The sequence below is a fragment of the Ambystoma mexicanum genome, chromosome 4q, assembly GCF_040938575.1.
Source record: "Ambystoma mexicanum isolate Mex_15411 chromosome 4q, UKY_AmexF1_1, whole genome shotgun sequence".
NCBI lineage: Eukaryota > Metazoa > Chordata > Amphibia > Caudata > Ambystomatidae > Ambystoma > Ambystoma mexicanum.
Genome location: NC_090928.1, coordinates 420357822 through 420429910, shown reverse-complemented (window position 1 = coordinate 420429910; position 72089 = coordinate 420357822).

Genomic DNA, 72089 nt, shown 5'->3' with positions numbered 1-72089 from the left:
CCATTTTCAAAATTAAATTGGTAAAGGCCTTCCCCTGCATTACGTCAAGTATTGCCTGCCAGTACTCCACAGTCATACCCAAAAGCTCTGGCCTATGTACTCTCTGCAGCCGCTCTGCCACCCTGACCTCCCCATCTGCTGTTTCCTCCCATGGCAGTGGCAATCCTGAGTTCTTGTCAGTTGTGATTCCAATTTCAAAACATCCTCCCCTTGTGGAAGTGGAAACCTTCTATCAGCCCTTCCTAATCTCATCTAATCTCATCTTCCTTGTCCATCCTACACAGACTCATCCACCTCCAAAACACCTGCTCTGGCTGTGGGCCTCTGGTACCAACATGGCCACAGCTACAAGAGGCACACCATTCTCCCGTGTGACTTCTACCTGGCAATCAATACATATCCTTGTGCCATATGAAGTCAAAATCTTCTTCCTCCCCAAATTCCTGCCTTGCTTCATCATTCAATTCCCTTCCTCTTAGGAAGGACTATCACAATAGATACAAATTACAAAGAGATGTAGCAGAATTGGGCAAACAAATTGTTACAAACGGTTCTGCTGCTAAATCTCTGTCTGGCCCTGCAGGTGGATGGTGGGGTCTCAGAGGGGCAGGGTTCTGCCAAAGGCCTCTCTGGATGCCACCACCATGCCACTATAAGACGGCAGATACTTGCCACATGAGAACCTCAGGGGACAAATCCCTTTAAGGCACTATGGAAGTGCATCCAGCGGTCACAATGATGAGGCACCAAAAAGGCAGCTTGGCACTTTAAGGGGTATGATTGCCAAGAAAACATGCCTGGTAATTTACTCATTGCCCTTAAGTACACTTAAGCAAGGTTTCCCCACTGCATCTCTGTAAAGGCTTTGCTCCCCTGGAGAGGGGTGTACCACGGGCAGGAAGCCCAGACATCTGTTCATGTGCTTACCCTATCTAGAATCAAGGCTTGTGGACAAGCGTCTTGTAGACTCATACTACACGTCAATCTGGGGTCAAGGTCCTGCACATTCAATTAAACGCACAGTCCTCTTCCAGCGTCCACCAATCACCTGTCAGGAACCCAGCTGAACACTATGCCGCAAGCTCAGACCAGGGAGTGGGATCAGAGCCCCTTATAAGCCAGGGGGTCCCAAATGTTATTGAGTTTTTGCAGACATCAAGAATTTGGTGGAGGATGGCGGAAGGAGATTGAAGATACTGAAAGTAGGCAGGAGGCTGGCATTTGGAAGAAGCGTAGGTAGGAGACAGAGAGAGTCCTAAGGAGGAGGTCATGGAGAGAAGGCTTGAGGCAAAGGTGATAGAGAAAGGAGATAAGGAGGCAATGAAGAGATCTAAGGAGCAGGGGGTGGAAAGAAGGTCTAAAAAGGAGGTGGAGAAGATAACTAAGGGGGAAAATGTGGAGGCAAGATTTGGGGAGGAGCTGGTGAGGGGAAATATGAAGTAGGTAGCAGAGAGCAGGCAGCAAAGAGAAGAGCCAAGGAGGATAAAGAAGAGTAAAGAACTGAGAAGTGGAGAGACATTCTGGAGGAGAGAGAGAGGGGCATGCACAATCTAAACCTACAAGGTGTATGAGCAGGCAGGAAGGCAATGCCCTAAGGTGGTTTAATAGGAGGTTAAGAATAGAACAGTGAACAGGTGACAAGTTGAGCAAGGCACCTTAGGAATGAGCAAGCAATGTGGTGGCGAGGAGAAGAGTTAGCTGGCACTGATTGAAGACAGTATTAGGAGCTGAGGTCATGGTGGCAGACTAGAATCAGTCTTTAAAAGCCCATGCAGTAACCTGTTACCTGGTGGCTACTTTGGGCTTTCTTGGTCAGACAACATCTCCCATCTTGAGAAGAGCTGAGTTGCCAGACTAATTGATATGCCAGAAATAGGGAACAGGACCTGCCTAGAACTGGTCAAGACATACAATTCTAAAAGCCTCTAAAAAGGGAACAAGGATATTTGAAAAGATTTTGAGACTGAACGACTCAAGGTAAAGATCAGGAAAATCCAACAAACATTGCGTTTGAAATCCCACCCTCACACCTACTTATGTGTCGTGTGCAGCCTCGGAAATGGCAGGCACGGTGCAGGAACACGCAGAGAGCCAGAATGTACACCAGTAGATGACCTTTATTCCTGTTTCAGGGAAATAGGTTAGACGGATGAGGAGAGCATAGGTGATAACATCCTTCCAGGAACATCTCCCACCCTGAGTGCCCTAACTGCCATCCATGGAACCCTCAGGGAACCCAGAGTAGCACACTTGCCAACATTCCATGGCTTGCATTGCCACATGGCAATGCAAGCCCCACACTACACCACCCCTTCCTTATAAGACTGTAGGAAGAGGTCAACATACATACACACCATACCAGACAGGATTCCATACACACATAACACCTCACTGTAACAAAACCACATCCACAACCCTCCTTTCAACAAAGCCACATTCACAACCACCAGAGCATATTCCACAATTGCGTAACTTACATTCCAAATCATCACAGAAATATACCACTATCTACCCGGTGCTACCACCCCCTGATCTCGTAGCTGCCAAATTCGAGCACAAAGCACACTATACAACATCCAGAACCATCTCAGCGGATTCGACTCTTTACCCCACCTGCCACACAGCGTCTCAGGCCTGCCACACCCGAGCGCATTCGCAAACACGCTCGCAACCCACACATAAGAACGTACCATTACTCGAGAACCGAGACATTTGCAACCACCTCTGAAAAGCCAAACATACCACCAACCTCACCTCAGACAGAGGGTATCACTAACACACTACTCCCCAAAGAGCACATAGAAAAGATGAGAAAAGACACAAAAGCGACAAACAATACAAAGACCACATAGAAACGGATGATACTGCTAAAGAAACAGAACATCATTAAAGACACACAGGACAGGTTAATTACTCCTGTGTTACAGTGTAGGCAAGACGGAATATTTTGCATGCATGCATAACACTGGTTCTGACCCTGCTGGGCGCATCAGCCCTGGTAGGCAGAGGCATCACGGAAGCACCATCACTGTGAGCAATGGTGCTGGTGGTTCTGTCTCCCCACTCCCATGGAGTACCATGGGACTCCACGGGAATGGCGAGTTACCGAATCTGCTGCCTGACTTCCCTCTCCGCCGGGGCTTGTAATGTCCCGGAGGCACTGGGAAGTCAGGCGGCGAATTCAGTGTTTTGGGATCTGGCGGGTTACAGCCCACCTCGTAATGAGGCCCATTGTACTGGTAGCATTTTGAAACAATTCATTTCATTAATGCACTGACTCGCTGCAATGTTTGGCAACCGTATGCCTGCCCAGTCAGGCGCAAGAGGGATGAGAGTCATGCTGAGGACACATACACAAACAGATCATCAAAGCACAGTAAATAAATAAAGTCTGGCATCCACTTCTTCGATGCAGTTAACCATCCAGTAAAACAAACGCAAAAACTGTCAACAGAGGAATAGGAAGTTCCCAAACCGTGTATTCCAGAAGGCATGCAATAAACAGTGGCACCCTAGTGCTTCCTTTCTTTTCAATATCATCCTGCGTAGTCAAAGTTAAAAGAGAGCTCTCCCGTTCCTCCTGTCCCTTATATGAAATGCCCATCTGGCAATGCTCGGCCCAACACTGGAATGCACACGCATTTGCTTAATGAACAGTACCCATGTGAACTTAAAAAAAACGTGTTGATACCGTGTCCCGTTGTCTGTAACTTTATTCTTCACAATCATCTTTCTCAGCAGCCAGGCTCCTTTTTGCAGATATTCCTAACGTGCCCCTGTGCTGGAGATCCCTTCTCTTGACGTGCGCATGCACGCACAGCACGTCCAAGAGGCCTTTCCTCTACACTCAGACTGTGCGTCCATCACACGTCACAGTAGTCCTCAACGGCCTCCATGGAGTGGTTGGAGCGCGATGCCACAGCTCCATCAATGAGGCAGGGGAAGTCATGTTGATAGCTCTCTCAGATAAGGTACCACACGTCCCACGAGAAACTGCTGCAGCCCGCACAGCGACATTTCGGCCGTGCACGTGCACCAAGGCCAAGGCATGCTGGGGCTTACATCTTTATCATTGCTGTGCCCCACACAGAACAGCACAATTAGGGGCAACAGCACAGCATCCCATCTCATTCAGTCCTCCCAGACCTGGACTCCAGAGGAGCTGCACCTTCCTTCTGCCACAATGGCCAGACTCTGAACAGCAGCCCGTTTGTGTTAAGAATCCCCACAGACGCAGCAGTAGTAGGATTGATGGGTTTATTTAAGGGACCGCAGCGGTCACAGGGATGGTGTTTACCCAGTTGATCACCAACGTCTCCTTCATATCACGCGACTTCTAGAGCTGCCATGCTGGGGGCTCTAAAACCCATACACATAACAGTTCGCTTTTCCTCTCTCTGGCTCACCTCCAGGGCTTTTTTCAGCAGCCTTTTAACTTTTCAGCTCCACCTACATCCAGCTCCAATTCCTCATGGGCTCTTTAAGCCTCGTCGCCAATTTGTAGCGTGCAGCCTCAGGAATGGAAGACAGGGTGCAGGAACACACAGGGAGCCAGGAGGTACAAAAGTAGACGAACGTTATTCCTGTTTCAGGGTAATAGGTTAGAGGGACAGGGAGAGCATAGGTGATAACATCCTTCCAGTAACATCTCCCATCCTGAGTCCCCTAACTGCCATCCATGGAACACTGAGGGAACTCAGGGTTCCTCACTTGCCAACATTACATGGCTTGCATTGTAAGTAAATATTAAGAAAGAACCATGTTTGTTTCAGGCTTAATTATTGATCCATCTTCACTTTGTGACAGTTCTCAGACACACACTGGAAGGTGACTAAATAGGATGTATGCTGTGGACAACTTGGAAGGTGTTTAAAGTTTCATGAAGAACCATGAAACAAATGTCAACAGTTTTTTAATGTGTTTTTCTGTGGGGTGCTAAAGGCAAGGTAAGGGAAACAAATGGAACAGGTCATATAAGGTTTGAGACAAACAGACATCCAAATGGGATTAAGAAGACAAATATGAAAGGAGCATGTGTTATTTGTTTAAGCTTTTTTTGGGGTGACACAGAAGGGAAAGGTAACAATGAAAGGATTGGGAACATTTATGGGGGTGCATTTCTATGATGGAAAGTGATGATACAAAGGAAAGACAACAACACGGCCTAATAAGAAGACAAACAGACAAAAAAGGAGGAAGTAAAGTCCAAAAAGCACTAACATCGAATATACTGTCAATGTAGTCCATCAAAATGAATCGAAAACACAACATGTAGGCTTGCCCAGTAAACCCTTGCTCCTACAGCCTAAATATACACACAAGGAGAGATTCAAAGTGATTTAGTCCTGTTACCTGTCTCTCAAACCTCTCAGGATGTACCAAATCAGAATCCCGCTGGGTGATTCTAGGACTATGATAGGCCCACTGAAGAGAACCCCATTGGATCAAAGAGGTTAGGGCACCACTACTGGCTGCCACTGAGTCCCTGACGATTCCACTGGAAATCCAAAATGCTGAGGTGTGTATTCAGTTTGAACCACTAGCAAGGCCGGGCAAATTTTCACCCAACATTACTACTAACCACAGCCCATCCGACTATGGTCCAGAATACATCACACGCATTTTGCTTCATAAATGGCAAACATATATATATTTTATTGAAGGTTTCCAGTGTTATTACAGACATCAGTAGCCCGTAACATGAGAGACCCTATTAAGACAATTATATCCAAATTTCTGCAACAAATAAAACAACAGCTTAACATTTGGAGTCCTTCTGAATGTCCACTCTATGTATGAGGGGGGAAGCATAATGTATGTTTCACGGCACAGAAAACCCCATCTCTGAAACCTCTTCACTACCCTGCTGTTTCACTGCTGCGACCGTCTGAGCACATTGACTTTCTATTTCAGAGGTCTTTTGCACCAGGGTTGATGTTCTGGTTTCCTATTGTGCAACCTTCTCATTCAAGCGGTCAAACTTGCCCTCCAGACGTGACATAGTTTTATCAAGGCAGCCCAGTACTGACATTTGGCTTTACTGGCCTAGGACATCCATGGACCAGTGCTGGTCTAAACACAACAAGTACAAGTACTAGTGTGGCCTCAGGTAGCTACCGGAAAAAATAACAGGACAGCCACAGTAGTCTGATATTCCAGGGCCTCCTTCTGGGTGAAATCAGAGTAGCTTTCTCCAGGATTGCCCAACTGCCAGAGGACAGAGATTATAATGTTGCGAGGGACCAAAGTACCTGAAGCCAGGTTCTCAGTTCCATTTAAAACCACAGATGTCACCATGCCGTCCAATTCAGGACTGGCCTGATAAGGTTCACCAACTTCACCCCATTTGGAAGCCAGGGTAGGAGTCCCATCAGCCAGTAGAACATGCCCATCAGAATTACACTCAGCATTGTGGGGTGTCACCTCCACTCAAGATCTCTATCCACCGACTGAGGTGTTCTTCATGACACTAGAGCTAGCCACCATCTGTGCCCCAATTTTCCAGACCCACAAATGGCTCTGGCACACTCTGGCAGGTTTAGGCTGGTGGACAACACCCCCTTGAGGTTACAGAAATTAGCTAAGTGTACCACACTCGGAAACTTGCCCCAAGACAGCATTTCAGGACACTGAGAGATGCTGGAAATGTGTGCTCTAGTCCTGGCTACTCATATCCTGGGCTATTACTCCCCTGCCCACATAATGTACAGGTAAGTAAGATCGGGAGCAAACCTATACCATCTTGAGGAAGGCAGGACTCCTGCACTGACTTGAAACCTGTTGAGTTTTGAACTTCATTAGTGCACACGGACCCCTACACTGAAACCTCTCCTAGTTTGTTTAGCCACATTCTGCACAATAAATGCAGCATCAACGGGACCCCTTTCACAGAATAAGTTGTCTTTCAGTGTGTCCATCTACATCGGAAGGAGGTGCAGGACTTAGGTGTTCGGGTCATCTCAACTTCCAGTGAATTCTGCTCCACCATCTTCTTCCTCCTCCAGCTCCTCGATCATTCCCCTCCCTCTACTCTCTATGAATTGTGGGTGTTTTATCACCTGGATTGAGGGCAATTGTTTAGTTCTGTTTGTATGTGTGAGGGGATGATTTGAAGGAAGTGGGCGAGGCAGTTGTCAAAATCCCTCCAAAAAATGTGGGTAGCGCAATACATAAAGCGGCGGCATGCAAGAGTTGATGTGCATTGGCCAAGAGGATTGTGCTCCCTACATTACAATATGATGGTGCTTGAGGTTTGGATTGTGGTGTATTGTCTTAATTGTGTGTCTGTGATAGGGGAAGTATGTGCTGTCTCCATACTAGAAGAGGAGGAACAGCTGTAGGTCAGAATTGGCATCTGTTTACTGGAGTGGGTTTAGGTCATAGTCCTACAATAGTTGGAAGTACTGCAGGTGTAATTGTGTTGCACAAGAAGAGCTCTGTCTTTGTCCCACCTTTGGAATTTCAGAGGATGCTCTAGATCAAGAAGGAGCTTCATTTTTAAGGCTGTGTGCAGATGCCAGTGCTGGAACACCAGAGGGTTTTGTAAGTCAACTTTGAGGTACATTGTAGAGCTGAGTTGGTCCTAGTACTGCGATAGCAGGGGGCGCTGTAACTCCTGATATGTGGGCATGCTAATGGGTGGGCAGGGGTTCCTGCATTTCATGACTGAGGTGCATGGGCAGTGTTTTCCTTTGACCCAACTACTGAAACGGCATGGGCGCTGCAATGCCGGATTGATGTGCATTGGGAGAGCCGTATTTAGGCAAGAATGGAATAACAAGGAAAGCATCAGGTGCTTTGGTTGAGCTGGGTCCACCTCTCGGGAATGGAATTACGTGAGGTACTGCAGTTCAGGGTATAGGCACCTTGACAGGTTTGGTGTGTGTGTGTGTGCCTGTGTGTCTGTGTGTGCTTGAGAGAATAACTTACAATGTAGGGAGGAAGCACATAGGGGGTAAAACAGGCTTGCTTACACAGAAATATTCAGCAGCTGCTCCTGGGAGCTACAGTAACAAATGATAAAGAAAAACTGCAGCGGCATGCTAATTGCAAGCACAGCAAGACACGGCAGGTGAAGAAGTCCAAATACTGCACATTCATCTTCTTTTCTGGTGATTGTATAACCAGACTCAGCTCAACATCTGCTAAAGACAGATGTAAATGTTAGGCCATGGGCACAAAGTAGAAAGTGTAGAATCTCAGAATCTGGGATTGGTATTCCACACCACAGCAGGCATGGAAAATGAGTATCTTGCAGTGCTAATCAAGCAGCAATAGAAATGTGCCGCCTCTTCCTCCCACACACTCTGGCAGCAGCTGCAACATGTTTTGCAAAGTGATCCCACTGTGCAGTCTGCTGTTTATAGCTGGTTCAGTCCCAGGAGCCTGTTAGGAAGTAATATGAATTTAAATACAGGTTGTGCCCTCAGGGATTTTGGTGGGTGGCGGCAAGCCGGGGTGGCGTCCCAGGAGTCTCCAATGGCTGCCTGAGAGCCAGGGTACTGTGGGCCTCCCCCAGTTGTGTTAAAATTGCATTTGGCTGACCAGGAGTAAATACATTTTAACCAACGGTCTACCTCTTCCTCGTTCATGATAATTAGATGCACCTCATTGATGGTAAAATTACCAAGCACAATGTTAAAGTTATTTTAGGATGGGAAGAAGCCCTTCCCATATTAATTGTATGAAACTTTTTTTATAGATGTATTAGGCGCTCAATCCCATGTTGTGATCTAAGACCCACTGCAGAGGCACATTGCACTTTTCCACCACGTTCAGGACAACCTACTGGCATAAGGAGTTAGGTGACCCCAAAGTAGTTGATCAGCTGCTGTCCATACCATTGCACATGAAGCATTAGCACTTTACAGTAACAATTGGCTAGCGCATGGTGTCTTATTTAAGCTCAGTTACAGTATATTCTAGTGAAGTTATATTTTTGCAAATCAGGGGTGACCACTCTCATAAGAGAATGTCCCTGTAGCTATGTCTGCTATGTATCGATCACAATGGCCTTTCATTTCATTGTACATATGATTTTATCTTTGGTATTGTAATGAACTTGTACTTTTATGGCCAATGGCCGAACAAAGTTACTGATTGACTGTATTTGCATGGCGTCCAAATGAGATATCTGCCTTTGTATTTATTTGAAGAACGGGTGTCAATTTCGATTAGAAATTACATACAATAAAACATTCAAAAATGGCCGAACCCTCCCCACGAAGGTTTCCTGTGCAATGGCATAAGGATGAGGACAAGTAGTGAGCCAGTTTATGAGGGTGCAAACCATGGGGACATAGATACCAGGGAAACACAAAACAAACAGAAACAAAATGTATATAAGAAAACAGGAGTAATAATGAAACATACTACATTACAGGAGGCAGTGGTGGGGCCAGGTAGGGTGGTTGGGGGAGAGGGGAGAGAGTGCTCACTCTTCAGCAGGTAAGTGAAGTTTCAGCTGCTCACTTGACTCGCATTTCTAGAGCCCCCCACCCCAGTCGATTGTGTATCCCACTTAAAACCCTCGGTATTCTAACTGCTTCCTGTTTTACTGACTACCTGATTAAGAAAATGCACCCTGCACACTAATTCCCACAGTATGGTACACAGAAAATACTGAATGCAATAATCTGAAATACTGCATGCAGTAAATGTGGCGGCACCCAGCCCAGATCCACATTGCCATTGCCCTGCCCGGAGACAAGACAGACATTAATCGGAAGCTGCAGCACATCACACACATGCATATGTGATGCCATGTGTGTTAGGGAAACTTCTTTTGTGGTCATTTGTATTTGAAAAAATTGGCAGTGTTGGAGGCTGAAGATGCTGGGCTGTCCATCCATGTGTATAGCAATCATGATGTGGGGGCAAAGGGGAGGTGGAACTGTTGTCCTACTTTTAACCTGAAGTGAGGGAGGCAGAGCTGTATAGCGTCTTTGTTGTGATGAGTCACACAGACAATTACCCTCCTCCTCAAAGAGGTGCTGCTGCGGGGGTTGGTGGCTTGGACTGGTGGTGGCACTGTGGTAACGGATGGTTCTCAGAGTGATAGTGGGAATGATGAGAGAGGGGGCGGCGAGGAATAAGGAGAGGAGAGAGGGGAATTCAGGTGAGAGAGTGATTGATGACATGAGGGCAGTGAGGAGGGCCTTGAAGGAGTGGAGAAGAATGAAAGAGAGGAGGAGCAGCATGCATACCAGAGGGTATGGAGGAAAGGGTCTCGCAGCCAGTCAGGGGGACAAGGTGGAGGTGCACTAAGCCATATTAGGGTGCAAGGCAGACCCAGGAGTCCCTGCACTGGAATATGAAGGTGAGTAGGCACGCCCTACTTTGCCATCAGAGCCTAGGGTCCTGTGATTGTTGGTGTCTTAAGGGGTCTTACCTGCAGAGGGTGAAATCATCAAGTGCACTTTGAGCCAGTCACTCACTGGGTACAATAACCTACCTGAACCATTTGTGGTTTTAGAAGGCCACTAGTATGACCCTGGCCACTCTGCCAACCACAAACAATTAGGGCGGAGAAGGCTGGCCACTCACAGGACACTGGGAAATGCAAACGAGTGCTAAATAATCTATTAGAAATTCCCCTGGTCATATCAGCTATTGAGATAACCAAAGTCCTGTCTAAGCCCACCTCCAATCAAGCTGCCCCACTGCAGAATTCCTCCTCCGTCCAGGCAAGTGGTGTTTTGTCTCAGATACCCAATCACCAGGCCACTAATGCCAACAGCTGAGTGATCAGCAAGACCTTGCAAACCATTTTTTTCTCTGAGCGCCCCAAACACTTTTCCTCTTCCATCAACGTGTGCTAATACATTTAAAAGAAATTAACTAGCTTTTGTCAGCTGCTGTACTAAACCAGGCCATGTGAGAGCACACTTTCAATCAAGACTGCCCAGTGCAAATTCCTCCTCCGTGCAGGGAGGAGGGATGCTGCGTCACACACCCACTCGCACCTACCAACAAATGCCACTCCGTGAGTGATCAACAAGCCCCTGAAAACATGTTTCCCAGCATGCCCCAAAACGCTTTTCTACTTCCTGCAAAGCGTACTAATACATGTAAATGAAATTCAACTGTGCTTGTCAGTGATTGTGCTAAACCGTGTTTGAGCACACTTTTAAGCAAATTACTTCATGCAGAACTCCTGCTCCATGCACACAGGTGGCGTGCTTCATCACACACCCATTCAACCTCCCACTAATGCCCAATCATAGGTCACCAGAAAGGCCCTGCAAAAAAAGTTTCCTAGCCCACTCCAAACATGTTTCCCCTTCCCTCAATGTGTGCTAATAAATGTAAAAGGAATTCCGGTGCTTAGTAGTAGTAAACCGATCAACAAAAGTCACCAAAGCGCAAATGACGTCTCTTTCGAGGTGGGTGGTGTGTTGTGCTTCACACCTAATCACGGTCACCCTACCACTCATTTCATAGCCTGGGTGATCAGCAAGTCCCAGCAAACATGTTTTCCTAGCATGACCCAAACACTTTTCGCCCTCCCTCAAAGTACCATAATACATTTAAATGAAGTTCAAGTGCTCATGTCAGTCATTGCACTCAACCAAGTTGTGTGTGTGCATAAGTTCAATCAAGCCACCCGAGTGCAAATTCCTCCTTTGGCCAAGTCGGTGGTATGTTGCTTCACACACCAAATCACACTGACACAAATGCCACTACCTGAGTGATCAGCAAGAACGTGCAAACTGTTTTTTCACATGAAGTCTCAAACACGTTTCCACTTCACACAAATTGTACTAATACATTTAAAAGCAATTCAAGTGCTTGTGTCAGCTATTGCGCTCTTCAAAGTCGTTTGTGATTGTGTGCGCAATCAAGCTTCCTCAGCACACATTTCTCCTGCGTCTAATAAGGTGGTGTGTTGCTTCCCATATCTCATCACGCTGATAGTAATTCTACTGCCTGAGTGATCAGCAACACCCTGACAAACATGTTTACCCAGCAAGCCCCAAGCACTTGCATCCTTCCCTTAAAGTGAACTAATAAAGTTAAAGAAATGCAAGTGTTCTCTGATCAAGATGGTTCCACCGCACAGACACTCTAACACAGTGCCTGGGCTCCGCAGCGGTGAGGTTTGGCAATATTACGCACCTTGCCTACATTCCACAACTACAGCTCTGGTTCTCTTAGTGGGGATTAAGGGCTGCTGTCAATCACCTCATGTAGATCTGGGGACTGGACTGAGGGACAGGTGGACAAAATCCCTTATTGTGGAAAGTACACATAAGATCAATACCCAGTTGATAATGGGGATGGTCATCACTCGGTGATCCCCCATCCTGTCCGCCTCTAAGTAGCTCACAAAACTGGCTTGTGGGCATTAGTAAAGCAGCTGTTCTGGTCCACTGAGTACTTCTCTGAATATAGCTCTTGGACAGGGTCAGGGCACTCACGATATGTATATATATTTATGTATATATTAGACCTGGAGTCCATGCATCTTAACTTCCAACTACATGTGGGAGGTCAATTTGAAATTGAAGCCTCAGGCTCAGTGCCAGCAGTTTGGCTAAAAGGCTTACATCTGATATGATATGTTATTTATAACGCACTTAATACCCAGAGCTTTCTAAGGGCGGACCCGGGGATCGAGTCGTCTTGTTTCCAAAGCAAGCATGTTGCCCCTGAGCTATCCTTCCGGGGTGCCCCGAGCTATCCTCCCCTTTATACAGTATGCCGCATACACCATAAACACCTAACATATATTGGGGGGTTGGTCTACATCTAAAATGGTATATCACAACACAATGGGGATACACATATGAGATCGATCAAGATGAATATCCAGAAGCCACCAACAAGAGACCTCTTACAACAACAGATATCTTACTTGGAAGAACAAGACTGCCATTCCAACAACCAGCTGGGGGACTCTCGGAAAGAATACTCTTTTGATGTTACAGAACTCAATTGGATGGCAAAGGTCGGGGCTATTGATAAGGTAAGGTGCAGTAATTGTAGCCGATATGAAGATTGTGAGTACGGAATAAGCTTTCATGCGAATGTACGCATGTTGTTGTCTTTCTATAGGATGTATAGCAGACCAACTCCTACCTCAACTTTGGATAGGTGGTTATAGCAGTTAGTTGAAGACCCACATCCTAAGCTGTTTTCTGGTCCTCTTCCATGCAAAGTTTCTTTGGAAGTGAGTTTGTTGCCAGGAGCAAGAATGAGGTTCCTCTCTGCCTTTATCTGCTGAAGCTAGGAAATAAAACTAAAACAGTGTTTCTGTACCTTAGATGCCTCAAGGTTGTGTGGTGCAGGAACTTCCTCATGAAGGAGACTGATCCATTTCCATGGTAAGCGCAGTGGGTAATGCAGAGGCTTTTGAAGTGTATTGTTTTATTAAGTAGGAGTGAAGGGAGAGTGTGCAACACCGGGGTAAAGTGTTCAAACCTTTTCATTCTTAGGAGTATTCTGGCTGCACAATTCTCATGAGGTGTTCTGTGAGGCTGAGCTAGAGACTTATGTATAGTCCATTGGAAAGAGCAACTACTGACAATACTGTCATCTGTGATTCAAGTGTGTGGACGCTTGTCCATTGTGGTTTCGTGGATCATTACTGAGGATGATGGTACAGGGTGTGTGTCGATCTGATCTGGCCAACGGATTGAAGTAGTGTTTGTAGCAGCTACATTGGTGATCATGGGCCTTATTCATGGAATTATCTGCCCGAAAATTGAGGATTTTGCGTGCAAAACTGTGTGCAAAATCCCATTTGTCGATTCATTAAATCGACTGCACAGCACTTTTACGTACTTTCTGGGGATTTCGCACAGGCTTGGCACATCACTGCGAGAGGCCGAGTGCCTTGTGCAAGGAAAACCACGCAGAGAATTATATAATATGATATAAATCATTTATAACGCACCTGTACACAAGTGTTTCTAGGCGCGACAAAACAAGGGAGGGAAGACAGAGGGAGGGCAAGACAAACAATCTTTCTAGGCCTTGTACCATTCAGAACGTACAAGTGGGAGAACAAGAAGTGCAAGGGGAAAGGGAGGGTGGAGAGTGCAAGAGAGAGGGGAGGGGAAAACAGGCCAGTAATTCTCTGAGTAAGTGTAGCCATGCAGCTCGGCTCTGGGTAGTGCAAGGAGAACAAGGGACTGTAGGTATACAATTATAGCCCCTAAGTGCGTCGTAGGCCCAGAGGCAGTGAGAGGGTGACTGATCAAGAAAGAGGCTGGTACTCAGTGAGACTCTGAGGGTAGCCAAGCAACCAGTCGGTACAGCAGACAGGCAGGTCAGGTAGGTCAGCAGGGGAGGGAGAGAGAGAAAGCAGAGGAGAAGGGAACATTTTGAGCTGCTTCCATAACATCAGGTGGTCCAGCTCAAGTTTGAGAGGGGCGGGGAGGCCATTCTAGATGGAGGCACCTCCTGACGAGAGAGATCTACCCCCCCACTCTCTACCTGAAGAAGCGTCTAACCATTAGAGAGTTGGAGGTAGCTGAGTGAAGGGATCGAGAAGGAAGATAGTTTTGAAGAGAACGTTGGATGCAGTGCAGGTCACGGCCCCAGAAAGCCTTGTGGACAATGCATAGGGTCTTGAACTTGATCCTGGCAGCCACCAGGAGCCACTGGAGAGATTTCAGGACTGGAGAGATACAATCCCTGGGCTTGGCCTGCGCCGAGGGTAGGGGGCGGAACATGGAAAATGAGAAAGAACAAGGCAAAACTTGGGCGTTAAAAAGGACGGCCCGCAGGCAGTCCATCGTACGCCCACTATTGCGTGGAACAATATGTATTCATGGATAGAAGCGCGGAACCTATCGGCAGAAAAATGGCCACGCAAAGCCCTCATACTATCTTCCACCCGAATCTAGGTGTACAGACACTTGCGCATTGGATTCACCGCGCAGGAGTAAGATCGTGTGTCGGATTTAGGGGTGCGCATACGCAGTGTGGCCGGGTGCAGGAATGGTTTACGGGGGTTCACATGCAGATTTTCTGAGATTTGCCTGAGTTACGATAAATTGTATGCATGTTGTTGTGGTGCCGGTAACAGTTATGAGGGACCCCGCGCAGGGTCCCCAAGATGCTTGCGGGGGACCCCACACACTGTTTGAAGGGTGTGTGTATTCACGCCCGGTAGAGCACACAAAGGTAGCTGTTCTGTCTGTTTTTGCTTTGCGTGGGGTCGTTTCAGGGGCCTTCCAGCCACGACTTGCATATACGGTTACTTTGCGCCGACAATTCCATGAATGTGCAGAGCGTACATTTTCTATTCTGCGCGCAGGCTCGCACAGTGTCATTTTTGGTGCGCAGCCTTTGCAGGATAAATGTGCACTTTTCAGTGAATCGTGCCCCATGAGTTCTGTTTTGGTGGGTTCAGCTTTGGTTGCAGCCACAATGGAAATCATGAGTTCTCTTTTGGTGGGATTAAGCTTTGGTCCGTTTGTTTTCATACAGGCATCTGCCTGTGTGAGGCATGTTATTAGGTCCAGTGACAGATGACACCAGAAAGTCTGATGAGGTCTAGTGGAGGATACATGTAAATGTTGAACTGAAGAGAAGAAAGGATGGATCCTTCGGGTACTCCACATGTGGGTAGACTTGGTTGGGATCTGTATGGAGCCATGATGGTGGTCTCATGTGTCCATGTGAGAAAGAAGGCAATACAGCATAGCACAGTTCTTCTAGTCTCCTTAGAAGAATTTCGTGGTGATGAAGTCACATGCTTTCGAGCTGGTGAGTAGGATAAGTGTGCTCTAAGAGTTGTAATCTGTATTTTTAGTTAGGGTTTTCTAGATCGAGCAGAGGGACAACTCTGTACCCCTCTTTAGGTTGATTGCTTCTACGTTGCCCTAGAGCTGACAGAATATACATTTTTCGAGATATTTTCCAAACAAAGTAGAGTTTAAGATGGGTGGTAGCTTACTGGGTTATTCAGATCAGCCGTGAGCTTTTTTGAGAAATGGCCTGGCAAAAGCTGTCTTCAAAGCCATTGGGACACATGCAGTAGCAAGCAAGCCAATGAGGAAGAAGAAGAAAACCTGTGTCAGCTCTTGCTGTTTCACTATCATTTTGTATAGGTGAGGTAGAATGGGTCTCCTTGGGGTCCTGCTGAGGTGGATAAGTCAGTAGTAAAAAGTGGGTTCTGTATGGAGATGAGGTGGAACGATGTAGTGGGTGTTTATGGCCAGATGAAGTGTTGGTGTTCCTACACTGTCCAGGTGCTATTGGATTTTTATGATATGTATTCTGAAATGCCCAGCAAGTTCGTTGCAGAGTTCTTGAGCTGGCATTTGTGTTGAAAAATGATGTGTCTTTGAATTCTTGGATGACTTTAAACCTTTCCCATGCCTACATACAGAGTAGTGTCCTTTCATGGCTTCGATGATTTCCGCTCTTCTGAAACATTCCTGCTGATAATAGGCAAGCCTATATGCATGTCGGTTGTTATTCATCCAGATTATTTCCAATGTTTTACTTTCTTTTTTCATGTGGCTTAATTTTGGAAGGCCACTCATGTGGTTTAAGGAAAGATACACTGGTGGGACTGTAAACTCCATCACGACAAAGTGTCACATTTGAGTTGCATGTTTTGAATTTCCTGTGCCTATTCCCAATTTCAATCCCTCTGGTCGAAAAATTCGGTCATAAATGAACTTCTGATTAAGAATGCATTTGTGATCTGGGTTTTGATTATGTTGGTGGGCTTCATGACTCTAATCAAGCATGACTTGGTTGAGCACAATAACTGACATGAGCACTTACATTGCTATTAAAGGTTTTAATGTACTTTGAGGGAGGCGGAAAAGTGTTTGTGGCACCCTAGCAGGTTTCTTTTGTTGATCACTCTAGGCATGCATTAGTGGCAGTATGATTGAGTGTGTGGCTCAACATACCACAAGTCTGGATGGACGCAGTGTTTGTGCTGAGATGACTTGATTGAATGCACACTCCTACACAACTTGGTCAAGTGCAATATCGGATACTAGCACTTGATTTTGTAAAAGGTATTACTGCACTTTGAAAGAAGGGGTGAAGGGTTTTGGTCTTGCTGGGTTGGGTATTTGTGTTTTCAGGGTCTTTCTCATCACTCATGTAATGGCTTAAGTATCAAGGTGATTGAGTGTGTGATGTAACACACCACCTGCCTGAGCGGAGGAGGCATTTCTTTATTTTATTTTATTTATTGTGCATTTGTTAGGCTCGTATACAGTAAGTCAATTCTGTTTCAAAGCACCCACAGGGCAACAGGGAGGGAACAATGGTATTGAAAACACTGAATACAGTGGAAGATAAAGACAAACCTACTATGCCTTGTGAGTATTCACAACGTGCAAGTGCAGCGAGATGAGGGGAAGTGGTGGTGGGGGTAAGTGCTCGAATGTCCGTGCTCATGGGTGAGCAGCAGATGAAGTACATAGTATGGTAAGTGCTATGCGGCCTGGAGCCGCATTGGGTTGAAGGTGCGACCCTACAGGATTGAGGCCGGTGGGCACCGAGGCAAGTGCTGCGAGGTAGGCAGAGGCTGGGTTGATTGGATATGGGAGGACAAGTCCCCTAAGGATACATAAGGGCCCTGGCCACCAATCACACTGACTGTGAGATTAGCAGAGGAGGGAGGAAGGGAAGGAGGAGGTGAAGAGGAAAGTCTTGAGGAGCTCCCGGAATTTGAGGAATTCCTGCTCAAGACAAAGATGAAGGGGGAGGCTGTTCCATAAGAAGGAGCCAGCTGAAGAAAGTATTAGGCCTCCGGCCCTCTGTTTAGTGAAACACTTTACAGAAAGTTGTTGCATGAGGACCGCAGAGGTCTAGAGGGAGAGGATTTAGTAAGGGAAAGTTGCAGATAGCGTGATCCGAGGCCCCAGATAGCCTTATGGATGATGCAGAGGGATTTGAATTTAATCCGTGCCGCAACCAGGAGCCAGTGAAGAGTTTTTGCGGACGGGAGAGATGCAGTCCCTGGGGTTAAGGCCAAGGATAAGTCTTGCTGCCCTATTCTGGATTAGCTGGAGGGGTCATAAAGTGGAATAAGGTAGATTCAGGAGAAGGCTATTGCAGTAGTCAAGCCTAGAGAGAACCAGGGCTCGGGTAACATTGAGCTTCTGGGGGAAAGTAAGAAAACAGAGAGATCCTTTGAGAAGTTGGACTTCTTGGCAATGTCCTGAATGTGAGAGAGGAGTCGAAGATGACTCCAAGGTTTCTGGCTTTAGCTGAAGGAGAAGGGGAGAGCCCATTGAAGAAGGCCAAAGTGAGGGGAAGAAAGAGGGAGCAGGGGTCACAATAGGAAGGATCTCAGTCTTGCTGGCATTGAGGCAGAGATCATTGGAAGTGCACCAAGATAGAATGGCAGAAAGGCGGTCCGGGATGATGGAAGAAGCAAGAGGGTAGGCAGGGAGATTGAAGAAAGGTTGAGTGTCGTCTCCGTAACACTGGAAGTTGGGGAGAAGGAGGAAATGATGCATGCCAGCAGAGCAAGGTAAGTGTTAATGAGCCAGGGGGAGAGGTTGGAGCCCTGGGGGATACCACAGATGGAGAAGGAGGCAGGTGAGAATGTGCCCCAAGTAAGAGTTTCCCAAGGAAGGGGGTGATAGAAATATGGCAATAGTTAGCTGGACAAGTAGGGTCTGCTGAAGGTTTCTGCAGGAGGGGGGGCACAATGGAAGAGGGGAAAGATCCAGTAGCAAAAGAGTGGTTGCAAAAATCAGCAAGAGAGGGGGCAAGAGAGCAAATGTTGTCCTTGATGGTTCTGGAGGAGCAAGGGGAAATCTGTTTGGAGGAGACCTTCATAGAGCGGACAACTCTGTTGACCTCATCGGGTGTGACAGGAGAGAAGGAGGAGAGAGAGGAAGAAGGAGGGTGGGAGGCCATGGGAGGAAAGGGGGTGGGGAGGGGTTGGGCGAGAGGAATCAAGGGTGCTCAGGATGTCCAGAGTTGTAGTGGTCAAATGTATGGCCAATGCATTACAGAGGGCCTGGGACGTAAGAGGGGAGGAGGAGATGGCGGAAGGGTTGGCTAGCTCCCTGCAGATTTTAAAGAGTTCAGCCATGTTTTTGGATGCACCAGATACCTGTGCCTGGATGTGGGACCTTTTTTTGGCACGGATGGAGAGTCTGCATCACCTTTAGAGCAGGCAGCAGGCCAGTTTGTCAGAGGGTGAGCCTGAGGTTTGCCACTTCCGTTCTGCAGCTCTGCATTTGCGTTTTAGGGCTGAAAGTTCGGAGTCGTACCAGTTGTTACGCTTTGAGGCAGGTTTCAGGTGGATCCTCATGACTGGGGCAAGAATGTCCAGAGTGTTAGTGATGGCCAGACAGATGGAGGTTGCTGAGAGCAAGGTCAGAGGTAGAGTCCCGGGTGGGGGGATTGGGGGATGAAGGTGAATGCGAAGGCAGCAGCTGACACTCGTTTCATCAGAGGAATGTTCGTGAATGAGGTTGGCAGGGCTTTTGGGGGGCTAAAGGGCCGAATGGAGCCAGGTGCAAGGAGAGGAGAGAATGGTCTGACCTACACAGTGGAGTGACCAAAGGGAGGGAGAGAGAGAGGTCAGAATGGATGAAGGCATACAGAGTGTGTCCAGCCGAGTAGGTTGGGCCAGAAGGGAGAATGGAGAGAGATAGTGATGAGCATAGGTCAAGGAAGTTAGTGGGCGCTGTGACCAGGGAGTGCAATTGGATGTTGAAATCACCTATTAGGAGGTGATTAGAGGTGGTTGAGAGTAGGAAGGAACAAAAATCAGCCCATTCAGAGAGGAACAGGTTGGTAGTGCCAGGAGGCCTGTGGATGGTAGCAATAGACAGAGAGGAGGTTTAGAAATGACCAGCGTGCAGAACAGGCTCTCAAAGGAAGAGTAGAGCTGGGTGGGTATGCCAGAGGAAAGTACCCACTCAGGGAGGATTAAGACAACCCCACCGCCAGCACAGTAAGGTTGTGGCTTGGAGATGATCTTGTAGCCATCGGGAGAAGGAAGTCAAAAGCAGTGACTGAGCTGTGTGAGACACCAGAAGGTGTCGCACCCACTAGTCCCCGGGGATCTGTGATCCAGGTGGCCTGGACACGGCCATCGCTTCTGGAACCACTGTAAGTATTGTTCAAGTGTGGCATTTAGTCTTTCGGTCTGCACATCAGTTTGCGGGTGATGGGCAGTTGAATATCTGTCATCAATCGAGAAAGACGAACTCAGGGACGATGATCGAAGGCAATCCAAAGAAGTCAGTAGATATGTCTGAGAAAAAGATTAGCCAGGACCGGGGCTGACGGGAGACCAGCATAGGGGACAAACAGCACCATCTTGGTGAAGTAGCCCACTACTGCCCAAATTGTATCAAACCCCTGCACCCGTGGTAACTCCACAATAAAGTCCATGGAGATCATATGCCAGGGTTTGTGTGGCACAGGACGGGGTTGCAATAGCCCCATGGGTTTGCTATGGGTAGACTTTCACTAGGCGCAAACAGCACTTAAGGAGACATGATCAATGATGTCCCTGGACATGGACGGCCACCAGGACCAGCGGCACAGGAGTTCTAAGGACTTCTGCCTGCCCGGATGCGCTGCAATCAAGGAGTCATGTGACCATTACAGAGCACAGGAACGTGCTTCCCCTGGAGGGATAAATATCCTCCCTTGAATGTAGGGCAGGCCTTGAATGATATTCATATTTAACCCTGACACTTCATCAGGGATAGCAGAAACCCAATCTTGAATCAGCCTTTTGAGCAAGGGCTGAGGAGTACAACCACAAGCCAACCTACTGGGCAGAAGCAAGGGAACTTCCCCACCGAAAGACGAGGCAACATTGGATAAAAATCATTGGAATGAATATTGTAAGTTACTCGAAGTGGTCCTGCAACGTTTTAAGCTAAATTTAGTGCACATTCGAAAGTCTTCGATTTTGATATCAAGAGTGTAAGATCCGAGCCCGAACGAGGGGTATCCATATCAAGAGGATCCGAACCTGGAAAGAGGGAGATCCATATCAAGACGATCCGAGCCCGAACTAGGGAGATCCATATCAAAAGAATCGAGCCTGAACAGGGGTGATACATATCAAGAGGATCCAAGCCTGAATGTCAAAGATCCACGGTCCAAGCCCGAACGAGAGAGACCAAGTGTGAACATTGTGATAAAAAGGGTGTCTCAGCCTGAAGAGGGAGTCCCCAGATGAACAATGAAAGCGAGAACCTGTGCATGTGAAAATCCTGATAAGAATGGAACTTTGACACTTTGTTTGTTACTGACCACAAAAGTGATGGGTGGAAGGTTTCGAATGAATCTAAACCACTGGCAATTGCTCTGGGCAACCTTCCACACCACCGTTTTTTAGCCCGTCTGCGCCATTGCAAAAGGGGACCAGCCATGTGCAAATCAGTCAGCAGCTGCCGCCACCGAAGGTAGCAGCCCAGCCCGAACTGCTAGGCCAGGTCCCCTCTGCACAGAAAACCAAGCAACCCCAGACATGTTTCGGCCTTGTTGGACCTCCTCAGTGAGGTGCAGCCTGGTTCCCTGTGGCGCAGCGAGCAAGGGACCCACGTCTGGGCATACCCTCTCTCACAAGGAGAAACAAACTGACCACAAAAGTGATGGGTGGAAGGTTTCGAATGAATCTAAACCACTGGCAATTGCTCTGGGCAACCTTCCACACCACCGTTTTTTAGCCCGTCTGCGCCATTGCAAAAGGGGACCAGCCATGTGCAAATCAGTCAGCAGCTGCCGCCACCGAAGGTAGCAGCCCAGCCCGAACTGCTAGGCCAGGTCCCCTCTGCACAGAAAACCAAGCAACCCCAGACATGTTTCGGCCTTGTTGGACCTCCTCAGTGAGGTGCAGCCTGGTTCCCTGTGGCGCAGCGAGCAAGGGACCCACGTCTGGGCATACCCTCTCTCACAAGGAGAAACAAACTGACCACAAAAGTGATGGGTGGAAGGTTTCGAATGAATCTAAACCACTGGCAATTGCTCTGGGCAACCTTCCACACCACCGTTTTTTAGCCCGTCTGCGCCATTGCAAAAGGGGACCAGCCATGTGCAAATCAGTCAGCAGCTGCCGCCACCGAAGGTAGCAGCCCAGCCCGAACTGCTAGGCCAGGTCCCCTCTGCACAGAAAACCAAGCAACCCCAGACATGTTTCGGCCTTGTTGGACCTCCTCAGTGAGGTGCAGCCTGGTTCCCTGTGGCGCAGCGAGCAAGGGACCCACGTCTGGGCATACCCTCTCTCACAAGGAGAAACAAACTGACCACAAAAGTGATGGGTGGAAGGTTTCAAATGAATCTAAACCACTGGCAATTGCTCTGGGCAACCTTCCACACCACCGTTTTTTAGCCCGTCTGCGCCATTGCAAAAGGGGACCAGCCATGTGCAAATCAGTCAGCAGCTGCCGCCACCGAAGGTAGCAGCCCAGCCCGAACTGCTAGGCCAGGTCCCCTCTGCACAGAAAACCAAGCAACCCCAGACATGTTTCGGCCTTGTTGGACCTCCTCAGTGAGGTGCAGCCTGGTTCCCTGTGGCGCAGCGAGCAAGGGACCCACGTCTGGGCATACCCTCTCTCACAAGGAGAAACAAACTGACCACAAAAGTGATGGGTGGAAGGTTTCGAATGAATCTAAACCACTGGCAATTGCTCTGGGCAACCTTCCACACCACCGTTTTTTAGCCCGTCTGCGCCATTGCAAAAGGGGACCAGCCATGTGCAAATCAGTCAGCAGCTGCCGCCACCGAAGGTAGCAGCCCAGCCCGAACTGCTAGGCCAGGTCCCCTCTGCACAGAAAACCAAGCAACCCCAGACATGTTTCGGCCTTGTTGGACCTCCTCAGTGAGGTGCAGCCTGGTTCCCTGTGGCGCAGCGAGCAAGGGACCCACGTCTGGGCATACCCTCTCTCACAAGGAGAAACAAACTGACCACAAAAGTGATGGGTGGAAGGTTTCGAATGAATCTAAACCACTGGCAATTGCTCTGGGCAACCTTCCACACCACCGTTTTTTAGCCCGTCTGCGCCATTGCAAAAGGGGACCAGCCATGTGCAAATCAGTCAGCAGCTGCCGCCACCGAAGGTAGCAGCCCAGCCCGAACTGCTAGGCCAGGTCCCCTCTGCACAGAAAACCAAGCAACCCCAGACATGTTTCGGCCTTGTTGGACCTCCTCAGTGAGGTGCAGCCTGGTTCCCTGTGGCGCAGCGAGCAAGGGACCCACGTCTGGGCATACCCTCTCTCACAAGGAGAAACAAACTGACCACAAAAGTGATGGGTGGAAGGTTTCGAATGAATCTAAACCACTGGCAATTGCTCTGGGCAACCTTCCACACCACCGTTTTTTAGCCCGTCTGCGCCATTGCAAAAGGGGACCAGCCATGTGCAAATCAGTCAGCAGCTGCCGCCACCGTAACTGTTTGTTACGACAGGCCCTCTGCAGTAAAATACTGTTATTGGAAAAGAGGCTTTGGCAGAAGGCCCTGATGTCTGTGCTTTGAACTATATCCTCGTGACCAAGAAGCCAGTTCAAACGTGTGAATCTCAAACGTGCCGAATTGCCCTGTGATGAAAACGTGGGGAAGGGAAGCCAACTGCTCAACCGTCCTGACATATTGCTTCTTGAACACTTTTCTTTTTGCATACACCATTGTCCCACACACGTTTGTATTTAAAAGTAAGGATTGGCAATAGGTTTATTAGTATCGGCCTGTTTTATTTGACAGAGACTTGACTATAACTGCATTATTATTATTTGATGGTTGTAGCTTGCTGCCATCCTCAGCTTTAGGTTTAGATAGGTATTCAACCAACCTATTTGAAGTTCAATAACCACCCTTGAACTGTGATCACTGGTGTCTGTCTTCACTGTTTGATACCATGCCCTCCTTACACTACCCTCTGATATTCAACCACATTGCGACTCAGACTTACGTAGAAGCTCAAGACAATGCAGTCAGGTGCTAGCAACTGACATAGCCATCCACACACCTAAAGCAACATAAGTACTAGCATGCAGACGGATACCAATAATGGATAGCCAGATAGGCCCTAATGACAGGCAATAGTACCGTGAGTGCAATGTTACCGTCTTCACAATATAAAAACTTCAAAAGTGTATTATTATGCCATTCCTTAATGAGTGATATTTATTGTGCAAAGGCACAATAGTAATCCAGAACTGTGCAAACTGACATGCAGAGACTGGTCAAAGTGCCTTGAGTCCATACCAATGGCAGATAAGCACTCTATAGAGGACATGCCAGTACATGAATTAATATTTTTGAAAAGGGTGACAAGGTGACTCCAGGTCCCCCCTGACATGAAATTTCTAGTAGTTGGCTTTACATTTGGCACACTAATACTTCCTGAGAGTTTTAGCTTTGGTTCAACTGAACAAATTTCACAAAAGGACATAATACGGGTGGTTTGTAGTATAAAGCCTATGTCTGGCAAAGTGGTGTCAGATGTTCATATGGCTCATTCAATTCAGGAGTTGATAATCCAGTCCTGTTTTTACTTTGCATTCTGGGACTTGTAGACCTGAATCTACAAAGGGAAAATCCACGACTACAAGAGCCACATCATGGCAAGTAAAAAACAGATCAGGATATTTATTTCCCAAATAGACTGGGAAATGCTTATATATATATATATATATATATATATATATATACCGATACTATAGATGTGCTTGAGTTTTTCCTGGTGGACAATCCGGGGAAAATGTATCAGGTAGGATCTGTCTTTGGTCACAAGTGAACTCTCACCCCCAAGCATTTTATCGGGTCATAAGTGAACTCTATCACACCCCCTGTGCTGCGGGGGATGCAAAACAGCAGGAGCTAATTTCACCCAGCCAGTTGGGTCTGGACCCAGACACCATCGCAGTTGCCACATGGAATATGGGAACTCAGCTTACATACTCTGAAGAACACATGATAACAAAGTAACCCGAATTGTTGTGAGTTCTTTGCGAATATGATTTGGTGCTTTCAGTCGGTCCGTGCTTTGCAGGAGTGAATAGCAGTCAATTTATAGTTCCCTGAAATTGAGTGCCGTCCATTCTCTTCTGATAGTCTGGCCAAATCCAGGACATGTTTTTCTCTGCCCAATAGGCGACTGTGCGGCACTGTAGTAAATGAAAAAGTTATATAAGGGAAGAATTGTTGCCGCTGATGGCTGATACAACTAAAATAAATGGTCATTTTTCTCAGCACAATCTGTAGTAGTTTTTGCAGCAAAAAAGTGAATGCCAAATGGGGGTTTGCCACACACAAAACATAGGAGGTCTAGGGTGGGTTTTCTCTGTACCATGATGTTTCCTCAAATAGGCAGAGCCCCCAAATGAACAAGAGAGACCTACTGAAAATTGCTGGTGTGTAAAATCTCACAATCCTACATGCCCCATTCCATTTTGGATTTGGGAGAGGCAAGTCCAAACTTTTTTTTACTTTGCATTCTGAGACGGGTAGTCCCAGATTTCCCCATATTCAGTAGTTCAACTCTCAGAATTAAAGAAAAACAAACCAGGGCTGGTTTACCATCCCCCGAATGGAAGGGGGAATGTTACCATGGATGCTCACAAATTACAGTAACACTGAAAGTATAAAAGTATAACACATTTTTTTTAAATACAATAAAATAAAAGGCCTGCAGGCAGGAGCTGATACTGGAGCACAGACTATCCTCCACTGACCTGAATGTCCAAAACTCGAGCGCCTGCAGAAACTAATTAGAGCATGCAGGAACAGGATGTTGTAGATGTCAACAAAGCGCAAACAAGAAATAAACTTTGTTAGGGTTTCCCTCTCCGCTCCTTGACCCTGCATTAAACCCCACAACAAGTCTTCAAGGGCATCCTGGGAAGCCTTGTATACAGCCGTCATCTCTGGAACACCCAAGCTTCGGGAGTTTGCTGCACACAAGGACAATACTCCAAGACAGTCCCTATGGCTGCAATTACGGAAGGAGAGGCAAGATGAAAACAAGTGATCATCGCCAGGGTTACGGTGGCTCCTCCAGCAGAAAACGACATGCTGTAAATGGGAACTCTACTTTCAATCACAGTAGATTAAGAAGGGTCAAACACTGCTGTCTTTTATCCGGCCACTCCAGTGGTTTACTAAAGCTTTTTGACACTAGCCTCAAAGCGCAAACTGCCTAAATTTAAATGCGGGTCCTGTGTTAAACATACATATCAACATTCTCCAATCCATTCCTGAGACTTTAATGTAGTCCTGGTTTAAACTTTGCATTCTGGGGCTTGCAGTCCTGGCTTTCCCTTTTATAAACTGCAAGTCCCAGAATAAAATGTTAAAACGAGAAATTGGATTATTGGCTGAAGCAGTAACAATATGGAAGATGGGCACCAAGCTGAAAAAAGGATTTCCACTGTGCATTCCTCCTCCACCTGGTCAGCATACATTATCCATTGCATGCAGCCAATGCTTGTCCAGTCCTGGTTAGTTTGTGCTTTTTAACAGGACTTCAGTGAAGGACATGCAGAGTGCTTATTAATCCAGTGGCTGAAGGCAGGCTTGGTAAGATGTTTGCATTACACCAGCAGAGTGTTTACAACTCCAATTGAGTCAAAAACCATGCAGGCACTTGAGTGCATAGTGTGATGGTAAGGCTTGATTAAAGCAAGCTCAAAGAGTTCCGATGAAGAGGTGTTTAGGGCAGGGAGAGGCAGGAATGGGTGGGAATGGCCATAGGGATTAGCATGGCCAAGGGCAGTCAATGGGTGGTCTCATAACCAAAACACACCATATGTGTGTCCCCCCTCCTTTGTCATTCCTCTGTGTCCCTCCTCATATGCCATTCCTCCCTTTTCTGTACTCCATTGCAACAGTTTAGGTTTTAACACCTAATAGCCCAAACGGAAAATGCCCATTATTTGTTCGAACATGTTCTTCCCTCTTCCTTGATGCACTTGCACATTCTGAATACTTACATGGCATAGTAGGTTTGTCACTTCTACCTTTTCCCCCCACTGCTCTTAAATATTGTGTTTTTAATGTATGTCCCACCCTTGCTCCCTCCCTGCCCAGTGGGCCCTTTGAAACAGTATTTTCTTATTGTAAAAGCGCCTAACAAGTAAACAATAAATAAATAAACAATAAATAGATGTGATGTTCATGGGCAACGCACAATCAGGCCTTGCGAAATACTACATTATAGTTGTTTTAAAAATGAAACAAACTCCGGGGAGTTGAGGGATGCTAAGGATGGGGTGGAATACAGCAGTAAAGAACAGAAAAGTGGTGTTTTTTCTGGAGTCAAATAAGCAATGTGATTGCGGACAGATGTGTGTGTCCATGGACATTTATGGACGACACCTGGCATGTGGGTGGATCTATCCTTACTTTCTAAAGAGCAGCCATCAGGTCATATTTTAGTCAAGAGCATTTATGTCAGCGTGTTGCAGGGAAGCTGTCTGCTAAAGCAGGACAGCAAATATAAGACATTTTAAAAGAAATGTCTAAATGTGGCTTGTAGATTGCTATCAATTCACTGGTCTGCAGCGATGGTAATGCACACCGGCTTTTGTATTGCTTATTTCATGTATGCTCACAGAAGCGTTGTAGGCCCGAGAATACAACAGAACACGTGTCTTGCATATAAACGTACCTGATCTTTAGGTGGCCTGGAAACCTGAGATGTGAGGTTGCTGCTGCTATCTCAGACCACCATGAGAAGCACATAGCACTATATTAGTGGGGACATTCATTTGAAGGTGGTACAATGAAGGTGTCTGTCTGCTTGAGCAGTACAGTCAGTGCCTGACTTCCAAAGGAACTTTGTATATGTGGCCCCTAGTTCAGCGGTGTCGCCGTGGGGAATTTGTGGACTCTACTAACCGTTTCTTTCTGGTGGTTAAAGTGTACCGGCTATCACTGGAGAAGCAGACAACCTGAGAGCTAAAAGTCTAAAGTAGCATTTAGTAGCTATAAATAACACTTGACCTATTTCATGTGGCTCTGTTTATGCTGTAGGTTTTGTCATAATCAGGGCCAGGGAAAGCCTTGCCTGGGTCATGGTTGCAGGGCAGGCGCTGGGCCCTTTTTTCCCCTGTCTCTGTTGTTTCTCTGGGTTTTGTTCATATCATGTGTGCTGTGAACGAACATTTGAAAAGTAGGAATGATGATGCATTGTTTAGTGCCTTTGTACATTTTGAATCTCTAGCTGTAGTAGTATTTGCTGTGCATGAATATTTGAAAAGCAAATCTGGAATCTATAGGCTAGGAATAGGTCCACTGTTATTTAGGAATGATCATGAACTGATTGGTGTGTTTTCTACATCTACAAGGTGTAGGCTGTGATACCTGGCACTGATTAAGAGCCTATGCATGACGTTCTTGGGTGGAGGACTTACTTTTTTTGTTTGAAGATATGCTATAGTATAGTCACAGAGAAATGCAGGGGTAGCTTTTTTTACATTTTGCCTGTATTTTTTAGCTTTGGAACAACATTTTCCACATGTACCTTTGAACAATTCTGGAAAAGATTAATATGGTTTGTAGAAAAAGAACAATCAGAGTCAGACATGTACTTTTCCTGGCAAATTGCACAGATATTTAGCAACCTATGAAAAACTGTTCATTACACAATGAATTATCATCATCTCTGTGTGTTTGCAATTCACCATGCACTGATACACTGGTAACACTTAATTTCACTTCACACCACAAAATACCAACCACAGCAGCACCTAATTAATAAAACCAAAGCCATGTAAGGTAGCAAGGTAACAAGTTGCTTTACATATATGTCCAACCAATGTAGCCCACGACTGTCAGATCACACACAACGTCTTCTGTGTATGCTCCACACGTTTAGCAATGAACCGGCTGAAGTTTACCACTTGTATATTTTTATTTCAAGTTCAACCCCCCCTCTCAGAAACAGAATACATTGTATTGTGTATTGTATTGTATAGCGCCAATATTACCATATTATAGTTTCATTACACTGTTAGTGGGAATGCCCTCCGAGGACCAAAGTCCAGAGTGTTGGAGGTCCTGGAGCACGATTATGATGCTTGCGTGCATTTGGTCGAGAAAGGCTTAGCAGGGTTGCCCAGGCTCCGGTAGAGAAGCAACCCATGAGATCCGGCATGGGGATGGGTGCTGAGAAGAGTAGGGTGGTGTCAGTGCAAGAGAAATGCTATGTGTTCAGCATGCACAAAATGATCATAGGGTTGCGCTGCAGTCTGCTGTCAGGGGTGTTTGAGGCATAGTCAGGTGTAAGTAGATGGAGAATGTATGTGAACAGCACAACAACATGTTTGTCGTTGTCCCTGCTGTATACTGCTTGGTGTGGTTGGCCATGCCTGCGGCCAGTGGATTGGTGTATTATACGTGCCTTGCTGCCTTGGTGGCCCTTTAATTTTGGTACTCACGCAGGTATTTTGGCTTTTTCTGGTGCTTCTTGTAGATGTAATAAAAACGGTCAGCAGAAAAAACAGTCTGTGCTAAAACGAATCACCAAAGGGGCACAGGTTTGCACCTGCTATTGTCCATGGTCAAACGCGAATGTCCACAAGTGCGGCAGCCTTCTTTCACTGCAGGGCCTGAAAAAGGAATGGCAGAGTGACCGGATGACAAGTGCGATCCAACCACGAACAACCACATGCGTCTGCAGACATTGGGTGAGGGGACACATGATCCCTTCTACTCTTTATGCTCATTTATCTCCAACTCACTCTGATATAAAGTCTCAATATAACTGTGTCACCTCAGCTCAATAGTTAGTTTAGATGGATCCTTCAAGTCTGAGAGTGTGTTTGTGCTGAGTCTGTTGTATCACAAGCTGCCTTACCAAACATTTACAGGTTTTCTCTTCCAGGATGTACAGTCATCATATCTAAGAATATGTTGTGTGGGTATGATATAAAAAACAATTTTGAAAAATTATCAAGTATGTTAAAACAATACAATAGAAAGTGGATTAATGTAAACATGTACACTACACTAGTACTGTACATTTGTATTGTATGCAACAGTAATGTCTTCCAAATCATAAACTTGCAATACAGCAATAAAAGTAATTTAATAAATAAGTAATATCTACTAGTGAATTTAGAACTGATATCATTATGTGCATGCAATACAGGGCAACCTGTAAATACTGTATACAATCCTGTAGATAATTATTTGTACAGGGTAGTTGGAATGTCACGACTGACTTGTTACAAGACAGTGACCTCACTACTGCTGTGTAATTATGATTATGCTTCAGTTGTAACGTTACAATGACTGTTGTTTGAACGAACACAGAGCAGAATTATAACTGTAACTGCGGCAATTAACTAAAGCTGTGACAACATTTTTAAATTCCTTTCTTGTAGAATAGCTTTCTGCAACACTTCACGGGCATTAACTAATAAGGAACTGTTTATGGTTGAATTGTATGTTTATTTTGTACATGGGGTGTAACACATGAGAATACGAATGTAAATATTATCACATGTTTTAAAGCACAAAAATAAAACATGGTTAGGCCCCTTTTAGTAAACTGCTTAAACTATTGTCAAAAATGACATGTATATATCTATAACTTGACCAGCTCTCACTACAAGCTAATAGGCCTCCAGCCACAGATTAAATATTGCTATTAATTTTGAAGGGATGCATTTCACAATTTGAACATTGGTATTGACTTTGACAGAAGATGCATTTCACAAATGTCCATTAAAAACGATTGGCTTTGGCACTTTCTCTTTTCAAGCACAAGTGACTAAGATACAGAACATTATTGGATCTTTAAGAATTCCAGCCTACAATTAACCTGTTTTTACTGCAGCCACAAAAAGCTTGGTGCATTTAAAAAAATACATTTTTCCCAAGCAAAGTACAAAATAAGAGGATTGAGTGAAAGGCCTCACTTCTTGCTCACACTATTTATAAATTGCTTTTCAATGCAAATGCTCTTACTCCATTGCTATAATGAGTGGGTGGTCTCATTATCAGCTTGGTTATTAAAATGTAGCAGCATTGCGCGCAGCAATTCAAAACAAAATGATTGGTATTTGTTGAACACAGGTAGTGTGTTTTGAAAAGATTCAATTGAACACTGGAAAACATGAATAGCAAGTGCATTGCATGTCATGATAGGATTTGTGTTGTACATATAGGTATCTTAACATGCTTATTTAAAAAAAATGACATATGTTCAAAGTGATAGAAATAAAACTCCAACCAAGTGGTTACACTTAATTGCAACAAGCAGATAGCTGAACGTATTTTGGCTAACATCTGACATCTTGTAGCATCTGGCAAAGGTCCAGTTAACAGGAAGACAGAGGGGGAACAAATACATTATAAATAAGCAGGCTAAAAGATATTCCTGAAATTTGGAAAAATGCTACAACACTGTGGACCATGAAGGAGCAGAGCCTGGGGGGCAACTGCTGGCCCACAAGACATTACCCTGCCAGAGTAGGAAAGCAAGCAGAAGCTTTAATGACTAGGCCAAAACTGCCATTCAACTCTATGAGCCTAAAAATTAGCACTTTGACCATTGTTCAAATTCTTTTTTTAAAATGTATTGTGATATGATTATAAAAGGAAAACCTTTCACAAAATAAACAAACAAAAGATATAAAAAAGAGAAAAAGAACCTTTAGCCTTTGACTTACATAAATATAATGTCCTCAATAGTGCAAAAATGTATGCAAACATTTCTAAAAGTTGAAGCTATTTATACATTCAGTTTTAAAACGAACTTGATTTTGCTTCTACTACATACAGGTCACCTTGGAAACATACATACAAAAGGCCATAAAAAGGGACTACTGTCATCCAATAAACTTCTTTTCCAAATTCAATCTAGGAATATTGAAATAAACTGCAAGGCAGCAATGGTAAAGGAGGTAGAATTACCTGTTAAAATTATATTCTAAAGACATGAGGTAGTTAATATAGAGCTACTGTAAATGAGATATATAAAGTGCTATTCTTTGTCAAGGGTTTTGACCCATGTTGAATCAATAGACTGGGTAGATGTGGGGATGAGCTGTCGCCGCCCATTATTCTATCCCTGAACAAACTAAATCAATAGACTGGGTGGATGTGAGGATGAGCTATCGCCGCCCACATTCACACCAGAATAGGAGAACCGCGCAGTTTGTGCGCACACCAAAATGGTCGCCTAACCTTCCACCCACCAGTGCGAGCGTGATGGGCCAGGGGTGCCATGAGTAGAATGTGTGCCAAAGGAAAAACAGCAGTGCCAGTTAGCTTAAAAAGCCCTTTGAAATCACCTTGGTTTCTCTGAATGCAAGCTAAAAATGCCTATGTCAAACATTGCAGGATATTCAAAAATGTCACTGAACACCACAGACATTTGGCAGAATGAAGTTTTGTGTGCATACAAAATCTGGAAATAAAAAGAGCCCAAAACAATGTTCATAACAAAACTGGCTGAGCTGTGGAGGTCAGCAGCTTAAGTTAAACTGAACTGAAAACCACAAAAATCGAAATGTTTAAATTAAATGAGGGACCTACTTTTGAGTGTCACATAGTTTGTAACTGTTGAAATGTCATAGTTTTGAACTTAGAATCAGCACTCTAGCTGCATGTGTAAAAATTGTCAGTTTGATTTGAATGTAGAAAACTGGGAACAAAAAGTGACATTTAGCTGAAACCTGGCTTAATGAAACTGGATTCTGCCTGACAACTACTCCCGACAGGAGTTGAAGCTGGATCAACAGCTGTGTTACCAGGCCAGGCTGCATCCTGCTTCCCCACCAAAAGGAATTAAACACCTTTCTGATTGAATTACCTGGGGACTGCAGGAAACTGAACAATGGACTCAGGCAAATGTTATATTGGGGGGGCCGTAAAGTGGCTTCCTCGTAGGAGAAGTGCCTGTGAGAGCCAGCTGAGCTTGGGGGAAGTGGATAAACCAGTTCTTCCACCATGTGATGTGGGAAGCCACACCCTTTTTTTTGACCAGGGCATTAGTTAAAAAGATAGATAACTCATAGTGCGAACTGGTCAAAATTATATAAGTAATATAATTATTCTTGTGATTTTTCTGTGCACGTTTTAAGAGGCGTTAGGACCCTGTGGTGTATTCTGGGGGGTTGCTAGCGGAAAATAGGGTCTCACTCCAAATGTATGCATGTTAAAAATCTGACACTTTATCATCTGAAACCCATCTCCCTGGTGCACATTTGTGTAAAATCTGGAAAGGTTTAGAGGTCGTTATCTGGATGAAAAGGGGAGAATTCTGTCATCAGTGGACACGACATCATACAAAGACAGGGATCGGATGGTTTGGTGCTACAGAAAATATGTAAACTGGACCTATAATATGAGAAAAATGGTACATAGATAAATATGTATTTGGATCAGAAATAGATTTGTGTGCAATTTGACAAGGGGAGGTTCCTCTGACCATAAAACCTACAGCATCACTCTGACACTCCATTTCTTCCCCCCAATCAAGGGAGAGAGGAAAGCTTGGCCAATGATAAGTGAGAGGGGCAGGCTTAGCTAGTCCCAGGCACACACCCATTTTCAAAACACATAAAAAGGGCCACAGAAACCCAGGTAGAGGACATTCAATTCCATTTTCTGCAGGACGCTCTGCCGGGAGACTCCAGACTTCACATCCATCAATCTTCAGAGACCAGAAATTTACTTCAGAACTTAAAGCAAGGGCCTAAACCCACAAACTGAGAACTCTTCTCAGCAGGCCTCAGCATCCTTAAAATCATCTGCAAACTATTCCACAGCCGAGCGAGCTGTCTGAATTCTGTGCCAAGAACTTTTGCCAGTACCCAGAAAGCAGTGTTACATCCAGAATCCACTTGATCCGGACCAGAAACAGACCAGAGATCCAGAGAACCACAGGCCGCTGTATCCAGAGAGCTGACCCACATCGCTGTGAAGTGCCGAGACCAGAACCGGAGTCCAGTCCAAAACCTGACCAGATCCGTGGCGAGGCCCATTCCTGCCCAAAATATATTGTGAGTACCGCCAGAACTGTGCAGAAACCAATCTCTTAGTTAAAATAATCTAATTCAAGCTATTTTAACCTAATTAGAACAGCTTCCTAGAAATCGTGTCATCTGTCATTTTTAAAGCTGCACAACTGTCACCTGTCAATTCTGCAGCTGCAAGCTGTCACCTGTCATTTTGAGTTTTACTTTAAATCCGAAAATCTACCTTTATTAAATCATCCGTATCTCCGGAACCGTTTAACTTTCATCTGAAAGCTTAGAATCTAGGCTTTCCAACGAACCTAGAACCGACTTCCTACTCCCTATACTTTTTCCGTAATCGCGAGACACGCACTCGCGAAATTTACTGCGATTTGCGATTTGGCCCGATTTCTTCATCTGTAGAAATCAGCAGCTTTTTGTTTCTCTTTGCTAAAATTCGTTTGCAATCTGCTAATCATTCATAGAGTATTGTTAAAGTGAGCCTGAACTAATATAAAGTAGCCATCACCTACCCTGAACCTCTAGAGGGAATTAAAAGCAATTTTAGCACCTTTTCACTTCCTTGCAAACCACATTAAAGTAATTCGCCTGTGTTTAAAACTCATCCCTGTTTTCCCTAAGCTTGCTGGGAGAACTGGAACTGTGTATTGCATTATAAAGTGTGATTTGTTGGGATTCTTGAAGACTGTGTGGTCTCCTTCCATTTCTTGCATTGCATGGGGGGGAGTGAATTGTCAAAAGAAAAAGTGATCATATTACCTTTTGCTAAAATCATAACAAGTTATTTCTGTACTGCATTTTATTCCACCTTGCGTTTCCTTGAACCATATAAAGCATTCTTTCCTGCCTTATTCTTCTGTTCCTATTCATAAGTTACCTCTTGCTGACTACTGCTCATATTCACAAGTGTAATATCCATTATCAATTTATTTATAGAAGTGTGATATATATATATCGTTTACATTTTCAAATAAACCTTTTAATTTGCAAAACAAACCTACTTCTTGGCTCAGTGGGGTCAGGGGGATTCTAAGAGGGGGGTGTTATACAAGGGTTGTCATCCAGAGTACTGAACTGGATATAAAAATACATCAATAAGGGTTTTCCTCAGCATCCCAGACTAGGCATTGACTTAGCTGTAGTGTTGATTGAATATCGCTTACAAAAGTGGGGGCTCGGAGCCGGGATATTCTGGGTTAGACTTACCACTTGTGCAGATTAATACAGTGTGCCAACTGACCAGATACACATATCCGGTTAAATCACCACACTGTTTTACACTGTGAAAGCATCCCTCAAAGGAACGCTCTAAGGAAACGTTCTGTTTTGCAAAATAAAATACAAACTTCTGTAAGTCAGGAAGGAACTCAAATTCCAGAATGACGACCTTGGTAGATATGAAAATGGCCAGAGAGCACTTCTTACATAAGCTATTTGTGAGAGATGAGTGGACTCATCAGGACCAAACTGTCTGGTTGCAGGCAATCGCGCAACAGGTCACTGAAACAGGGTCAAATACATGGGGCGATCAGGGTCCCCTACATGTGGCCCTGAGTGAACTATATATGGCCCCTAAAGCCAAAGATGAACATAATAAGATTGCCAGGATAGCGGCATATTTGTATCTATATATGGGAGCCATGCAGGACAAATGTGCTGAAGGCCAAGATCTGGCAAATAGGCAACAGATGGCGTTAGAAAAGGACCAATCTGACCTGGTCTCTTCTGAGCAGAGGCTGCAGAGGAGCCAGGAGTCAGAAAATGATAGAAGGCAGTATATCATTAAAATAAAAGAGGACATGGATATACTGCAACAGGAAAAGACAGACCAGGATACCAGAATTCTGGCTTTGCAGAAGGAGCACCAAGACAGTTTGGACTCCTTACTGCAGAGCCAGAAAAAGCTGGAGCAACAGATCAATTTCAACAGGGCATGCACAGAGCAGGTAGCCACCCTGCAAAACCAACTAGACAGAGATAAAGAGGAAAGCGATAAATTGATTTTGAAAGACCTGGATACCCAGGCAGAGTTTGATGAAGAACGCCAGAAAGCTGGTGCCTTTCAAAGGCAGAGGGACGACCTGGCGTCACAAATGCAGGCTCTTGGTCAGGAAAGGGATACCTTAGGCCAGGAAGTCTGCCATTTAAAAAGAAAAATTGAAGAAAATCTCTTGGCCCTCCAGGGGCTGGGTGACCTCCAAAAAGAGCATCAGGGCTTGCTAGATCACACCAGGAGGGTGGAGGAGGCTCTGGCAAGAAAGGAGCAGGCCAGTAGGGATGGGACTGAGGAAGTAACCCTCCTGCAGCAGAGACTGGCCCAGTACTCCAGGACCAATCAGGAGGCACAGAGAGAGAATGACGCTCTCTGCCAGCACAATGATAGGCTCCAGCAACAGGTAGCCATGCAGGAGAGACTGATAGAGTCTAGTAAGGCCTTAACTGAGGAACTGAAAGTGCAGGCTCTTGCTTTGCAACAGGAAGCAGGGGCGGATAGAGATGAGGTTCGCTGGGAAAGAGAAACTCCTGAGCATAACCTCAGGGGCCCTAGTACCAGAGGCCTTCATCTCTCCCAGTCCCTGGACTCTGCCACCCCCATGTCCCCTCGCGCACATGAGCCCAGGACCACAGGGATGGCAGATTACTATCCAGCTAGAAGTATGGGGCTCATAGGCGAGTACCTCCCAGGAATGGATGAGCGGGCATCCGGGTATGGGCACCCAAGCACAGTGCAAATTAGTGGGGAACCCCAGGAGAGTAGGCCCACTGAGGGCATCCTGAAAACCTCTGCCCAGTTAGGTCAGTGGGGGGATACCCAGCAAATCCTGGTAGCAAGGAGGGATCTGAAGACTCCTCTGAGCGTCACAGGACACAGGAGACCAGGTCCCCACATTCTGCCAGCCATTCCCAGGCTTGCAGAATCCGGGAAAACCTGGAAGATCAGACGGGCACCTCTGGGAGCAGCGCTTCTGAGTCGGAGGATGAATGGACCAGGGTTACCCGAACCAAAAAGGCCAATAAGGCAAAAAGGGCCTTGCTTAAGGACCCATTGAAACAAATAAAGGCAATAAGGAGTGTCAGCACGCCTTATCATAAGAACGCCAAGTATTCTGTTTGGGAACACTAGGAGCTCTATGAGCAAATGATGGAGACTTTTCATTTGAAGGACAGCCAAAGCTGTATTCAATATGTAAAGTGGACCTTCTCACCAGAATACTCCAGTTTCTTTGCGGGGCTGCAGGATCAAAACCATTCAAGGTGGTCCACATACAGGGCGGCCATCTTGAAACATTTTTCTGTGCACAGAAATCCTCAAGAGGCTTGCAAGGCAGCCTACAATTTACAATGTGGGGAGGATCAGGCCCCACAAGAGATTGTGTAAGAATTAAAGCGTGCTTTTGCACAGACCACCAGAAGGGTGCGCACGGATAGCAGAGAATTTATCAATACGTTTTTCCATGCCTTACCCAAATACATAATGACCCACCTCGTGAGAGATTTTCATGAGAAAACATCTTTAGACTGGGTCATTGAACAGGCTACCCGGATCTATGAGGTGCAGAAGCCCATCGAAAATACAAATAACGCGCCGAAAAACCCCAAAACCAACAGCACCCCTGCTGCTGCCAAGGTGGCAGAGGTAAAGGTTGCCCCCGTTTTAGATTTGGAGATGGGGGGCCTAAAAACCTGCCTGCACCAAATAATTCACAGCCCAGAAGGCCCTCGGGCCAGTCACAGACAGGGAGTCGAGGAGGTAGTCCCACAAATGGGGTCCCCCGCTCCCCTGACTATGTAAGTCCCCACTACAAGGGAAACCGACCAATCCTGGGTTATGTGTGGACTACTCCAGTCCAAGGGGGGGGATCCAGCCAAGCACCTGACCCGGGGAACTTCCCTCCTAACTTCCCCCAGGAGGGCAGAAATTCACCAAATCCTGGGCAGAACTTTTTCCCCAGGAATCCACCCAATTTCCAGGCCCAAAATCATCCATCCTTCTTTCCCCAATTCCCTGAGCCCAGACAACCCAATCCGGGAGAGGGGAGGCCAAGGGTGGAGGGGTACCAAAATCTTCCCAACCAGGGGTACTACCAGAGAAAGGATAGCTACCCTTCCCGGGACCAGCCCAGGGGAGAAAATAGAGCCCCGTATCAGCCTGAGCGGGTTTCACAACTTGAGCGCCAGGTCCAAAATATGGCACGGGATCTGGGTCACATACTGAGGGCTCAACAGAACCCTCAGATGAGCATGCCACCGCAGAATGCCCCAAACTCTGGACCTGGTGCTCCAGAATAATGACGGGGGCAGCAGCCCGATAACCCACCGGTTCCCAGGGAGGAGGCACAAGGGGAAGGGGAGTCTAAAGCCTTGGAGGAAGCTTCCTTCCCAACTTGTAAACAGCCCCTGGAAAACCAGGAACCGGAAACAAAATCTCCTGCCCCTGAAACCCTGCCTCCCAAGGAGCAGAGGGGGGGTAGGAGAAACAAAGGACCCAAACAGGCCCAGTTTGTGGAGGAGGTACAGATCTTCCAATTTGAGGGAGAGGGATCCTCAGAGGATCCTGGGGAAAGGATCTTCTCCTTTAGAGATGGGGGAACTCCTCCCAAGGAAAAATGGGTCCCAAGGGATGCCAATTCAGACTGGGGAGATATGGAGACTGAGCTACCGCCGCCCATCATCTCATCCCCGAACCGACAATACCAAAGTCCCGTGGGTCAAACCCATCCTGATGACTGCCTCCAAAAAGGGGGGGACGGCCCAGAACCCGAAACCATTTCCAGTTGCCAACTTTTTCTTTCAGATTCCCCAGGCTCTCCACAGAATTCTGCCCAAATCTCTTCGCTAGCAATGTCCAAAACCAGAAAGTTAGCCCACCGGTTGTCCAAAAATGTGCATTATCTGTGCCCCCTTGAGGAGAAGGAGGGAAGATATTATGCCCCGGTACAAGTACAGGGGAAGGGTACAATTTCGGCACTGACGGACACTGGATCCCAAGCTACCCTTCTGTCCAAAAGGGCCTTTAATGAACTAAATGCAGGAAGGGGAGAGAATTACTGTATTCCTCTCACCTCTCTTCCTGGACAACTGCAGAACTTTGACGGGAAGGAAATTCCTGTTGAGGGGACTGCAGATTTGGACATCAAAATTGGGCGACACAAGGTGAAACACCCGGTCATAGTAGTGACTCCAGAGGGCACCCCTTGTTTACTAGGGAACGACTTCCTGAGAAGGTTGTCACCCCTAATACATTGTGTAAACAAGGTCCTCTGGACCCAGACTAGCCGACCAATAAAATTAAAACAGAGTGTCAACCATGTTAGTTTAAACAGCACCTGCCACATGGTTGAACAAAAATCTGACCAAGTAGAATTTCACTTCCAGAACAACCAAATTCCAGATGTGAAGTAATAGCAGTAGGACAACAGACTGGTGATGGGGGGTCCTCTCTATTTCTGAAAATCAACCTTCCTTCCAGTTTAAGGTGGTATTCCACACTGGAAGGAAACACTCTGAAATTCTTTACCAATCCACAATCAGAAACTCCCACTCCTATAGTCCAGAAAGATGTGAAATCAGCTCACAGCCTGGCTGATATTCAGAAAATTGGAGAGCAGTTGTTCATCCCTGTTCAGTTAAATGATGGGAAGGACTCTGTTCTCGCTCAAGTGTGTGTGAACAACGGTAAGAGCTTCATCAGCAAAGCCATGTTCCGCCAACTCCCAAAAGGTCCAGCCATTCCCACATTCAAACTGCTAGACAAATGGGAAATGGACCTGGAAGCACCTAATTCCAAACATCTCCTGCCAAGCAGGTGTATGCTCAAAATCTCCATTGGCAACAAGAGCATAGTCCATAATTGTTGGGTCGTGCGAGACGTCACTGCCGCCTTTTACTTAGGCAGTGACATTCTCAATCGCTTTGCCATTAGTTTGGACCTAATAAACTTCAAAGCTTGGTCCCGATTAGCGGATAATCCCATGGGCTTTGATGATCAAGAAAAAGCATTTAGGTCAGCTCAATTGCTACCTTATGCAGTTGAAATTCAGTTTAAAGAGGAAGTCACCATCCCAGAAAAGACCCGACAATTCTCCCTGGAAGTGAAAGTTAAAAGAGGACAAAAATTGAAAAGCCCTGATGCTTATATTCATCTAAAGGGTAAACCCAACACCATTAGTCAACATAGAACATGACACCATTCCAATAGAGGTGGATAACAGCGATTTAAAGAGTATTACTCTAGCCGCAGGCACCATTATTGGAATGGCGGTTGATGACCAACATTTCTCCATTGATTTAGGAAATTAACTGTTAGGACCAATCCCCAAGGACTGTTTTGTCAGTGACAGTGAGGACAATACACACCAGACAGGATTTTCACCCGGCATGGGGAGAACTTCCTGGTGTACACTTCTTGCCCTTATGGTAAGGAAGATGTGACTTGTGACTTCAGGAGGGATGAGGTGATTTTCCAGGTCCATGAGGGCTGCCTTTCCCACCTGAAGCCTCCAGTCCAAATCAGCACTCTGACCAGGGACTTCTCCACCCAGCTGGAGGAGGCCGCGGAGATAGCCAAACCAGAAGTCTTTCCAGGCTTCAGGCAGATGGTGGAAGAGAGAGTCAACCTAGCTGATGCATGTGTGACTCTGGAACAAAAGCAAAAGTTGAAACAAGTTTTCTTGGATTTCCAAGATCTCTTTGCGGTAGACTCATATGACTGTGGACGCAACGACATCCACACGACAACAATTCCCACGGACCCTGGCATGACTCCAGTGTTTGTGAAACAATATCGCTTGCCTCTCGCATCCATGGAGTCCCTTACTGAAATAATTAAGAACCTTGAGTCCCGGGGAATAATCCGTCCATTACACAGCACCGGTGCTGGGAATATTGAAGCCAAACCGCCAGTGGAGACTCTGCGCCGACCTTAGGGAGCTCAACAAACGGGTCCATACTTCCCGATGGCCTCTTCCCTACATTGACCAAGGGCTGGCCCAGATCCAGGGGTCACAAGTATTCACTGCAATAGACCTGACCAATGGATACTGGACCGTGCCTGTCAGTAGGGAAGACCAATACAAACTGGCTTTTACCTTTGGGGGCCAGCAGTACACATGGACCCGGACTCCCTTCGGATACCTCAACTCCGGCAATGAATTCAACATTTTTCTACACAAGGCCATGCCCGACCTGGGTGCGAGGGGTAACCTGGCTTATGTAGATGATGTCCTCATCAAATGTTCATCTGTGGAGGAACACATAGTGGAGATCCGTTATGTTCTGACACAGTTGAGGGCCGCCGGAGCAAAACTTTCCTTTCAGAAAGCACAGTGGTGTAGAACCCGTGTTAATTTCTTAGGGCATGAGATTACTCCTCAGGGTCTCTGTGCCCAAGAAAAGAAAGTGGAAGCACTCCAGAAACTGAAAGACCCCACAACTCTGCGGGAACTAAGAAGCCTCCTTGGACTGACTAATTACAGCAGAAAGTTCATTGAAGGCTACGCAGAGATCACTAGACCACTGATTCATCTCTTGAAGGGGGGGTCAAGTGGGAATGGGGTCCAGAACAATCCGAGGCAGTAAGACAACTCAAAAGAAGCCTCTGACAAGCGCCTTGCCTAGCTTACCCTGTCAGAAACAAGGAGTTCTTCCTGGAGACAGGGTTCTCTAATACGTGCTTGACGGCAGTATTATACCAAAAGCATGACAAGGTCAATAAAGTAATCTCCTATGCGAGCAAAACCTTATCCTCTGTGGAGGAAAAATTCAACGATTGTGAGAAGGCACTCCTGGCAACGGTGTGGGCATTGAAGAATTACTGCCCGTTTATCCAGGGGGAACACATCATAGTGGAGACTCCACACCAGCCTCTGCAATATCTCCAGAGTGACAGAATCTGGGCCGGAAATGTGAGTAATTCCCGAATTACTTCCTGGATTCTATCAATGCAAGGCTTTCCTGTGGAGATCAGATATGGCCAAAACAAGAAGAGTCCCCTCGCGCAAGGTCTGGCTGACTTGCATGATTGTGCCAGAGAAAACTGTCTCGAGGACGAAAGTCTAAAAATCAAGGAAAACATGGAGGCATACCTTAATTCCCCACACAAAGTCTTTGAAGAAGACAAGTGTGAGGGAATGCCCACTGTCTATGTGGATGGATGCTCTTAACATGTTGATAACAACGGGGAGAAAGAACTGGTGGCCGGCGTAGGGAATTAATGGGTGAGGGAGTTTCTAGAACCCTCCGCTGGATACAAAATTGGTCCCCGAAGTAGTCAGGTGGCAGAATTGATGGCTGTGCATCAGGCCACCCTCACTGCTGTCCAACATCAACACCACGAACTGGTCATAATCACAGATTCGGATTATGTACGGAACGGGTTCGTGGAGCACCTGGTTAATTGGAAAACCAGAGGCATGTTATGTGCTAATAACAAACCCCTGAAACATGGGAAGTTAATCCAAAACATAGATGATCTGGTCACATCGAATGGGATGACCATCTACTGGAAAAAGATCAAGGGTCATTCCAAAGTAGAGGGACCAGACAAAACTGGAAATGACTTAGCTGATCAGCTGGCCAAAACCGGGGCCATCCAAGGGGATCTAATAGAAATAGAGTCCCTGTTGGGGGAAATCCAGGTCACTGCCATCACTAGGTCCCAGACCAATGCTCACAATGATCTTTCAACTGCACAATGGAGTAAGGAGACCCCTGATGCTGATTTGATTACAGCTCAGAAGGGGGATCCAATTATTGGTAAGTTTTACCAACACATTGAGAACCCTGAGAACTTTCCCCTGACGGATACCGATTACATTGGGAAAGAGGACCTAAGAGTGTTGATGAAATGTCCAAAAATGTTCCGAATCCAAGACGGTTTGTTGGTAACGATATCCCAAGCTGGCAATGATCAGTGGGTGGTCCCTACCGCATTCCGGAGCCTGATGTTAAGTCACGCCCATGATGCGGCCACCGCCGGTCATAGGGGGTTTCACACAACACTGGAAATCTTAAGAGAGGTTGCATACTGGCCACACATGGGGCAGGACCCCGACCAATACTTGAAGGGGTGTCTTGTGTGTGCACAATTTCAGCCATCATCCCTCACACACCGTGCGCCTCTCCAAAAGAGGGGGATGACACTGCCATGGTCAGATTTGCAAATCGACTTTGTAGGCCCTGTAATCCGCTCGTCTAGAGGAAACAAGTAAATGTTGACCGTTACATGCTTGTTTACCAAGTGGGTGGAATGTCTCCCAGCACCAAACTGCAAGGCAGAAACAGCAGCTGCCCTGATGATTAACCACATCTTTTCCCGTTTTGGTCTACCTCAAAGGATTGAGTCAGACAGAGGTAGCCACTTCACCAGTGAAGAAATGACAAAGATGTGGGAGATACTGGGGGTTAAAAGGAAGCTACACATTGCTTACAGGCCAGCTTCTTCTGGAGCAGAGGAGAGATACAACCGAACCATTGTGAACATATTAAAAAAGTTTGTGGCAGATTCTGGGCCAAGTTGGGATATCCGATTACCTCTGGTCCTAATGGCCATCAGATCTACCCCTTCATCTGCAACCAAAATGTCACCATTTGAGTTGATGACGGGGCGCAAGATGGTGCTTCCCCAGCATTTGCTCTACAGGACCCAAGAGCAGACACTGATAAATGCCTCCACAACTCATGAGTATGTGGAGAATTTAAGGAAACACCTTCAACATGCTTTTTCCTATGCTCAGCGGAATCTAGAAAGATCAGCCGAGAGCATGAAGACCCACTATGATTTGAAAACTACTCGAAAGGAATATAAGGTGGGTGATCGGGTCTATCGATACAATTTCCAAAGGAACCAGGCCAAATAGCGAAAATTCTTGCCTACATGGAAGGGACCGTTTGAAATTATAGACAAGATCTCCCCTGTTGCCTATAAGATCTGCATCCCCAAAGGCAGTTTGGCAGAGGGGGAAGATAAGTGGGTCCATATAAATCAGCTAAAGTGTTGCCATGCCAGGCACACTCTGCAACAACTGGAGGAGTCCTCTGCAATACCAGAGGGGACCGCCCCAGAGTAATTCAATTCCAACCCTAAAATATCCCACATATAGTCTCTAAAATATTATGATTTGGAAAAAAAAAATGTCTTATAATTGCATCTTGTTTTTTGTTAAAATAAGAACGCAAATGTTTTGACTATAAAATGTATCAATGGTGGGGAAGAAATGTCTACGAATAGGTATTGCCGCTTTCCTTTGTCGTCCTAGGAGAAAGAAAACCTGGAGACTGGCCAAGGAGGACGATCCGGGTACCGGGAGCAGAGACCCGAGGGGCCCGGGGTACCGCCCAATATTCCCATCAGGACCGGCGAGGAGAACCGATCGATCCAACTGGGTGGAGGAAAAGATGCTGAACTGTGCCATCTACAGAATTGGAAGAAGATACTGCGGACATACCAGCGCAAGGGCTCAAAACCTCCTTTGCACCCGACTTCCCCTCGACTTGAATCAAAGCGCAGTCGAGCGGGGGGATTTGTCAAGGGTTTTGACCCATGTTGAATCAATAGACTGGGTAGATGTGGGGATGAGCTGTCGCCGCCCATTATTCTATCCCAGAACAAACTAAATCAATAGACTGTGTGGATGTGGGGATGAGCTATCGCCGCCCACATTCACGCCAGAATAGGAGAACCGCGCAGTTTGTGCGCACACCAAAATGGTCGCCTAACCTTCCACCCACCAGTGCGAGCGAATGGGCCAGGGGTGCCATGAGTGGAATGTGTGCCAAAGGAAAAACAGCAGTGCCTGTTAGCTTAAAAAGCCCTTTGAAATCACCTTGGTTTCTCTGAATGCAAGCTAAAAATGCCTATGTCAAACATTGCAGGATATTCAAAAATGTCACTGAACACCAGCAGACATTTGGCAGAATGAAGTTTTGTGTGCATACAAAATCTGGAAATAAAAAGAACCCAAAACAATGTTCATAACAAAACTGGCTGAGCTGTGGAGGTCAGCAGCTTAAGTTAAACTGAACTGAAAACCACAAAAATCGAAATGTTTAAATTAAATGAGGGACCTACTTTTGAGTGTCACATAGTTTGTAACTGTTGAAATGTCATAGTTTTGAACTTAGAATCAGCACTCTAGCTGCATGTGTAAAAATTGTCAATTTGATTTGAATGTAAAAAACTGGGAACAAAAAGTGACATTTAGCTGAAACCTGGCTTAATGAAACTGGATTCTGCCTGACAACTACCCCCGACAGGAGTTGAAGCTGGATCAACAGCTGTGTTGCCAGGCCTGGCTGCATCCTGCTTCCCCACCAAAAGGAATTAAACACCTCTCTGATTGAATTACCTGGGGACTGCAGGAAACTGAACAATGGACTCAGGCAAATGTTATATTGGGGGGGCCGTAAAGTGACTTCCTCTTAGGAGAAGTGCCTGTGAGAGCCAGCTGAGCTTGGGGGAAGTGGATAAACCAGTTCTTCCACCATGTGATGTGGGAAGCCACACCCTTTTTTTTACCAGGGCATAAGTTAAAAAGATAGATAACTCATAGTGCGGACTGGTCAAAATTATATAAGTAATATCATTATTCTTGTGATTTTTCTGTGCACGTTTTAAGAGGCGTTAGGACCCTGTGGTGTATTCTGGGGGGTTGCTAGCTGAAAATAGGGTCTCACTCCAAATGTATTCATGTTAAAAATCTGACACTTTATCATCTGAAACCCATCTCCCTGGTGCACATTTGTGTAAAATCTGGAAAGGTTTAGTGGTCGTTATCTGGATGAAAAGGGGAGAATTCTGTCATCAGTGGACACAACATCGTACAAAGACAGGGATCGGATGGTTTGGTGCTACAGAAAATATGCAAACTGGACCTATAATATGAGAAAAATGGTACATAGATAAATATGTGTTTGGATCAGAAATAGATTTGTGTGCAATTTGACAAGGGGAGGCTCCTCTGACCATAAAACCTACAGCATCACTCTGGCACTCCATTTCTTCCCCCCAATCAAGGGAGAGAAGAAAGCTTGGCCAATGATAAGTGAGAGGGGCAGGCTTAGCTAGGCCCAGCCACACACCCATTTTCAAAACACATAAAAAGGGCCACAGAAACCCAGGTAGAGAACATTCAATTCCATTTTCTGCAGGACGCTCTGCCGGGAGACTCCAGACTTCACATACATCAATCTTCAGAGACCAGAAATTTACTTCAGAACTTAAAGCAAGGGCCTAAACCCACAAACTGAGAACTCTTCTCAGCAGGCCTCAGCATCCTTAAAATCATCTGCAAACTATTCCACAGCCGGGCGAGCTGTCTGAATTCTGTGCCAAGAACTTTTGCCAGTACCCAGAAAGCAGTGTTACATCCAGAACCCACTTGATCCGGACCGGAAGCAGACCAGAGATCCAGAAAACCACAGGCCGCTGTATCCAGAGAGCTGAACCAGATCGCTGTGAAGTGCCGAGACCAGAACCGGAGTCCAGTCCAAAACCTGACCAGATCCGTGGTGAGGCCCATTCCTGCCCAAAATATATTGTGAGTACCACCAGAACTGTGCAGAACCCAATCTCCTAGTTAAAATAATCTAATTCAAGCTATTTTAACCTAATTAGAACAGCTTCCTAGAAATCGTGTCATCTGTCATTGTTAAAGCTGCACAACTGTCACCTGTAAATTCTGCAGGTGCAAGCTGTCACCTGTCATTTTGAGTTTTACTTTAAATCCGAAAATCTACCTTTATTAAATCATCCGTATCTCCGGAACCGTTTAACTTTCATCTGAAAGCTTAGAATCTAGGCTTTCCAACGAACCTAGAACCCACTTGATACTCCCTATACTTTTTCCGTAATCGCGAGACACGCACTCGCGAAATTTACCGCGATTTGCGATTTGGCCCGATTTCTTCATCTGTAGAAATCAGCAGCTTTTTCCTTCTCTTTGCTAAAATTCGTTTTCAATCTGCTAATCATTCATAGAGTATTGTTAAAGTGAGCCTGAACTAATATAAAGTAGCCATCACCTACCCTGAACCTCTAGAGGGAATTAAAAGCAATTTTAGCACCTTTTCACTTCCTTGCAAACCACATTAAAGTAATTCGCCTGTGTTTAAAACTCATCTCTGTTTTCCCTAAGCTTGCTGGGAGAACTGGAACTGTGTATTGCATTATAATGTGTGATTTGTTGGGATTCTTGAAGACTGTGTGCTCTCCTTCCATTTCTTGTATTGCATAGGGGGGGAGTGAATTGTCAAAAGAAAAAGTGATCATATTACCTTTTGCTAAAATCATAACAAGTTATTTCTGTACTGCATTTTATTCCACCTTGCGTTTCCTTGAACCATATAAAGCATTCTTTCCCACCTTATTCTTCTGTTCCTATTCATAAGTTACCTCTTGCTGACTACTGCTCATATTCACAAGTGTAATATCCATTTTCAATTTATTTATAGAAGTGTGATATATATATATATATTGTTTAAATTTTCAAATAAACCTTTTAATTTGCAAAACAAACCTACTTCTTGGCTCAGTGGGGTCGGGGGGATTCTAAGAGGGGGGTGTTATACAAGGGTTGTCATCCAGAGTACTGAACTGAATATAAAAATACATCAATAAGGGTTTTCCTCAGCATCCCAGACTACGCATTGATTTAGCTGTAGTGTTGATTGAATATCGCTTACATCTTACTAAGACTGTAATCTGGCGAGGGCATAGAAATAAATCTAAAGTAATAAAAAGGAGTATTATCGCCCTAATAGGCTTCTCTTCCAGAACCATTCAAGAACATTTGTAATAAAGATTATATTCCTGAAATATGGGGTACTTAGTATGAAATTATCATGAACAAAACATGTAAAGTACAATTCTCAGTGAGGACAGTAAATAAAAGAAATCTGATTTGTAATGCTTACTTCAATAATTTAGAGGCAAGGGTAAATTACAAAGCTGAAATGTCTTGGAAACAAGCACCAAACAGATTGCAAATGCCTTCACCATGATAGAGTACACTGCTCTGGAGGGTAACACCATGCACTTTGCCATTTCTTTCAAATTCAATTGTTTTGATTATTTAATAATTTGGAGGCTGAAATAAGACATTCTTACCACTTTGTTTCAACACATATTTTTCTTTTCCATGGGAGAACCATTAAGAGACACCATGTATTTCTGCCCGGTTAACCTTTCAACCTTCCCTGTGCTGGTGATACACTGAGTTTAGGGTGGTACAAATGTTGGCACAGTGTTGTCTCTCGTACTTCATTTGCCAGGATAAGAGGATAAACGGAACCATCAAAGCACAGAGGAAAGACAGGAAGAATCCATTGCAGGTGGGGTTAACATTTTTTACCTGTAATACTTTTTTGATCCATGGCTGTAGATTTCTTTCTGGTTTCTTTCAGGTTGTTCTTAGTTAAACATCCATAGGAGCTATGGACATTCTGACAGAGTTTTTAACTCTATCCACCTAAAGGGTTGTCCAGCAGTTGGCCTCTGAAACCTCGCCTGTCCCCTGGTTTACCAATCCACAGCATCACAATTGTGAGTATGATTTTAGATTTTCCTAGGACACAATGGCTACAAACTCATAGTTGATTGGTTGTAGGTAGTATTAACACTTTAGATGGGAATAAACGAGTAAGATGCTGAATATCTCCTCAATTACTTTATTGCTGATATAAGGAACCGTACATTGTTTGACTATTCTATTTCTAATTATCACATTATTTATGAAGGAGAATAAATGTACATAAGTGCTAGCCAAAAGAGTGAGAGCATTATAAAAGACACTATATTGCTAGTGCAAACACTTGTTGGGTTAGTGATATATCTGTGTTGGGAATATATTGACCTAAACAATATGAGAGGCACCAGGGTTATTTTATAAAGCAGAGGGTAGGTTACCCCTGGCTAATCATCACACACTATAGCTACAAACCAACGTACTTCACTCGCTACCCTTTTACTTTCAAAAGTTACAATTGAAATCATATTTATTTATTTTACCAACACTTTTCTCTAGCAACAATGCTGTATCAAGGGATAGTAATTACAGTTGCAGTTCATCCATCACCACATGCATCAATATACCAACAGAACATATTAAAACAATGTTTTCAAAGTAAAAATCAAACATAAAGTGCAACATTTAATATCATCAATGTGCATTGTACCAACAAAGTGTTCAAGTGCTTATAACCATCTACTATCAACATGCCTTACCTAAAGTTTTGTAGTGCCAATATGACATAAAACCTCTTATGTCCACCTTATGCAAAATTATGATGAGTATAGTACTCCTACATTATACTCTACCAGGAGAATCATATATCCATCTCCAGTATTTAGCCCAACATGTTTTGTTCCTTACAACCTGAATGAATCAACGACATTGTTCAGGGGCAAGTAGTGCATATACATTCTTCCATGAAGACCCCCCACTACACTTCCTAGTGCTTGGTACTTCATGTGAGATACCCTTTCTCGCGACAACATTGCACTGCACCAACAAGGGCATCTCATTCTTCACCCCTTTCACCTGTATCCTTCTAATTGAACTGTGTGCCAAATAATATGGCTGGGATTGCTCCAGAATTGTGGATATTTCTGCTAGAAGGACAAAGCTAAAAACAGTGTAGAAAGGCATTCAGTTACTATATAGTTGATGTAATTTCCACAACATGAATAACATATGTCCACAGATAGTTGCATTACAAACTAATCTTTGTTCAAAAAGACGATTTTAAGGATTTTGGGGGCTCAGATTTTGACACGTGTCTTATGGTGGTGAAAAACTGTCACAGTTATGACTTATTGCAGCCGGTAGTAATTTAGAGCTTTATAACATCATAATCTTTCTCGTTCTCTTTCTCCTGTGTTTTATTTTTGCTGGTGTGCCCTTGTTATCTCCTACTCTGCACTGTGCAGTTGGTGGAGTTGGTGGTGGCCTTGGAGGGTGTGGGGTGGAGATGTGGGAGGGTGCTGCTGGTAGTATAGGTGCCATCCTGTGCTAAAGGCTCTCAGAAAGGAATACAAGCTTGCAGATGGAGAGGTTAATTGGAAATTAATCGAATAAATGGTATGGTATGGTAATATTTATTTGTGAAGTGCCTATACACAAGGCAAGTGTTTCAAAGCGCTCAAGGAGGGCGGGAACAAGGGGAAAAACAGTCATTCAGAGCCCTTGAATCTCTTCACGATACAAGTCTGCACAGGCAGAGAAGAGCATATAGTACAGTTAGCAGTGTAGATAACAGCAAATAGGTCTGACGACGATTCTGCAGTTTTTCCAAATGCCTTTATGCGCCACCATCCAAGGAGGGGAGACAGGGAAAATAGACAGACGATCTTCAAAGGCATGGTACATTCAGATCGTGCAAGTGCACAGGTGGTACAGGAGTGGGAGGGGAGGGGTGGGGGAGAACAAGTGCAGGGGGGAGTCCAAGTGCGCCCAGTCAGTCAGAAACTGGGGTAAGTGCTCAGAGATGCTGCTCCCATGGGTCATTCAACAAGTGCAGTAGTGATGAAGCAAGTGCAGGACCGGAGACAAGTGCAAGAGGACTGGTGAGAGTGCCGGGAACCTGTGAGAGTCTGAGGTACACCCGGCCGCCAGTCAGCAAGCTGTGTGGGAAAGGAGGGGGTGAGGGATAGAGCGGGGAGAGAGGTTAGCAGGATAAAGGGAGAGAGAAAGAAGAGGAGAAAAGGAATGTCTTAACGAGTTTACAGAACTTAAGGAGGGCGGCAGGGAGGCTATTCCAGAGGGAGGGTCCTGCTGATAATAAAGATCTCCCTCCAAATCTCTGCTTGGAGAACCGGCTCACTCGCAGAAGGTTGGAGGTAGATGAGCGGAGGGCTCGGTAAGGACAGTATTTAGTTAGGCATTGTTGTAGAGAGGTAGGTCCCAGGCCCTAGAAGGCCTTGTGGATAATGCAGAGGGTCTTAAACGTGATCCTTGCAGCAACAGGGAGCCAGTGGAGGGATTTCAGAGCCCGAGCGATGCAGTCCTTGAGCTTGAGGCCAAGGATAAGTCTTGTGGTTCGGTTCTGGATGACTTGCAGGGGGCGCAGAGCAGAGGCAGGGAGGTTGAGAAAGAGGCTGCTGCAGTAGTCCATACTTGAGAAAACCAAGCCTCTGGAGACTGTGAGCCACTAGGGGAAGGTGAGAAAAGGATGAGTACCTCTGAGGTGGTGCTGCTGGTAGTTGGACTTTTTATAAATGACCGAAATGTGAGTGGAAAAGGAGAGAGTCGAGTCGAAGATGACCCCAAGGTTTTTTTCCTCACAGGTGGATGCGGGCGCAGGCCCAGGGGAGTCCAGCCAGAGTGAGAGTGGCAAAGCGGGAGCAGGAGTCCCAATGCGAACAATCTCAGTTTTACTGGCGTTGAGTCAGAGGTCGTTTGCAGCACACCATGGATGAATTGCGGACAGACAGTCAGATATGAGTGAGGTAGAGGAGGTGGTTGAGGGTAGCCTGAAGGAGAGTTGCGTGTCATGCGCATAACACTGGAAGTTAGAAGAGAAGGTGGCAATCACATGTGCCAGGGCAGCCATGTAGACATTGAACCAGGGGGATAGGTTAGAACCCTGGGGAATGCCACAGGTCGAACAAGTGATAGTAGAGATAAAGGACACAAGTTCCACCTGGGATGGGTGGTCGGAAAGGAAGGACTTTAACTATGCCAGAGGAAGACCTGTGATTCCAAGGGTGTCACAGAGACATGTGATCAGGTTGTTGTCGGTAGGTCACCTTGGTGTGTGTTGTCTGAAGAGCTGAAGGCTAAAAAAAAGCAGGGAAAGTTGAAAAAAGATGAGGGAACAGTTAGAAATGGTTGTACCATTTGCACTCAGTGGCAGCCAGCCACTAAGGGCGGAGGTGTGGGGCCCACCCGCCTGAGCGGCAGGCCTCCACCTCGCCTAAGTGACACAGACATAATCTCGGGTTTCCTTTATTTTCATAGGGGTCTGTGCTTACTGCCTTGCTACATGGGCATGTCCCCAGATGGTCAGATAGCACAGTGAGCTAAGTGCTCGCCCCTGATATCTGTGTGTATCCTGCTGTGGCAGGTTTGAATCCCGACAGGATCAAATCGATATTTCATCCTTCTGAGGTCGATAAATTGAGTACCAGTCTATGGTATAATAATGTCTTCTGTTATTTGAATGCTCTAAGACCTATGGGTGTGTAGCGCTATATAAGAAATGCATTATTATTTATTATGCTATTTATTAGCCTTTGGGCTCTGCAGCAAACATAGTAGCAAATAAAGGAAGTCGGCAAGGTGTCAGGAGACTAGCCCTGCTGGCTCCAATTATTACACCATCAGCATAGACACGCTGCCAAACATGAGAGGAGTCTCTCCAGTCGGTCAGCATGTTCACGTTGTGGAGACACACAACGTGAACACAATGACTGACAGGAGACGCAGCCTCTCCTGTCATGCAGTGTGTCTATGTCCCCAGAGGAGGGGTGGGTCATCCGGTCCTCCGAGTGGATAAACGGGTGCATGTGGATGCATGCAGGCAAGGTAAATGTATTTTCTAAAATGTAATGCGTGTGTATGCATGCATGGATGGATTTTATGCATGTATGTATTTTGGTGTTTGTTGTGTGTGAATGGTGTGTGCATTTAGGGGTGGGGGCTGCTTTGGGCATGGCATTCCTTTTGCTTTACCCTTGATGCACAGAGCGCTGTTCATCCACGGTCAAGCAAAAATGGTAAGTGAAGTATTATCACGTGGATAGGCTGGCCTACACTGAATGCAGGCCAGTTCCGTCCATCGACGTAATAACACTTATCTTTGCTTTCCCCATGATGCACAGTTACTGTCCATCACAGGTAAAGCAAATATGGTTTGGCTAGACTGGTCTATATTTAGGGCCGATGTTAGGCGTGGGCGCCCTATGGCACCATAGCTTTCACCACGTTAGCATGGATGAGAATTTAAAAAGCTCCTTTGTACTGGGGTGGCATTGGCCATGGTACCCTATGTAAAATAAAAGGCAACCATATGCTGCTGCTCCAGTGGCGCCCTACTAGATGAAAAGCTCCCCCCATGTGAAAGGTTCCACTGATCTGGCAAGGTGGTGGTGCCCTGTTTAAGTGAAAAGCCCTACGCTCCAATGCTAGAGCAGAAGCTTTTCACTTGAATTGGGGTCTGCTGCCAGACCAGCATGGGGTAGCCTTTGAAAGGTTAGCCCGAGCTGGCATGGTGGTGACACCCTATTTAAGAGAAAAACTCTCCTCTCCAGTGGTGGAGCAGATGTTTTTCACTTTTTTTCTATTCTTTTTTTATTGTGTATTTCAGTTTAAAAAATCTTTTTACACAAACTCAATAAAAAAACAATTACTCTATACTTTCATCTTGCACACGATAAAACAGCACACAGATCCATAAAACAAATACTTGTTAAAACATAAAAGGAGGGGGTAGGCAAAAGCCCTATGTATGTGCTCTGCACGTCCCGAAAATGGTTTCTAAGAGCTGAGCTGCGCTGCAAAAGTCAAAGGCCAGGCATGCCTACTCATACCCGGTAAAATGATATATTTTTATGGGTAATGACCCGCAAATCGCTCTCTTCTTTGAATGAATAAAAGTTTTTAGTAATTAATGAGAAGAGTGTATACATATATGTAGACTATCAGAGTCAGTTAGCACAAAATATTTACTGTCACGCAGTGTCAGCCAACATGTGTTTTGACAAAAAAGTCATTCTCAAGGCTGACAAAACCAATAAAGAGATTGTTACAATCCAAAGTGATCAAGTAAAATCACATTGAATAAGCATAGCATCACACATAGTTCAACCGAGTATCAAATAATCAAAGAAAAGCATAAGGGTTCACATACCCAGTTTGTGAAGACACGTACATGTGTTGTGGGGAGGGAACAGGAGAAGACAGAAGGACAGTTTGTTACATTTTTGTTGGTATTAGATTGGTTTGTGAGATATGTTGGTATTGCTATTTTGCATGTATGTCAGGCATTGCTCATGCGCGGACAGCACCTCAAAGTGACACCAAACTGATGTACCCCAAAATTAGGTGTGTTGACTTAATTATAAGTCAAAGAATAACATTTTAAAGTAGCTGTTAAAGATCTAAAAAAAAGACAGAAATAGCCGGGTGCCCTTGATGCATGTGGTGCAATTAGAGTGAAAGGTCACATTGCTGTGCTCAGTGCAAAATTATGGAGTGATTACAAGATAGATTGTATCTCACCTATCTTCTTGGAAATCTTTGTATGGTTGATCCAGACACGATATTTGCTCAGAATTAATTCCTAGTAATGTTAATCTTGTGGCAATGGTTTCTCATTATGATCATCTATTAATACATGAAGTAATACAATAAAAAAACAACATTCATATATGAGTAATTGTTAAACTCATAATACAAAATAGCCGAATGCGTGCATGCTCACCATCTGGAAATGCAATTTGCCAGTGTTCACGACTTGAATGGTCATTCAAGATCCATTTGTCTTGTCTCGTCGTTGGGCAAGTGATATTTAAAGGTTACCTGTCATGAAAAACACCCAGTCAACAAAAGCCTAATTCGTTTCAGAGATCCTAATGGGGTATGTGTAAAAAGTGTAGGCTTACCCGTGTATCAGGGTTCAATCCCATACTCCGTGTTGGCAGCTAAGTAAACCTATGTATGGGCAAGTGCAGGCTAATCAGGGCACTGATATCTCTGTTATTTTGCCGCTTTAACTTAGCAATTTGCCCTGCGTATTTATGTGAATGCTGCACTGGGTGAAGTGGCTTATCTCGTATAACACTCACTAATTCCTCTCGGATAATGTAGTTAGAAGTTTCTATCCAAGCAATGTCCTGAATGGAATAACATATTTTTGCGTCAAACTTTAAAGTGGATCAAAGTTTGAAGACCAAAAGATTACATAACATTTTATTTGACTGAACTGAGTGAGATGGCTGCTCTACTTCCACCAAACCAAGTTCAGGGACATTCTCACAGCGGCTATGAGTGGTCACCAAATTGATCGAGATGGAACTAACGCAATGATCGCTATACCCCACGTCTGCAATTTCACCTAATTGACATATGTTCAGTAAGCTCGCTGAGATAAAGAAATAGTCAATGTTTGAGCATGCTAGTCCTCTATGCCATGTATAATCCGGACCATCCTGCTGAAATTCCACTATGGCCATGTTCCAAGTGTCAAAGTAGTGATTCCAGCGCCAACCAATTTTAACAGAAGCAAGCTCAACATCTGGATTGCGATAATCAACTTTGACACTCGTTACCTGTGCACAATTCGAATTGAAATCACCTCCCACAGTGATTTTATATTTCGGGTTGTGCACTAACACATTTTCTAGAATATCATCCAAAATATCCAATAGACCATCTATCATCATGGTGGAATGGTTAAAATATATGCATATTGCCAAAAACACTTCTGATTTATCATCTGCCTGAATAATTTCAATAGCCAGAATAACATCAGACGCGTGGATTAGGGAGGCCTTCATATTCAGATTATTATTAATTAAAATAGCAAGTCCCCCACTAGGACGACCCAGCCCTGTTTCTTTGGCCACAGAGAAGAACGTGCTAAAGCCATACACACACAATTGGTTTGTCTGCATGGTTTCCTGCAAAAATATGATAGATGGTGTGTCAAATATGGCCTGTGATTTTAAACTTTCAAAGAAATTATTGAATCCACATACATTCCAACTTTAGTTAATTACCCACCCAAGACCAATCCTTTATGTGGGCAGCAATAGCCGACAGTTGAGAAATAAACTCAGGTTGCAAACTAGTAGACAATAAATTGGCAGCTGACATCCCCGCCACATTAATTTCATGCAGCAATTGGTGTTCTATGAACGAAAATGCCTGTTCGTCTTTGGCAAAGAGGACCATGTGAATACCCAATAGTTCAAGGTCCTCACGATATTCCCAAATTTTTTTAAGATGATTAAAGAATGTAATTGACAAATCAATCTTAAATTATTATCACACGCCAGTTTCACCCACTCCACATCATTTGAATTGAGTAACCTTAACATCGGAAAGCAATTGAATTTTTTAAATATGAATGATCGATTGAAACAGGTTTGACCGTTGATCACCAGGTCGCTGATCCAGCCCTTGATGGTCGAGGTGTTATCAACAGTAATCAATGCATCAGGGAAATCAACCCGCTGCTCTTCCATTATAGAATTTGAGTCAGTAGTTACTTTTGGAAAGGGAAGACTTTGATCTATTGTGTTAGCATCCTTCCCATATGTCAGTACAGAGTCACAACCGCCTTCTCCCTGAAAGGGCTTGGGTTGTGGGGAAATCAATGTAACCTCGTTAGTAGATGGTCGATTACAAGAAGTAGCAGCATTTTGGTTAATGTCCATGGGTGGAGCTTGCCCACTAACAGTCTTCACCGCTTTCGTGTTGTAAATAGTGAGCCGATAGAAAGAGGAAAGTTGTGATTGTTTAGTATCTTTAGAAATAGCATTGGCATTCACAGGCTTGTGCTGCCCTGTTGGCCGTGCTATTTGGGTAGGGTTCCCATCACTTTTTCGATCTAGTGCTGAGGCTTTATTGCCATCTACAATAACATTTTTACATGCATTACTGCTAGGCACTATAAGTTCCACAGCTTTAAAAGGTGGCTCTAGTATTTGAAGTACCCGCTGACTTTACTCATTCAACTGCTCCAAGTCGAGTATAGGGTCCTCCACTAAATGGCTAGTGCTATTGGTACCATTTGTACCATCAGTGTTGGGTTTGGGAGTGTGTGAGAAGGGATTATTCTTGCCCTTCTGTTTGGATGAATGTTTGATCAAAGCCCTTCTTTTGATCGCCCCAAGATGTAGACATGAAAGAAAGACTACCCAGTTCTGCCTCAACTATATGAGTGTCGGCAGTTGTCTTACCACTAGGATGATTTGTGGAGATCTCTTTAGAAGGACCAGCGGCTTGCTGCTCTATTAAGTCTGTCAATACTGTCAAGAAATGTCTAGTTCATTAAGATGTAGTCCAAAATGGGAGGCCAAAAGCGAAAGGTTAGAGGATAAATGTAATATCATTTATTCGAGATTGCTAGCATGCATACAATTCTGGCTATTGTTTGAGACCTGTAAACCTCTGTCCACCACATTCGATTCTTGAACCCTAGGAGCCTTAGCAGAAAGAGACTAAGCATATGACCGACCTCTGATAGTGGAGCCGTTCCCCGTTACTAAGGTCTGAGAATATTTTGAATTCACTACCAGCCGACAGTTTGTGAGGCAATTTTTTGCGTGGGTGACACCTTTGCCACTTCACCCGCGGTTATCTTTGAATCACTATTATCCACCATTATACCACCCATAAATCCCTCTAGCTTGCTGATTTGTGCTAGTATCTCAATGGAAGTTTGTTGGAGAGCTCGGATTTCAACGTGGGTCAATTCGTGCCCTTTGTCTAAAAGGTTCAAGATACGGCTGATCACCGGAAATTGCTGTTCCGTATTGTCCAAATCTTGACCAGCCGAGGAAGAGCCTAAATAAGTAATATGGGATGCTTCATCGGATATTAATGGCAGAGATTTCTGATCCACGGGACTTGAGCAATTATTGGGTACATGCTCTGTTTCTTCAATTACTTTATTCACAACATGCTCAGCGGAATGACCATGAGAATCCATAGATTCTTGTTTAAGCAACACATCAAGCAGCAGAGTAGGTGATTGCAGCTTTAAGGGTCTCTGTATGTGGTGTAGATGAACATTATCAATCGCTCCACCCCTGCCCGACCCTGGAGTAGAGGGCCCAAGAGAGAGGTGAGTACGTCTCCCTAATTCTGCCATCACTGCTGGAGCCATCATGGAAGTATCCAACTCCCCATCGACATTAAGAGCAGGTACCACCAACCTCTAGGGGACAATGGTTCATGCATGCTGAGACAGCTATGTTGAATAGGATAGTCACCGTCATACATTTCCTTGATAGGAAAAGATTTACCTTGGATAGCTTTGTCGACTTCTGCATGAATTTGCGAATGCATAGAGGACAACGCTATATCCTGAACATTATTGTCCAAAGTAGTACTGGATAATATGACGGGTGTATCCACTAAGGTCCCATCCTTCCCCCGACCCCTACTAGAAGTGGAAGACAAACATTCACCTTCCAATGAACTAGACATGCCACCATCCGGCAGGAGTGCCTTGTTGAATGGATGAGTGAAAGGCGTTGGCAGCTTACAAATTATTCCACTCCGTAGGCTGGAGGCCCTTATGCAGTGAGCAATTTAGCAAAATTTGCAAATTTACAGATCAATATACAAAAGTGACAACTACTGCATGTTCAATTCTATCCAGCTATTCACTTACTGCAATTAACCATACTCAAACGGACATAAAGGACACTTGTGTAATAAAGAGCACCCTCACAGCCTAACAGCCCAACAGCATTTACGAAGCACTTCGTGGCTGCGCGTTCATCGGTGGCTAAGTAGGGTAGGTGGAGGGTGGGAGGAGGAGTCAGCGATTCTGGCAGGGAATCTAAAGGCAAAAAACAAAATGCTGTGAGTTCCGTGACATGTAACAAGACAAGGTTATGAGACTAGTGACAAGACACATGAAAGTTTAACACAATAGTCATACAAAAGTTCAAAGGAATTCCAAAGGAAGCCAGAGTTCATGAGTACAATCAGAAAGTTTTTTTTTAAAGTATTTACTCTGATATATGCAATGCCAGGTTTCGCTTCAAAGCAAAATGATAGTCCTTCCTCTTGCGCATACGAGCCAGCTCGGGAAGTCAAGAAGTAAATATCCACTGCTTCAGTCGCAGTCGCACGGCACCAGAGATGTAGCAAGATAGTCTCCAGCCCAACAGCACTTACGAAGCACTTCCGGGTGTGTCAATAATAGGGCATCCTATTTAAGTGAAAAGCACCCCACTCCTATGCTGCAGAAGGGAGCTTTTCACTGAAATAGGGTGCTGATGCCCAAACATAAAATACCTTGAGGAAGGTGCACGGCTGGAGCCGACTTTGTGGCCAAACCTGGCATTTTGTATGAAAGCAAATAGCATGTTGGGAACATAAGAATTTCTTATGTCCCCAAAATACTCTTTGCATTTATGCAAAATGAATGCTTTACATTTAAAATTGGGGGCATTCCTATTAAGAATGGCCACAATTTTACATTTGAAACATGTCTGGGATAGTGATTCCCTTTGAAAGGCTACCTCAAGCAGGCGTGGTCGCGGCACCCTATTTAAGTGAAAAGCTCCCCGCTACAGTGCTGGAGCGGAAGCTTTTCACTTTAACAGGGGTCAGCTGCCACACCAGCACAGGGCGCCTTTGAAGGGCTTCCCCGAGCTAGCGTGGTGGCAGCGCCCTATTTAAGTGAAAAGCTCTCTGCTTGTGTCTTGGAGAAAGGAGCTTTTCACAGAAATAGGGCGCCACTGCCAAAAAATAAAATACTCTGGACTCCCCTTTCTCCTTGGGGGAGGAGGAGGCGGGCGGGGCTGAGGTTTGTGGCCAATTCTTGCATTTTTCAGAAAAGGAAATAGCATTTAGGCAACATATGAATTTCTTATGTTCCCAAAATGCTCTTTGCGTTTTTGCAAAAAGCATTTTTCAAATTTACAATTGCCCGCAATTTTAAATTTGAAACATGTCTGTGATAGTGATTCAGCAAGAAATCCTTTTCAGTGAGTAATGGAAGTTGTACTCTGCTGTTTTCATTGGTCACAATACTCACCCTTAAATTAAAAAAGTCTGCAAATTGCAAAACATATGTACCAATTTGGACATCTTTTTAGCATGATGTGAGGCTGGATGTTTCTGCATTCAGTCTTGTGCCAAGTTTTCTGAAGCAGATCTGGGAGTTTTGTGGGTCAGTCCTAGTCCTCGGAATTGAAAAGCTTCCTGTGCCGGTTGTTAGGAGCTTTTCTTTTACACACGGCTCTTCCCTGAGCTGGCGCTGTGGTGAAGCCAGCCTTTATTTTTTTGAAGGGTGGCTGCATGACAGTTTTGAAACCTCATCATTATAGGAATAGGGTATTGAATTCAGCTGGGCGAGATTTTGTCTTCTGCCGCTGCTGCTGCCATGTTATTAAATGTTTAAATGTGAATAGTCTGCTTTCCCAGGTGAGAAATCTGACAGGATCTTGGTAGCACCCCAATCCCATCAGAGACCAGTGTTTAGCACTCAGACATCAAGGCAGAGTGCTGTCTTCTTCCTGCAAAGTCCTCAATGTGGGAGGCTTAAGTGTTCCCAAGGCAGGGGCTGGCACTACCCTATTTAAGTGGAACGACCCCAGCTCCCGTGCTGGCTCCAGGGGTGCCAAATTCTGTTTCAACCGGGGTGCTGCCAGAGCCAAGGCCTTACCTGCTTCAATGAATGCATGCCAGTCTGTCCACACAATAGCACTTGACTTTACTTTACACTTGATGCACTGACAGTTACTGTGCATAAATGATAAAGCAAACAAGGAAAGTGTCGTTAACTTAGATGCCAACTTTTCACAGTGGGCTCGAGGGCCACTTATGCGTTGCTCACACTCATGGCTTGCACTGCAAAAATGTGCATAATTTGTGGATCTTTGCCCACCTCACTATAAGGACAAAATGCACTGGGACACATTAAGGACAATTATATTAGTATTAGAAACAAGCACAGGTCCCTTTTATTTCAATTTGTGTAATGGTGTTTAATAGCATAGATAGGTGTATTTGCCCCAATAGAGCTGAACATTTGATATGATTTGTGAATAGTATGAAAGACAAACATGTCATCTTATTTTAGTCACTCAGCTGAAGTGGGCACTGCATTGTACTTTTGAGTTACAATTTAATAGGTCATTAGAAGTGATGGGATTGCACTGGAATGCCTTGTGAGCTTGGGCAAAACTGTTCTTGTAATGTGTGTTTGCTAGCAGTGACCTTCTTAACAAATTGAAACATCAGTAATGAAAATATGTATTGATGGGTCAAACACAACTATCTGGACTTACAGTTAATCCAATTGTAAACTTTCAGAATTTAGCATTTATTTCAACCCAGAACCACCAATAACTTGTGTGCCTGACTCCAAATCCCTGACATCTTTTCTTTGGAGATGTGCCAGCAAGGCTATATACTTCTGGCTGTGCAATCTGCCAAGTTTAGGACATTACAGGAAGTCAAGGCTTTGTCACTGGCAGAAGCAGACCTCAGTAAAGCCATTGTACGGAGATGAAAGGCTCGCTTTGCACGTAAAAAAGTAATCAATTTAGTAAGTGGTGGCTATTTTTCTCAGCCTGCCCTACTCGTGAGTTTTCTGACATGTTTGCGGCCTCAAGGGGTTGTTGTTATTTTGCTGGTAAAAACCCTGAGTGGTGCGTCAGTTGACAGAACTGGTTGTTACTTGGCTATACTTGTCCTATATTGAATGTAGGTCGGTCTTCTCACATAATAACACTTGACTTTCATTTCACCCAGAACAGATATCCCTCTAATACTGACGCATCATCCTTAAACCCAAAACAAAATGTATCATCATTGGCGATTTGAATCTTGGCTTTAATGATGACCAAGACACCAAAGCAACAGCCCTTCTCCTGGCACTCAACGACATGAACTTCCGCCAACACGTCAATGTCCCCACCCATGCCAAGGGTAGGACCGTGGACTGGATCCTCACCCTCAACACCAAAATCACTATAGGCCCAATTACCCCACTTGGCTGGACAAACCACTACTGCATAGAATTCACTATCACTAGTGACGATCCTTGCCCGCCAAAGAACGAAATCACGGACACCATTGAAAGTAGAAATCCTAAAAAGCTCACGGTGGAGTACCTTGACCCCGCCTTGAACAAATTGCTAGACTCCCACTCAATCCTCAGTAACAATCCCACTACCATCGCTGAGTACTATCACAAATGCCTCTCCACAGCGATTGATACCATAGCACCAGTCACCACCAAACTAAGACGTTTCAACAAAAAATCCAACTTCTGGTTCGACAAGGAACTAGTTGCCCTTAGAAGGAAAAAACACTCTCTCGAGCATGTCCATAATAAACACCCTCCCCTGACTCGGCTAAAGCCTTCAAAGACGCCAATACCGTCTACAAAACAGCTATTATCACCCACAAAGCCAACGCCTACAATGCTCGCATCAGTAATGCAGCATCAGACTCCAAGGAGCTCTTCTCTATCCTCAGAGAACTTGAAAATCCCCTGCCAACTGACACTCCCATCAACGCAAGCAAAGAATGGTGCACCACCATACAAGATGCACTTGCCTCCAAAATTGCTGTGCTGCAAAATAAAATTAACTCTAAAAGACTACTCCTAGCAGTTAAAAACTCCCCCACTCCTAACCCCTGCGCCTCTCTCAGTGATAACTCTAACCCACCTTTCCAATTCACACCCATCTCCCAAGATCTTGTATTTGACACTATCTCTAAGCTAAAAGCGTCCAACTGCAAAGGAGACACTGTCCCGGCCAAATTAGTCAAAGCCTGTGCCCCTACTCTGACCCCTATCATCACCAAATTTGTCAATGCCTCCTTTAACTCCAACACAGTTCCAACCTGCATTAAAGAAGCCTGGGTCACCCCGCTTCTAAAAAAACGAAACCTAGACCCCACCATTCCGACTAACTATCCCCCAATAACCACGGTCCCGTTTTTACTCAAAATCATCGATAAACTAGCCTATAACCAAATTCAAACCCACCTGGAATCTAACCAGCTCCTCGGCACCAGACAATCAGGCTTCATGCCTAACCACAGCATTGAAACAGCCCTCTTGGACCTCAAAATCCAGATGGATGCCACCAGAGATTCTGGGAAACTCTGCATTCTCCTGCTGCTGGACCTCTCTGGCGCGTTTGACCTGGTGGACCATGACAAACTATGTAACTCACTTGCCCGTGAGTTTAACTTCTCTAGCGAAGCCACTGCTTGGGTAAAATCTTTCTTAACCGACCGCACTTCCAGAGTGTCCATAGGTAAAGAAGCAGCCAGCCCCATTCCAGTCCCCATAGGAGTACCCCAAGGCTCTTGCCTCTCCCCTACGTTGTGCAACGCTTACACCAAACTTTTTTTCTCAGCATTAGACGATATGGGTGTCATATACACAAATTTTGCAGATCACACCCAGATCCTTATACCTCTCACAGGCAACTATGAGCAGGACACCATAACAATCAATAAAATGTACGCCATCATACAAAACTGGATGGCATTAAATAGCCTGTGTCTTAACGATGAGAAGACAGAAGTCCTCATCGTAGGATCTCCAGCCAAAATAGCAACCCTTCACCCAGATTACTCAACCATCAATATTGATGGTACCAACATCCCCGTGCTGAAGCAAGTCAAAACACTGGGCGTATACATTGACGCCTGCCTGCCTATGACCAAACAGATCAACGCGCTCTCCTCTTCCCCGGCTTACACCTCCAAACTAATTGCTCTCAGCTGTCAATTTCTCACACCAGCAAACTGCCTCACTTTAGCCAGAGCTCTGGTCCTATCGAAATTGGATTATTGCAATGTACTACTACTAGGCACCTCCAACACCAACTTAGCCAAAATGCAACTACTGCAAAACAAAGTCCTGAGGGCAGCTCTAGGCATAAAATAATCAGACCATATTTCTAAGACTAGAAAAGACGCCCACTGGCTCCCCATCAAAGCCAGAATTATCTTCAAAACATTATGTATCACATACAAATGCCTGACCAAAAAAGGACCTATCTATCTCAACAATACCCTACACCCCAAAGTTGACAGGAGATCACGAAGATCTAACGACAAACTCCTCCCAACCCTCCCTCGCTTCAAAACCAGCAGAGCGGGGGAAGCAGCTTCACCTCCCTAGCCCCCAAACACTGGAACACCCTACCCACTAACATTAAAAAAGAACCCTCCTTCACGGTTTATAAGAAACTGCTAAAAACCTGGTTATTCAACCAATATTAGTATCTAAAGACAAGTTTCCTTACCACTGTATATTATTATTGTGAATATCTGTAAATTGTATTTTAGTACCAACTGTCCATTAATAATGTAATGTAACTAATGTAATGTTGTTTGTATTCATTTCTAAGCTGTTTTATAACCTCGCCGTGACATCCGAGGGTCTGGGCGTGTTCCAAATAAATAAAATAATAAATAAATAAATAAATAAATACCTTTGATGCACAGTTACTGTGCATCTTAACTGTCGATCAAGGGTAAAGCAAACATGACAAGTATTGTCATTGGACCACATTCAATGTTGGCCAGTCTAGCCAACTGCATATACTTTCTTTCTGTGGTATAGCATTTTTATGGTAATGCTAACATACTGATGCAGCATGCATGGACATGTATGGGCACAGCCAGCATGAAAATAGTGTATATACTAGCATATGCTGTGGACAAAGGCGTAATGAAAATGTATTGGGAAATGGTCCTGGGCACTGCTGGTAACTTGCATTTTGGGGCTTTTCATGTACTACCATACAAAATTCAATGCAAACCGTTTGGCTTTTTATTCAATTGTTCACAGAAAGTGCTGTAAAATGCACCATTTTAACCCTTTATTTAAAAATGTTTCCCTGGGGGAGAACTCCCTGCCCATATCCCCCTGGTTTTGTTCATGCTCCCTTGCTGTGCTTGGTCACTCACGCATATTAATCACATACATTTATGCCCCACAAATTGAAAATGTATGACTTCTGTGAATAATTGGAGGAATTGTTGGTGACATTGTTCAAATGTACAACTTTTAGAATATTATATCAGTACTGATATGCAATAAGAAAATGGCATCAATTGTGCTCTATAATCAATTATGACACTTCAGTTATGACATCACAAAATCTGTTGCTTGAGCCACCACAGGATAGAATTATATCTGCAACTGGGCCACTTAATTAAAGCTGTGAATAGGTTTTTAATTTTTTTTTGTAAAATAGCTTTTTCTGACAGTTTAGAGCCGTTAACTGATTAGGAACTGTTGATGGTTGTATGTTTGTTTTGTAAATGAGAGGAAGAAGCCACAAGATATTACTTATTTTAAAGCTCAAAAAGAAAACCTTTTAAAATGCATTTGATTCAAATACTTAAACTATTTTTCTGCCCACATTAGAAGCTGCAAATTAGTTTTTATTTATAATCCAAACATTGGCCCTCATTATGAGACTGCTGGTATCCTGCCGGTGCTACCGGTGGGTTACCGGCATTCTTGCCTTACCGTTACCAGTGCCCGATATCCCGGTGTTACCGTGATATTACAGGCACCGGCAACAGCGGTAAGTTCCCATTCCATGGAGTCCATTAAGACTCCATGGAATGGGAGCCACTGAAGCACCGGCACCGTTATTAACATCAGGATCAGGATATGGGTTGTTTGACCAAGGTCAATATATACGCTGCAGAATTGATCGCAGTCGATTTAGCCACGGATCTATTTGACCTTCAGTCAACCAACCCAAATCCCTGTCCCGCCAGCAGGCCTATATCAATCCCTCCTCCCCTACTTACCTTTTTTGCCAGTTGCTGGCCGCTGGCACTTCTGCTATACCCCTGCAGCGTCAGTTCTGTCCCTCCAACGCGGATCAGGGCTGACACTGCAGGGTCCCTTTTATCTTTTTTTTCCTTTTTTTTGTTGTCCCCACGTCCAATATTCTGGAAGTGGGGGGACACCCCATCAACCCCCAAAGCCCATAATACTGAACATGGGAGCGGGTGACACCCCTGCAACCCCCGCTCCTCATGTTCGGTATAATGGGTTTTTATTTTTTTGTAGTGGCCGAATTCATTTTGTCAGTCAACTTAGCAGTTTCCGCAGGTCAGGCCTGCCGGCAGTTCACTGCCTCTACCGCCAGACTTGGAGTAACCCGGTCCAGAACAAATGCCAGAGCTGGTAGTACCTTCTGTTTCACCAGTATTTTTTCCGGACCAGGTTACTCGTAATAAGGCCCATAGTCTACATTGAATATCTCTGTCAGCAAATGGAAGCTCTCTTACATTGCATTTAACAAGTGGCCGGATGTTTAAAGAGATGGGAGTGTATGGCTATGTATTGTATGGAATAAAATATCCCCTACCATTCATAAAAAGGATGTTTTTGATCACAGAACTCCTCAGTGACTTGCAATATCCTTATGACTTCATCACATATATGCTTGCAGAAATAGACCACAGAAACAATCGAAGCAAATTCATGCTTAGCACTTATTAATGCATCTATTGTAATGATAATGATGTGTTATTTATATCGCACCTTTATCCAAAGCACTTTACAGAGCACATATTTACATACAATATCACCCAACCGAAATTGGTACTCATTTATCGACCTCGGAAGGGTGAAAGGCTGAGTTGGCCTTGCCGGAATTCACTCAGATCACAGCAGCGAGCGCTCAACCCGCTGGGCTATCTTACCTGCATAATGATAATGATGGGTTATTTATATAGCACCTTTATCCAAAGCGCTTTACAGAGCACATATTTACATACAATATCACCCAACCGAAATTGGTACTATCTATTGTAAGCAGGAGCACCAAATCTATGTTATTTGGCTACACTGCACAGTGCATCTCATTTTTTGCATTTAACAAGTGTATTTAACTATGCAGAAATGCCCCCTAATTAATAGTAAACAAAAAGCAGAGATAACAAGCATGAACAATTATGCTTTTAATGCTTATATTTCAAGAAAATGAATAACACAATGAGCCAGATTCTCAGAACATGTATCAGCGCAAGTGAGATGCACTACTGCATCTCCTCACTTGCGCCAAAAAAAGTAGCAGCCCAATTCACAAAGAGCATCTAAGATGAGCTCATTCAGATGCCCTATTCCCCCATTGCGAATTTGTGCAAAAAGGGGGTAATTTCTGAGCATTTTAAAGCACATCCCGAATTCACAAATGGAATGCGCTTTAAAATGGCCAGAAATTAGGGTCATCCCCAGCACCTTTTCAGACAAGCGCAAGGTCATTTCTGGCCCTGACATGCTTGTTCTTTTGAAGTGTGGCAGCCGCGGTTTAAACCTCTGCTGACACGCTAGCATTTCCATCATGGAAATTATTATTTTTTCAGTCATTTCACTGAGACAGGCGCTCTAACAGCTCGTCTCTATTAAATGTGCTCCCAGCAACCATGCAGTGTCTTGTGCAAGGGGGATTAACAGCACATCTTTGTGCTACAGACCTGCCCCTCCTGAAATGCTCAAGTCTTCTTTGTCAATAAGGTGACCTGAACATTTCAGAAAGCATCAAAAATTAAGCAAGCTCGTTCTCTGTTCTCCTTTCTTCATTTTGTAGCCTTTCGTTTTCTTGATTCCTGAGATCGATTTTGTAGTGTGTTTTCTACTTCTCGGAGTCTTTGGATACCGTCCATTTCAGCTGATAACGTGGCTTCAGCCTTTTTGTTTGGTCCTTGTTGTGTATTGTTTTTATATTGCTGTCAATTGTGTGGTAAGAATGTTTTAAAACATTAAGATTGTTTGTTCATTGTAAATGGGAATAGAACATTAGTGCATGTCAAAATGCATAATTATTTACCCTTTGCGTTTTCTTATTTGATATAATGTCATGAAGTGATTTCAGAAAGAGTTTTGAAAACAGAAAATGATATGTAAATGATTTCTGTTTTTAAATAAGCCTTCTATATCAAAGTGAACTTGTCTTCTTGCTCATAATAACCTCTAACTTAATGACATTTAGAAAAAATAGCTTGCTGCCGGGAGCAAAGGCTACAGCATAATACCTGTAAGGTGTTAGTGATATTTTTTCAAATGCCCATCAGTTTCCATTAGTATGTCGTACAATCCTAAATATATTTTGGGGCTATAGTGCACACAGTGCCAGGCTGCAGGCCAGGTCCAGGGGGTGATGGCTCTGGGTTGGTGGGGACTGGAGTATGGACGAACCTCATATCCTAGACAAGTGAGCATAACTTGCTCTAATAAAAGCTTTTGAAAACATTGTTTAAGGGACGATAGGGTTATGTTGCTCTAATAAAAACCTATTCAATTCAGAGTAAACAACTTTGTTGGAGTGGCATTATGGTTGCAACACAACATCTAAAAGCCAAAGAAATGTGCCAGTTATGGTATGCTAGGCAACCATAACTCAAGCCCCGTCATGTATTGCTCATACTGACACACATGACATCCCAGAAAAGCCCAGCCTCAGGCCAAAAGGATTCCAATCTCTTATACTAACATTAAAATCCACATAAAGCTCCTAACAGGCCTCAGGAAATTCTAGATAGCCCTGTCCAGGGCATTGCTCCTAGTGAACGTACAGACCAAAAGCCATTCTCATTTAAGTGTGCCTGTGGTTTCTCCCAACCTTCCTGTGTCTATTCATGGCCATTTGGAACTAGAAGAGTGTGTGCTCTCCTACCCCTTTGGGCATCACTTAACACACCTAGGCTGTGCAGAGATCCTACATCCTGTGCTTAAGGTACTAACAATAATCCACAAACAGGCCTTATAATGGAAGGTTGACCTTCGAGAGTATTAGCCTTAATTTGAGTGTCTCCTTTGACCCAGCTACTCTGTCCTGCATTATTTTACAACCTTTCCACTCATTTAATTATCTAATACTGGATTCCAGTGGCTTATTTAGTACTGTGATGGGTCAGAAATGTGAGACAGACAAGTAGAGTTTTCTCACAAGTAGTTATTTTATTAACCAATAAGGGTGAGACAAATGTCTCACTTTCCCTAACCTAACAAGAGTTTCCCTACCTGTCAAACTTAAGCTAAAGGAAATTGACCTAATGTCCAAAGATCTCTGTCCCTCAAACTTGTACATACAGCAAAATCCTACAGGTATTGTTGGCTGTTCAAACTTCATAAAATAACGTTTAAATTCAAACAGAGATAAAAACATACATTCTTGTAATCAGGGTTGAATCCCCTCCCCCTGCATAAATTCAGAATGTTTCAAACCAAAGTCCAAAATTAAGAAAGTTATTTTCAAAAATTAGGAAAGTTCCTTTCAAAAACAGAACTCCTACAGCTATTATCAGTACTTTGTGTAGAGGTTTGCTTCAAGCTTTCCACACTTCAATCCTCACTGGGGAAAGTTAAATCAACAATTGTTTCATGGATAAGTCTTTTGATTTCCAACCACCACAATGAGTTTGTAACTTCTACAAGAATGCAGTAAACATTGACAATGGGCCTCATTACAGGTCTGGCAGTAACCATGCCGGTGCTACCGGCAGTATGCCGCCATACCCGTAATGATTTACCGGCTCCTGACTTCCCAGTCACACCAGGGGATTACAACCCAGGCGGTCCGGGAAGTCAGGCTCCGGCAAATGGAAGGCGGACCTTGGAAGCACCAGCATTGTTAATAACGCTGCCAGTGATTCTGTGAAAACTCTGCGGGTGGGTGCTGTTCCACCCGCCAGGTCTGACCTGCTGGGTGGGACGGCACCTGCCTGCAGAGTTGTAATATGCCGGTCCGGAAACAACAGTACCGGTAAGCTTACCAGCACCGCTGTTTCTGGACCGGCATAGTTGTAATGAGGCCCAATGTCTTTCACACATATTCATTTTCCCCAGTAAATGCAGATAATAGTTCTCTATCCCTTGTTAATTATCGCAAGGAGGACTTCTATTCTATTCTGCCATCTTTGGATTTCTTTCTTTGCCTTTCTTTGCCTTAGGCAATGCTGGCTATGATCTTCTTCTACAATTGATCTTTGTAAATCACGTACACTTTGTCTTTAATTGCCTTTCTTTAACTTTGAATGGTATTTACAATATTCTTTAACTCAATCTCTCTTAAAATAAGAGTTGCGCCCACATTGACTCAATTCAATAGTTTGGTATTCAAAAGTTTTGTTTTGAGCCAGTGGTCTGTTTTGGAGTGCCCTGGGGTTACCTGACAAAGATCAACTCACTGTTCTTTCTGAGCATCTCTGCTGGACCCACTGCGCCGGTTTCTTCTTTCCTTCAGGTTTGCAAAGGTGTCTGACAGCCCGGGTAATGTTCTCATTGCTCGCGCCTCCTGTAGTTGGAACTTTCTCTGTTCTGCTCACACTCTGGTGAATGCCACTCACATGAGAAGCATGCAAGACTAAGAGAGCTTCTCTCTCTTCCACAGGACAGCTTTTCTTAGTGTCGCTTCCCACTGCACGTCCTGTGTATTCAGGTTTCCTGACCTCTGCCACTCTCTCAATGCAGCAACCTGCTTGTAATACAGCAGCGGCTCCTGCAGGTCCTTCTTCTGCCTCCTTTTTCTGCTTCCACTGCTTCCTCCTAATGGCCCGCACGTGAAGGGTCTTTGAATCTTTAAAGGCACAACTCAGGTGTGGGTCATTACAACTACTAGAACGCACATTACAGTCTGCAACTCTAAGTCCCTCTTCCTTGTCTCAGTATCCAGAGCATTATGGGACTTGAAGTCTGTAATGTTCTTATTCATTTTAATTTCAGGATTTTCAACTTTACAATATACCATTAATAGGGTATAGCCATTAGGGAAATGATGTAGAGTATTCTCCCATTCTTCCTGACCTGAACCTCCTCTCATGTGATCCTCCCACATGATACTGCCCCAGTGTCAGGATCAGGTAGCGGCTGCCTATTCCTGGCCACATGAGAAGGGGATTAACAAGGGGGGTCCTGGGAGTCCCTCTGCCAGACATTAGTCCTGGTTACGAGAGACTTACCCAGAGTCTTTAGCTCACTATCTTTCACAGAGAAGAAATATCCCAAACATATCAGTCTTTATCCTGTCCAGTCCAGCACCGAACTGCTACGCAATTCTCCCCTGAACAAGAGTACCAACAGAAACCCCAGACACGTGTTTCGGTCTGTTTGGACCTCATTAGTAGGGTGGATCTGTGCCTCTCTAAGAATAGTGAGCAAGGGGTCCATGTCTGGATTTCCCTAGTAACTTAGGGTGAAACCCAAAGTTACTTAAATATGCAAATTAACAAGGGGGGTCCTGGGAGTCCCTCTGCCAGACATTAGTCCTGGTTATGAGAGACTTACCCAGAGTCTTTGTTCTGTGCATACAATGGAAACATGTGTTCTCTCTTCTCCACTTGAGATCAATCTGGTGTGGCTCTTGGTGGCGGGAGATCCTTTTTGTGAAACTCTCATTTTATGTCCCCAGCATTCATTCTGCACACAGCCAATGTTGGGTTTGGACACCGCCATCAGTGTCCTTGGCAAAAGGAGGGGATCCAATAAGATTATCTGGTAAGTAGCCTCAGCACCTTTAAGGAACTCTTGAGCACATCTCCAGGCCATCACGCATCCACAACATGACTTAACGTAGTTCCACCACCACACTATTTTGGCATCACTGAAAGTTCTGCTGACCAATAAGGGAAGCTCTTCTCCCTTCTTTTGATTACATTTTCATCCAGTCAAAATACTGATAACCATACACTTATTCCATTGATCACTATGACTTACCTTCACGTTTATGTTCCCCTCCATTGATCACTATGACTTACCTTCACGTTTATGTTCCCCTCCATGTTGTGAGTTAAGTCAGTATGAATTTTTGCCTCCCTGCCCTTTCCCAGTCTCCCTCTTTCCTGCTCTCCATGCCCCCCTTTCCTTCAACGATCAGATCATGGACTGGATGCCACCCTAGGCAGGGGTTCAATTAAATAGTGACTAACTGCACAAATCTGTCTATCACTTCACTAATCCTTTCCTTAACTGTCAATAACAACTGCATCCACCTGTGAGAGAAAAACCTAAGGAGTGTTTGCCATGACCCAACCACATTGGCAAGGACAAAGCAACAACAAAGTACTCTGATAGATGGCTTGGCAACAGGAAAACTTAATTTGAACAGATGTTGGTAAAGAGTGAAAGCATATAAACAGATATTGATAGAGCGTGAAATCTTAAGTATTAAAACCGGAATCCTATGAAGCGTTTCCTGCTGCTACAAAAGGTCAACACACAGTGCCATAGCTTAGTAATATCCATCGAGTTACTGACATACCTTAAAGTTACTTTCTTCCCAATCACCTCCAATTGCCAAAGTAACTGTCGAAGTGTGTTAGACATACGTATCCACCTTTTGTGTTAACAGGAAAAAAAAACAAAAGAAAATCAGTAATTACATAGTTGCAAGCACCTTCACTCTAGTAAGGGATGTGACACCCACACAGAAATCTGGTAGTCTTTTAATTAACCTGACAGAAGAGGCAGCCAATTGCTAGGAAGTCACATATATGCACGCGTGCGTGCACGCACACA